Here is a 55,815-nt window from a genome sequence, read left to right on the forward strand (position 1 = left end):
ACTTCCGGTCAATCGCAGTTTGCAGAACCGGAGAGAGAGAACGCAGGCTCATTCCAGAGGGAACCCTAGCAGCACTCCTAGTTCCTTCTTTGTAGAACACAGGCCATCTTCCCACACATGCCTTTCTGGCAAAGGGTCTCTGGCAGCATCCCGAATCCTCAACGAAACGCTTTGATTCTTAAACGTTGCTTTAATTTATAAATTAGTAAGGGTTGATGGGGGAAAGGGGGTGAGCTGATACCAAGGGCTCAAGTAGAAAATGTTTTGAGAATGCTGATGGCAACAAATGTACAAATGTGCTTGACACAACGGATGGATGGATGGATTGTGGTAAGAGTTGTACGAGGCCCCAATAAAATGATTTAATTTTTTTAAGTTGCTTTTTACCACTCCTTGAGGCTTGAAACAATCGGGTTCAATATTGACACGGCTGGCGTGTTTGGTTTTTAACTGTGGGGACTTGAAATTGCCCTTCGATTGGACCAAGCCCTTTTCCTAAAAGGATGTGTCAATATTTATGCCCAAGTCCAGGATTCTGCGTCAGCTGGGTTTAAAGGTGGTGTGGTTCGCAATTCATCCCACAAAAACATAAGAGAATTTTGGGTTGTACTCACGCTAAGAGTTACCTATAAATCTGCTGGTGGCCGTTTTTAAAATCCTCGACAAACTCTACACACTCAGAATTAAATGTAAAAAGCTATGTAGATACTATTCCTGGAGAGGTTAAAAACCAACAAAACCTCCCAATTTTTTTCCTTTGGAAGGAGAGGGAAACTTGATTGGACTTTTTTCGCAGAGCTTTTAAACAGCCAAGTGAGAAACAGCCGCAGTTACGAGTCAAGGAAGCGCTCTGCAAGCGCATTTCCAATTTAGGCAGTGAGCTCTCCACCGGTGGGTGACGAAAATACAACCGGGCCGGCGGCCTGCCAAGGCCGTCAGGGCTTCAGGGGTTAAGCAGGCGATGTCTCGTCGGGCTTTGGAAACTCCTCCTCCCTCGGCGAGGCGAAGATATTTGAAAATCACCCCACTGCAGACTCCGCCCCTGCGAGAAAGCGCCCGTTGAAAGACTGCCAAGGACTCGTGTCCCGCGTGCAGTTGCCGCCCGGCCGCGCTAAGTTCGGGTCTCCAGCCGGGACGCAGCGGACCGCGGGCTAAGCGAGAGTGACGGACTCCGGGGCAGGCGGAGAGCATGGGGCCGCGAGGCTGGACGCTGCGCTGCGCCGTCGCACTGCTCCTCGCCGCGGCGGCGGCTGCAGGTGAGGCTGGCTCCGGACGTCCCGCGAGCGCGCGCGGCTCGGCGGTGCGGGGTGAAGCCCTCCGGGCGCGCGCGTATGGTGGGTCGTGCGTGTCCGAGTGCGTCTGTGAGCGCGGTGGAAATCCACACGTGTGTCTGGACCGTCAAAGTGAAAATTCACTCTGGACTTGACCCGAGGTCCTTCCCAGACGTTTGTAAAGAGCACTTGGAGGGGCGCGCGGTTTAGGGGGGGCTCTGCGGACTCAGGGCGCTGCCGGGTCCTTTTCCATAGGGCGGGACCGGGACCTCCGGCTCTGAGAGGGATCCGCCCTCGGGATCCTTCAGGACCAGAGCGATCCAGAGATCCTCAGCCGTGGCCCAGCAGCCCCACCTGGGGGTCCTCGCGAGCCCCCCACCCTGTTCCCTAGGCGCTGGTCCGCGGGCAGGGGGATCCTGAGGCGGCAAAGCTGGCTTTGTCCAGCCCGGGGCGCAGCCACCTCCCTAAGCTGGACGCATCCTTCGCGGCACCTCGTGTGCACCAGTGTCCCGGGCCAACGCCTCCGGCTCCGGCCCCGCCCCTTCAATCCCATTGGCTGCGGCTCGAACATGCGAGCCTCGAGCCACTCCCCTCGACCAATGCGAGGCAGGGACTGGGGAGGCGCGCGCGGCGCGGGGCGGAGATTGCTTACGCAGAGGGCGCTGGCGCTGGACCTCGTTCGCTGGGAGGAAACCCGCGAGGCGCCTCGTCCGTTCTCGGGGGGTCACCTGTCAACAAAGGAAGCGACACCTCCTGAGCCCGGTAGCCCCCTCACGAACTTGCACCAGGCGGCCGCCGAGGGCCTGCTCCGTGGCTAGGCCTCCGTCCGGACGGTGTCCGTGGGGGCGCCCGTCCCGGAAACATTCACCACCGCGCGTCCAGGGCTGGCCTCGCTAATTGCAAGGCGGAAACGTTCCCTCCCCAACTCTCCCGCCCCTTAAGGGTCCCTGGCGGAATGGCGGCGTGCACTTTCCCAAACCCCTAGGGCCGAGTCTTCCCGGATCTGGTGGGCAGCGGCTGCCCTGCGACCCGTCCCCGGCATGGTCATCTGTTCAGATGGACGTTTTCTTTGCGGGGCGGGAGGGAGCTTCCCGTGCAGATTTGGGTAAGAAGCTAGGCTAGTTAGTGCGTGATGCTGAGACCTGCGCTCCTGTGAAGTTGTAGACGCAGCCCGCCCAGCCCTGGACTACAAATAAATGGCCAGTTCCTTGCCCGCTTGGGAGGGCCAGCTTGGCCTGTGGGACAATGCGGCTATCTGATGAACTCCTTGTCCAGGAAGCTAAGTGTCTATTGGGGTGGGGGGTTTGAGGGCGGATTCTGGAATCTACCTGAGTCACATCAACTTCTGCTGGAGAGGAGATGGGTGGGGCACAGGGTACAAACACTGCAGGGGATTCTTGGGCAATGGCCCCTGCCCACTTGTATGAAGCCTGGCTTGCTGGGAACCTCACTGGATCAGAAGAAATATTGCTGGGAAGTCTTGTGCAAGGCGGTGGGTGTCCTCATTGCAGTTTCCTCTCTGCTGATGCGCTTGATCTTCTGTTCCCCAGGAGGCTACACACTACACTTCCTGAGAGCTGGCAGCTGCTTGTTAATCCCCTTGCTCAGTTAGCCTGTGTGGGCGACCCTAGCTGCTCTAGCTTGCCCCTTGGCTGTCTTCAAGGCCACTTCTGGGAAATGGCTGTGAACAGAGGGGGTAGAGATGTGGGATGCACTCCTTCACTGAGATCCGAATCAGCTTGTGTGAGATAAGACCACACTGTGACCACACTGTGAAGTCCAAGTCAGCCGGCTGTAGCTGTCTTCCCCCAGGGGATTCATCTGCCATCGCCTGCCACTGTTCTGCCAGGGAACGTTGGCAAAAGATGGGGAGAGCTTTCTGGAGACCAGGTAGATTATGGGTCATTCAGGCCCAGAGGTTAAGTGCTTGGCTGCCAGCTGAAAGAATGGTGGTTTGAACCCGCAGTGCCTCTTCTGAAGAAAATTGGGGGACGGACTATGTTCGCAAAGATGACAGCATTGGAAATCCTATGGGAGCGGTTCTACCCTGTACTATAGGGCCCTGTGAGTCAGAATCAAGGTGACAGGCTGTATATATCATTCTCCACCCCCCCTCCCCACCCCCACCCTCCCCGTTCCTGCTGCTTCAGTTCCTCCCCTATAAGGTGTAATCCCAGATGCTTTTGTGGCCCTGAACAAGCCTTCCCCTCATATTCCACATTCTCCCCTTTGACAGCATTTATGCTTCGCCTAGCCCTTGTTGCTAAGAGACTGGTAGTAATCAAGACAGGCAGTAAACTGTCTCTAAGAGACAGGTGACCTCTTCCCCCAAAGAGTAGGCTGATCTAGTCAAGACAAGATCTAGCTCACCTGTGGGGGAAATACCTCCCAACCCACCTGTTTCCCAACAAAACACCGGCCAAAAGATTTCCAGCTGTTCCTTTCTTTCCGCCAGCCTCTGGGGCAAAGAAATCCTGGAGAACAGCCACCACCTCATTTGCAAGCCAACAGTCAAAAAGCAGAAATGCTTATTCTCCTTTTTCTGTTTCTATAACCTTGTTCGTTGCTTCTCACCCGTGACACCTGAAGTCTGAGGGGGCTGCGATTCAAAGCTTGGGGTGAGATGTCTTTGGGTTGTGGTATTTCCATCACAACTAGTTCCCCTTGCTCAGGAAGGTCTGGACTGATCTGGGGACACCGGCATGGCGTGAAGGGCTGTCTAGTCAGTGTTGGGGTGGGGGGGGCCCTTAATGGCTAGAGAAGGGGTTCTATTTATGCCTCTTCAAATGGGCCTTAAAGGTGTTTACTACAAGGAGCCCTGGTGCACAATTGTTCAGTCTGGACTGTGAACCCAAAAGTCAAGGGCTCAAACCCATCTTGTGGGGCAGGTCTACTCTGCCCTGCTCTGGTTTTATAGGTGTTTGCTCATGTTCCTGGTCATGCTGTGGCACGTTCACTAGGGCCTTAAGCAAAGGCTGAGAGGCTAGAGGGCGAATGATAGCTAACCCTCTGCGGTGACTGGTGGACTAGCTGTGGGGTGATGGTAGGTCCCTCCTCTAAGCTGCTCAGGGCCAATGCTTTTTGCCTGCCACTTCCTCCTTTCCTATTATCTTTTGGGAGAGTCTCAGAATTACAAATGCTTTTGTCTCACTCTTTTTTTTTTTTTGCTACGATAGTGGGGAGTATGAGTCATTTCCTCCTTGTACGCTTGATTCAGCTGTGAGTCAGTGGGGGTGTGGGGGTGCTGCGTTGTGGAAGCACTGCTGAGGGAGACATCCTGTCGCAGGGATCAGTCATTGAGCAATGATGTCTTTGAGCACAGCAGATTCCAAAGCTCAACCACCCCATTCTGCCTTCCTCTCTGTCTTGACCCCCCCCCCCACCACCACTTCCTCCTTTGTCACCTGGGCTCTAGACCATGGCCCTGTTTCCTTACCTGCTATTCTATTAAGTGAACAATACCACCTGAGTCTTATTTTAAGGATCCAGGCCAGTGTTGCCCCAAGTTGGCAATCCCTCACCCCTTAGTAGAGGGGAGGGGTATTGGAAATATCTAAGAGGGTTGCAAAAGCAGATATCTATATTTTGTATATCTATATTGGACTTTCTACTCCCGTAAAGAGTTACAGTCTCAGAAACTCACAAGGGCAGTGCTACCCTGTCCTGTAGGGTCACTAGGAGTCGATATCAACTAGATGGCAGCATGTTTTCTTGGTTTTTTAAATTAATTAAAAGTTAATTTTATTGGAGGCTCTTACAACTCTTATAACAACCCAGACATCAATTGTATCAAGCATATTTGTACATATGTTGCCATCATTGTTTTCTAAACATTTACTTTCAACATGAACCCTTGGTATCAACTCCTCTTTTTTCCTTCCTCTCCCCTCCCACCGGCAGCATGTTTTTAAAAATACTTTATCCTGAATGATGCTTTGGTGTAAAGGTTTTTCATTGTCGAGGCACTGAGTAATTTTTTTTTCTGGAAAAGGGGGCCATATTCCAAGTAAGTTTGGGAACCTATGATCTAGGCCAGTGGTCCTCACCTCTCCTAATGCCGCGACCCTTTCATACAGTTCCTCATGTTGTGGTGACCCCCAACCATAACATTATCTTCATTGCCGCTTCATAACTGTCATTTTGCTACTGTTTTCAATCGTCCTGTAAATAAATATCTGATATGCAGGCTGTACTTTCATTGTTACAAATTGAACATAATTAAACATAATTAAGGCATAGTGATTAATCACAAAGCAATATGTACTTAAATATTGTGAAATATTTATGTGTTTTCTGATGGTCTTAGGCGACCCTTGTGAAAGGGTCGTTTGACCACTAAAGGGGTCATGACCCCCAGGTTGAGAACTGCTGATCTAGGCAGAGCTGCTCACACACGTTCTAGGAAATAGGGGCTTCGTTTGATGCTCCTGTAAGGAGCCCCAGAGTTGGAATTGACAGACGGCATACAAACACACTATTGCCCCATTTTAGACAGAAAGAAACTGAGGGCCCAGAAGGATCAAGGCAGTTGTCCAAGTCCTTCTAGTTGAGGGGCCTGGGAAGCCATGTCAGTCAGCTCTAGCAGCCGGTGAGGCAGCCACCTCAGCCCACTGCCTCCCTGGGAAGCGACACAGAAGTGCTGAGCAAGCCACCAAGATCGAAATGGGTGCCAATTGCCATCAGTTGGTTCTGACTCATGAAGACCCCGTGTGTGCAAAGTAGAATTCTGCTTCATCGGATTTTCAGAAGCAGATCACCAAGCCTGCCTTCCCAGGTGCCTTTGGGTGGGGTAGTACCCCAGCGTTTAACCAGTCACACCACCTACCGCCCAAGATAAAGAGCCAAGTCTTTCTTCCCTGGGCCCCTTTATCCAAAATGCCAAAGCAGATTTCTTGCTGCCCGATAACTCAAATAATAACTTGAAAAGAGAAAGAATGAAAACAACATTTCAGAAATAAAAACGACTATTTAAAAAACTTGCCAAAGGATTGAACTTGTTAAAAAAAAAAAGACTCATTCAAGTAGACGCACCCGGAAGGATAGCTCAGTGGACCTCCCTCAAGTCCAGGGAGAGATGGTCTTTTAGTGGGGTCTTCCCCAAGTCATCAAAAGGTCATGACTGACATCAGGTCACAGATAATCAGAACCCACTTAGCTTTTCGGAACATCTGCTGCCTGTGAGAGGAGCCCCCGGCTGGTATAGTTCGCTCTGTCTTGGGTGCTTGCTGCAAGGTCAGCAGTTCGAAACCACCAGCCGCTCTGAAGAAGGAAAATGAGTTTTTTTGTTCCTGTTAAGAATCGCAGTCTCAGAACCTCTCTGGGGAAGTTTCATCTTGTCTTCTAGGGCCCCTGTGTTGAGTCCAAATGGACTATGGAAAACCCTTCCTACACACTGGGGATAGGTGCGCTCCCCTGTGATGGGACACTGTACTTTTTAAACCACGGAACATTAGTAAACCACAACCAACTGGGCTTTCAGTCTTGGATCGTCTAATTCCCCTTTTCGCCCAACCCCGTGCAGGATCAAGAGTGGGTGAAATTTTCAAGGGTGTCGGGATCTCTGCCCCTGTCTACCCCAATTAGAAGGACCAAAGTCAACTAAGACCTTTTGGGAGAGTATAAACTCACTGCCACCGAGGCGATTCCGACTCAAAGGACTCTCTAGCACAGTGTAGAGCTGCCCATGCGGATTTCTTTTCTTTAAATCATTGTGTTGGGGACTCGCAGAGCTCTTCTAACATCCATACATCAGTTGTATCACGCATATTTGTACATATGTTGCCATCATCGTTTCCAAAACATTTTCTACTTGAGCCCTTAGTATAACCTCTTTTTCCCCTCCCTCCCCCACACTTGTGAAGCCTTGATCAATTATATATTATTATTATTACTTCGTATCTTACACTCAGAAATCCATGTGGACTTCCGAGAGGAAACCTTTCTGGGAGTAGGACACCTCCTCTTTCTCCCCCTGGGAAGGTATCACTCGCTCAAACTGCTGCCAAGTCAATTTCGATTCATAGAGACCCTCCAGGACAGGGTAGAACTGCCCCTGGGGATTTCTGAGGGTGGAGCTCTTTACAGAAGCAGACAGCTGAGAGTCTGAAAAATCAAGATGAGTCCACACGGCTGTTCCCACAATGTGCTCAAGGATAACGGCGCTGGTGAGGGTAGCTTAGGATCGAGCTGCACTTTGTCCCATTGTGAGTCAGTCAGAGCCCACTTACAGCACGTAGTTACTGACTTCCTATTCGCTCACTGTTTTTCTTTTAAGACTAAAATATGCTTTGAAAAAAGAAAAGACTAAAGTAGTGTTAAAAGGAAACCAAACAGGGGTGGTGTGTGCAGTCGACATTCCCATTCAACAGCCAACACGCAGAAGTCCTCTGGGACCTCATCTGAGGGGCCACACACCTTCCACCCCTTTCTGCTTGTTAGAAGCAAGTCACTGCATCGAGCTCTCACCTGGAGAGGGTGTTGGGCTTTGCGTTTTCAAGGGAGCCTCACAGGATTGGTGATCTTAAACTACCGCAGCTGTTGGTTCCTCCTTTTCCCGATTGTGAGAGAGACTCTGTTGGCTCTCCATGATGGCAGGTTTTGTTGGATATCCTTGTGCTAATGCTTCTCCCAGAGCCAATCTTGGACTGACTCCACCCCGTTACTCCCCTGAAAGATGGAGGGTGAAAGAGTACTCTTCTCCCCAAGCCCTTTCCTAGTGTGGTGATAAACTCACTGCCATTGAATCCATTCTGACTCTTATCAACCCTATGGACAGAGAAGAATTGTCCCCATGGATTTACAAGGCTGTAAAGATTCATGGGTTTGAACTGCTGACCTTGTGGTTAGCAACCCAACACACAGCTCATAGCCCCACCAAGGCTCCTTGATTGTGTGATGATGTCGTTGAGACACTTACCATTGCCTGGTCCTGCAGCATCCTCACAATTGTTGCTTTGTGTTTAAGCCCATTGTTGCAGCCTCTGTGTCAATCCATCTCCTTGGGTCTTCCCTCCCCCCTGCCGAGGATGCTGTCCTTCTCCAAGGACTGGTCTCCTGACAACATGTCCCAAGTACATGAGACGAAATCTCGCCATCCTGGCCTCTCAGGAGCCAAACTCTCAGTTTTCTTCGCCAGCACCACAGTTCACAGGCATCCGTTCTTGTTTAGTCTTCTACGGTCAATGTCCAGGTTTCACATGAATCTGAGACCATTGAAAATACCACTTAGGTCAGGAGCGCTTGAGTCTGCGAAGTAACACCCTTGCTTTGTAACACTTTTATTGTTGTTGCGCTTTCTTTTCAACACGAAAGAAGCCTTTTGCAACACACTTACCTAATGCAGCACGTCTTTTGCAACACACTACACGTCTTTTGTTCTCTCTTCCATAAGCCTGGATCGTGGATCCAAGCAAGAAGAAATCCTTGACAACTTCAGTCTTTTCTCCATACCTGATGATGTGAAGATTATGGTTTTCTTTACATGGAGTTATAATCCATACGGGAGGCCTCCATCCTTGACCTTCATCAGGAAATGCTTCAAGTTCTCCTCATTTCCAGTAAGCCAGCTTGTGTCATCTGCAGATTGTAGGTCATTTATAAGCCTTCCTCCAACCCCGATGCCATTTGCTCTCCATGCAGTCCAGCTTCTCTGATGATTTGCTCAGCACACAGATTCAATCGGGATGGCGAGAGGATCCAACTCTGACACACCCCCCTTTCAAGTTCCACAGAAGCACAAGGAAGACCAAACAAAAAACAACTCTCAGTCTTAGAGTCATAGCGACCCTGTAGGGTAGGGTAGCGCTGCCCCTCTGGTTTTCTGAGATGGGCGCTGTTTGCCGGACTAGAAAGACTCATCTCTCTCCCATGGAGTGGCTGATGATTTCTAACTAGTGACCTCGTTAGTCGCACCTAACCACTGTGTCACCAGGGCTGAAATTACGTGGTCTGAAACTCCCATTTGTCTCGAGACTGTCCATCTTTTTGGGGGACGACCAAGTCGAATGCTTTTGCATAGTCAGTAAAGCACAGTAAACATCTTTCTGGTTTTTTTGGCTCTGAGCTGAGATCCAGCGAGATCCAGCTGGATCCAGCTGAGATCCAAGTACTGCTGCAGCCATCGCTGGATGATCTTCAGCAAAATTGTACTTGCGTGTGGGATTATTAATGGTAAAGATATTTTTCTATAATTTGAGCATTCTGTTGGGTCACCTTTCTTTGAAATGGGTACAAATCTTGATATTTTTTTTGTCAGTTGGTCAAGTAGCTGTCTTTCAAATGTCCTCCAGTCAGCGGGTGAGTGCTTTCAGTGCTTGTTGAAACATCTCAAATGATGTTCTAGCAATTTCTATAGCCTTGTGTTTTTTTCAGTACAACTTGAATTTCGTCCTTCAGCACCGCTGCTGCTTCGTCATCTGCTACCTTTTGAACTAGTGGAATGTCAACTCATTCTTTTTGATACGGTGACCCTGTCTTCTTTCCATCTGCTTTTCATGCTTCTTGCATCATTTAATATTGGCCGTGGAACTTTTTAAGATGGAAAAAATGTTTTTCCCTGTGAGTTCATTCATTTTAAGATCGTCTGAATATGCTCTTTCTTTTTGGTTTTCTAATGCTATGTCTTTGCACATTTTGTTTTACTATTTTGCTTTGTCTTCTCGGGCTGCCTTTGGACTTTGCTGTTCAGCTCTTTAACTTCATCCTGTCTTCCATTTGCCTTAGCCATTCTCTGATTTAGAAAAAGTTTTGGAGTTTCTCCTGACACCTACTTGGATCTTTTCTTCCTCTCCTGTATGTCTACTGACCATTTGTGGTTTTCTTCCTGCATGATGTTCTTGATGTTCTGTCTTTAGTGTTCAATGTGTTGATCTGTCCTTGAGAAGCTCTCGGAATTCTGATGGATACGGAACGTCGTATAATGGCTCTCATGGACTTCACTTTCTTTGGCTTTTTCCTGAACTTACAGATGAGCAATTGATGGTCTGTTCCATTATCAGAACCCAGCCTGGTTTTAGCCGCTGATATTGACCTTGTTCATCATCTCTTCCCACAGATGTAGTCGATTTGGTTTTGTGTCTTTCTGGAGATGTCTGCGTGTCTAGTGGCCGTCTTTATTGTTGAAAAAAGGTATTTGCTACGAAGAAGTCATTGGTCTTGCAAAATTCTAGCGCGCATCCTCAGCAGCTTCATTTCCCTCACCCAGTCCATAGTTTCCAATCTCTGCCCCTTCCTCTTAGTTTCTAACGTTTGCATTCCAATTGCCAATAATCAGCAATCCATCTCGGTTGTCAACATCCGACTGAAGATGCTGGTAGAATTCTTCAATTTCTGCATCACTGGCTGTAGTGGTCGGTGTGTAAATTTTAATAATCGTTTATCGACTGGATGTTTTTAAGTAGATAGATATTGCCCTTTCATGACAGCATCGTGCTTTAAGCTTGATCTTGAATGTCCTTTTGGATGATAAATGTGTATGTCACCTGAATCTATGGTTCCCGGCATAGTAAACCAGGTGCTTTTCTGGTTCACAGTGACCTTTCTGTGAGGAGAGGAGTGGGGGAATGCCCTCTTAGGAGCCTTAGAGGGCACGTCACCCCATCGTTTTGTAAAGTCTGCGTCCGAGTTGAGCCAGACCCTTGTAGCCAAGCAAAAGGGAGCACGGCAGGTCCTGTGGGGGGCGTTGCATGCACATTGGGGCTAACGTGAAACATTATGGGATCCAGCCAGGAGGTCATTGGGGTGTTGAGGTGAAGGCGTGTCACCCGGGATTCTGAGAAAAGAGAAGGCCATTTCCTCCATGTTGTAACTCTTACTGCTGAGGGACAGGGTTAGTTGGTAAAGTCTGTGACCGCAAGGGCATCTTTTGCTTCCTCCCTAACAGAGAAGCTCTCTCCGGGCAGCAGTTTCCCGGGGCCACGTGGGTCCTTCCGTGAAGGTCCATGAGGAAAGCAGATGGGAAGAGGGAAAAGCAGTCACGGAGTCTCCGGAGGCTGGGATGGAAACTTCCAGGCCTGCTCTTCCTCCTCCCTTCTGGCTGTGGCCTGCTCCCTGGGCGGGCTCTCTGGGTGCTGACAGGTGAAGAATGTGGGGCACATGGCTCTTCTTTCTTCATGGAACTCACCCGTCCTTGCCCATTTTTTGTAAAGAGCAGAAATGTTCTAATTTATTAGTTTATGTACTCTTTAGCCACCAAGACTCCCCGCCTTACCCCGCCCTACCCCCCTGCCCCCCTCTGACAGCCCTTTCATTTTGTCATCACATTGAAACCGGCTTCTAAGGATGGCTCCCCAACTCTTGGACACCCACATCTCTGGGGTAGCGCTAGCTTTACAGACACGCTGTGAAGACATGACAGGGCCCCAGCCAGACCCCCCCTCCCCCCACCGCTAATGGCCTACACCTTCCAGGACTAATGGTACATGGGTCCGAAACGAAGAGGTGATCATCAGCACATTGTCATTGCTGCTAGACTTTATCTGGATGCCACCAATATTGTCCTCTACTGTCCTTTTCCTGTTCCAGGATCTACTTGGCCCTATCGGGGATTTGTTTGTTTGTCCCTCCACGCCCCCCACCCCTTCAGCTTAAAGGATCAGAAATACTCAGGATACAGTTCCGGTCAGGACAATCTCATCTCAGTCACACACACAAGACAGATCTCTCTGTCTGATCCCTCCTCTCTCAGTCAACTGACAACTTGGCCTCTGCCCTCTCTGGGTCAGTGTGACACAGTTCCTTCAGTTGCTGCCCGGGTGGGAAACCTGCTCCTCTGCTCGGTCTTGTGTTCTTGGTTCTATGGCATCTGCTGCTACTTTCCCACACGTTGCTTCACCAGTATCACAGCTGTCACCACATCAAAGAAACACTGCAGGAACTGCAGGGTTGGCTGGATCATCTCTCTCTCTCTCTCTCTCTCTCTCTCTCTCTCTTTTAACATAGGTTTATTGACATATAATTCACAATGTATTAAAAAGGGTTGATACATTCCTAACCCTTTGGTTTTCAAACATTTTAGAACACACACCTTGTTATAATTTCATGGGGAAGAATGAATACCAGACTTGTCCCAAGGAATTGGCGATTGAAGATGCCCCAAATGTCCAACTCTTCCCAGGTGCTCTTCTGCTCCGTCTACCACCCAGCCCTCCTCCCATGAGGATACCCTTTCCTGTCCCCAGTTGTGTGAGTTGCTATCATGTCCCACAGAAACTCAGGAAAGCGAGAGGCGACAGCGTGGTGGTGGGTGCTGTTCAGTCCCAGATCCAAAGGTCAGACGGAGGCCAGCCAAATGCCAGGGTGTGTTAGTCCGGGTAGACTAGAGAAACAAATTCATAGAGACTCATATGTGAATAAGAAAGAGGTTTATCTATAAGAGCAATTGAATATTAAGAACACATCACAGCCCAGTCCAGATCAAGTCCATAAGTCCAATATTAGCCCATATGTCCGATACCAATCTATGAAGTCCTCTTCAGACTCATGAAACACATGTAATGAAGCCAAATGCAGGAGGATCACAGGCCAGTGGGTGCAAAGTCAGTGGCGGTAGAAGCATTTCAGTGCTGGCAGGGGTCTCCATGTGGCTCCTCCAGTTCCCAGGGCTGCATCAGGGTAGGTCCATGTGGCTTCTCAGGGATGTCTCGTAGGAAGTCAGCCTTGTCAGTGGAGAGTCTTTGAGGGGGTGAGCAGAGTCTCTCCCACCTCCAAGGAGGAAAACCACATTTCCCAGAATTCTCAGGAGAAAGCCTCATTAGCAATGACCCGATTGGCAGACTAGACTCCACCTCTTCACTCTTAATCCTCCCAAGTCCCAAATTGACACCAGAATATGGAACTACCACAAGGGTCCAGAGCCTGATCCCAAAGATGCCCCCCAAACCACACCGGGTCTTCTTGCTCTATCAAAGCTCAGTCAGAAAACAGAGCTCTGTGGGACAGAACTGGACGGTGGCAACAGCATCGCTACTCCACCCAAGGAAAACAAAGGACGCTATCTAGTCACACCTTCTAGGGCAGCGGTTCTCAACCCTCCGAATGCCGCGACCCTTTCATACAGCTCCTTGTGTGGGGGTGATTAAAGTTATGTCCGTTGATACTTCGTCACTGTCATTTTGCTACTGTGATGAATCAGGTGACCAAAGGGGTCGCGACCCACAGGTTGAGAACCGCTGCTCTAGGGAGCGTCTTAAAGATGACCCGAGAGGAAGTAGGGGATGTGACTGACTCCCACCCTCATGCTGTCCGTCAGTCCTTTTGCAGAACTCCCTCCAAAGTGGGGTCCAGAATTCTACCACAGCTCACAGAAATTCAGGGCCATCGAGGGTGTGCCCACCTGCAGCGACCCTAGCACAGCAGAATGAAGCCCTGCCCCTTCCGGCGCCGTCCTTACAATGGTGCCCACATCTGAGCCCATGTCCGTCCAGCTCACTGCCTCTCTACTTGACCAAACATGATGTCCTTCCCCAGGGACCGGTCTCTCCTGATCACATGTCTCAAGTACCGTATGTAAAGATTAAGGCTAGAAGGGCCCTATTCTTAATTGACGGAAACCCAGACCCCTGATAGGATGCAGTCAATGAGTATGTCTTCCCACGTCTATTTATCCTTGAGATACCTGTATTAACAATACATTGTGTCCATTCGGAAACGCAGCCCTGTAAGGCAAAAGCCAAAATGTCAAGTTACCAAGGATGATGGTTGATCAGAGTGAAGTCATACCACCTTTAATACCACCTCCGTTCACATCTCAAGTCACAACATACCATCAGGGCATGGCTCATCTCTGGATTTCTTTTAATAGCACCTCTCTCGTTAGGCGAGTTGATTGAAGCTAATCTGCCAATCCACGACATGGGACACAGGCAAAGGGACAGCAGGTGGGAACACCACGAAACAGCAAACTGTCGGTCTCCGGCCGTTTCAGTCCATGACCAAGGAGCTCTGGTGCCGTCGTTGGTGATATGTTGAACTGCTAACTGAAAGGTTAGCAGTTTGAAATCACTAGCCACACTGAGCGAGAAAGATGAGGCTTTCAACTCCAATAAAGAGTCACAATCTCGGAAACCCCCAGGGGCAGTGCTACTCTGTCAGCATTGACTCGATGGCAGTGAGTTTGGTTTGGTTTGGTTTGGGAAGTCCCTCACCACGGCACATTCACGCATCCCCTCATACCCCATTGGCTTCAGCTTAGCCTCAGACCTAGCTGCAAGGAAGGCTGGGAAATGTTAGACCTTAGGTGGGCCGTGGGCCCACCTAAACCTTCGAGGTCTTCTTGTGTTTGTTTCGTGTGTTGTGGTAGATACATATATAGCCATGTCAACACTTTTTGCAGGTATAATTCACGGACATACATTACATTCCCATTGTCCGTTTCCAAGTGAAGGTCTTATTATTACCCGGAGGAGAACAGGTACCAGGGAATGTTTTTGAACAGCTTCTAATCCAAACCGCTGTCTCTGGCAGTTCTAATAGGTGGTTCCCAGGTACGGGTCACTCTCCACTTTGGATTCAAACACCTTCCAAGCTTTAAAAATTGTGGATAATTTGGATGTATTCAGTGGACTTGTCTTTTGTACTCGGGGTAGGGGGGTAGGGGGGCATGACACGAATTTTTTTTAAGGAGGCCTGGTAGCACTGTGGGTTAGGTGTTCGAAGACCATTTGAACCCCACTTGCCACACCATAGAGATACCCAGCCTCAGAAACTTCCCGTAGGCTCGCTGCGAGTTGGCACTGGGCCATGCTTGGAGTGGGTGAAATGCCCTTTGTTGCATGGGTTTCCTTTCCTGGGCATCGGGCTCTTTCTGGCTCCTCCTTCCGTTGGCAGGCTGGTGACTGCAGACAGTGTCTGACCCGACACGGATGGCTCTTCCACCCTCTTCCTTCTGTCTCTCAGGAGAAATCTGCTTGAGAAACGAGTTCCAGTGTGGAGACGGGCAATGCATCTCCTACAAGTGGATTTGTGACGGGAAGGCCGAGTGCCAGGATGGCTCCGACGAGTCCCAGGAGACGTGCTGTGAGTCCCGACCACGCCTTCACCCCCTCTCACCTTTTGTGATGATGGCAGGAGGGAGAGGAGGAGCAAGGTGGCCAGTGGATGGGTGGATGGATGGATGGATGGGTGGTTGGGTAGATGGATGGGTGGATGATTTGGTTGGTTAGATGGATGGATGATTGGTTGGTTAAGTGGATGGATGGGTAGATGGATGATTGGTTGGTTAAATGGATGGATGGGTGGTTGGATGGATGATGGATGGATGGGTGGTCGGGTGGATGGATGGGTGGGTGATTGGTTGGTTAGATAGACGGATGGATGGATGGATGGGTAGATGGATGATTGGTTGGTTAAATGGATGGCTGGATGGACGGATGGCGCTCCCTGGGAGGCAGAGAGAGAACATTGAACTAGGACGGCAGCCCTGCCTGGTGGTGTCATGCATCACACACTGGGCTTGCTAATCGCAAGGTCAAGAGTGTGACCTTGGGAGGAAATGGCTTAGTGCCCCAGTCAAAGCGTGACGGCCTCATACACCCATGGGGCAGTCCCCGCCTGCCCCCCCCCCCCCAGGTCCCTGTGAGCCAGGATTGACTCGATGGCATTGAGTTTTGTGGATTTTGCAAAGATGGGGCTGGCGAGGTGGACTAGTCTTCTCTGAGTTCAAGTTTGGTCCCGTATCCCCCATAGTGTCTGTCACCTGCAAGGCCAGTGACTTCAGCTGTGGGGGCCGCATCAACCGCTGCATTTCTCAGTTCTGGAGATGCGATGGCCAAGTGGACTGCGAGAATGGTTCAGACGAACTAGACTGTGGTGAGTGAGTCTGGACCCCCCACAGGGTGGCTCGGCCCAGTTTGGGCTTCCCGGGTGTGGTGCACACACGTATCCCGCCTCTGGAGGGGCAGCCCCGCTTTCCTCCCAGGCTGCCTTACACGTCTATCAACGCATCCCTTGACCAGGAGCAGGGATGCATGCTGCCTCCTCTACCCAACCACCCATCAACCACTGGGACTCAGAGAGTGTCACCGGGCTAGAGGTCCTGTGTGCAAGCAGACCAATAATGTGGGGCGACCCCGGTCACCAGGGACAGGAGGAAGGGGCGCAGGAGTGGAATCACTGCTTCAGGGGCACTGAGAAAAACCAGGAAATGGGCACTAGTGTTGGGTGTGTGATTTGGTGAGCATAATCCGTGTCGCTAAATTATGCCCGTGAAAATGTGGGCAGTGTTTTGTTCTCTATGTTTTTTACTAAAGAAGAAGATGGGGGTGGGAGCAGCAATATGGCCCAGAATCCTTGGCAAGAAGGCGCTTGGGAGCCGGTTGTGGGGTCGTGGCTTCTGTCTGGCTCTGGCTGTGTGCCGGCCACCTGAGATTGTGTTGTCACAATCGTCCAGGAAAGCATGTGCTGATGAGGAAACTGGGACCCAGAGAGGAGCTACTGCTTGGCCGTGTTGAAAGTCAGGCGGGTGCTGCCCTGGCCATGGCTCAGCTGGCAGGACCTTGACCATCAGCCTGTGTGCCCTCCAGATGCACACTGGCCAGCCAGGCCGCTTCATGGCACCATCTCCCTGTGGTGAACAGCAGGGGGGCCATCCCTGACCACCTCTGGCTTCCCCTATTGACCGAGAGACAGAGAGGTCAGGTGTGCCTTCATCCTCCAGCCTGCTGTACCTGTTCTGACACCAACCGTTCCGCTCACCCCACTCCACTGGGTGCTGGATGTCAGTGCCGTCGCCCCACAGGGGTCACAGACCGTACTCGGGACGAAGAGGGTCTACCAGGGAAGTTAACAGATACCACAAGGCAGGATCAGGACACAGGAGACAGACGTTAGTCTCCGCAGGCAGCAGCCATGTCTACCTCCGCTCCTCAGTTTGTTGCTCCGCCTTCCAGTCCCACAATCTCAGGCCAGATGGAGACAAGGAACACCATTGTCTCAGCACTGCTCCTCTTGCGAGTCTCTGTGGCACAATCGCCAACACGTCTGGCCTTGGCAGCCTCCTCAGACAGAGATCTTGGAGGTGGTCTCCCAGGGTCCCGGGACCTTGCTCTGTGTCCCACATGGCTCTTATAGCCTGAGGGATGGCCGGGCCGACTGCCCTGCCAGGAAAACTAAGCATATCACTTGGTTTGCAGCCTCGACTTAAGGTCAGGTCTCCATCCCCCTGTACCAGGCTGGGTGGTCTAGAGCCAGCCAGCGACTACAAGAAAGAAGGGGCCGGTGGTGGGTCTCCATGGTGACTGGGTCTTCCTCTTCCCGCCCCTCAGCTCCCAAGACGTGCTCTGGCGACGAGTTCCGCTGCCAGGACGGCAAGTGCATCTCGCCGCAGTTCGTCTGTGACTCGGAAGAGGACTGCACGGACGGCTCAGACGAGGTCAACTGCCCCGTGACCACGTGCGGCCCCGCCTACTTCCAGTGCAACTCCTCTGCCTGCATCCCTGACCTCTGGATCTGCGACGGCGACGCGGACTGCAAGGACAGCTCGGACGAGTGGGGCTGCAAGAGCCAAGACACGGGGCCCTGCTCCGCCCTGGAGTTCCACTGTGGCAGCGGGGAGTGTATCCATGCCAGCTGGCACTGTGACGGCGGCCCTGACTGCAGAGACAAGTCCGACGAGGAAGGCTGCGGTAGGGCCAGGTCCTGGGTACCAAGGGGCTGCTGCTGGGCAGCCTCTCTAGGTGGTTCAGGGAGCGCCCCCCACCCCAACCTTGATGATCATGTGAGGGAGACAGTAGTATCAACCGCCCAGGAATGATCCTGGTCCCAGGCTGGGCCTGTGTGACCTTGACTCAGGAGTCTTTCTCCCCAGTTCATGGTCTCCCTGCCCACTCCAGCGAATGGCGTCTCATTGCGTTGACCTGGGCGGGATGTGGGGAGTCCAGTCCCCTAGGGCACCGAGCACGTGCAGGCAGCTGGGGCATCTTAGGTTTTACTTCAAGTTGAGTAGCCCCATGGGAGGTGGTGCCTAAGATCTCCGGAGATGAGGAACCTAAAAAAAGCTTCTGACTCACAGCGACCCTCCAGGACAGTGGTTCTCAACCTGTGGGTCCCGACCCCTTTAGGGGGTCGATCGACGCTTTCCCAGGGGTTGCCCGATTCATCACAGTAACAAAATGACCGTGATGAAGTAGCAATGAAGATAACGATATGGTTGGGGGTCACCACCACATGAGGAACTGTACGAAAGTGTCGCGGCGTGAGGAAGGTTGAGAACCACTGATCTAGGACACTGTACTTTCCAGAGGCGCAGTCTCTCTCTGGGCCGCATCTTTATTCCAAGGAGCTGGGTTCGAAGCCCTGGCGCTCATAGCTTGGGCTCCGGCTCCCCGGGTGGAGATGTTCTTGTGTTAGAACCGAGGGCCCCGGGTGTCCCAGACCACTACGTGCTCAACTGGTGGCGAAAGTCTGTGGGCTGGAGGCCCCTCACCCAGAGGCACTAGAGGCAGGCGTGGCTGTTTCTTCAAGGTCACAGCCTGAGCTCTCGCTGGGGTTCGGTTGGTGCCAACTCCTTAGGAGGGGCTCCCGGTGGTCCCAGCCCTGGTCGTGCTCAGCTGCTCCTGAAAAGGTTGCGGGTGTGAGCTCCCCCCTGCCCCCCGCAGGTGCCTCCGAGGAAAAGTGAGGTTGACACTTCGATGGGGACCCACATAGACTCAGCAGGAGTCCGCATCGACGTGTCAGAAGCGCTGTGAATCCAGAGGGGATTGTCTGTGTGTGGAGGGGAGGGGTTTCCATCGTGACCCGTAATTGGACCTTGTTTGGAGGAGCCCTGGGATGAACCCAAAGGGATTTCAACCCCCTACAGCCACCAGCCACTCAGGGTGTGGGGGAGAAAGATGGGGCTGTCGGCCTCTGGAGAGGTTTAGGAGCTTGCAAACCCCGGGGGCAGTTCTGCTTTGTCCTACAGGGGACAGTTCTGCCCTCCCTGTCACACGGGAGGCTCACATGTGGCCGCATTGAGTCAGAATCGACTCAGACAGCACACCACCACCACCAACTCATTTGGAACACTGTTGGGGCGGGGGAGGGGGGTGCACGTGCTCCGTCCTGAAACGGGACACAAAGTCGTTTACTCGCCCCTGAGGTAGCTTCACCTGCTCCCATGCCTCACAGACGGGGAAACTGAGGCCCGGCAAGGTGGGGGGTGGGACACACACACGCCTGTGAAAGGGAAACCCATGTCAACCCTTGCTCTTCCCCGTGTCATTTCCAGCCGTGGCCACGTGCCGGCCCGACGAGTTCCGGTGTGACGACGGGACCTGCATCCATGGCAGCCGGCAGTGCGACAGGGAACATGACTGCAAGGACCTGAGTGACGAGCTGGGCTGTGTCAACGGTGAGTGCCGCGCCCCCGCCCCCGGCGTCCGCTCCCCCCACAGAGCCGCACAGGGCCACGCCAGAGAGCATGCTGCTGGTGGCTTCATGACTTGACGTCCCCTGGGACTCCAGGCCCCCTCACTAAGAGCACCTCCCCCCGCAGGCCTGGGGGATCCACCCAGACGGCCGTGCACAGAGCTCCTGGCTCCAGGGTAACACAGCACCTCCTCAGATAGTTTTCAGAGCTTACAAGCCAGCTGGCTGATCCGTGCTCTGAGATGATCCCGGCAGCATCGTCCGAAGAGGGGAAAGCGGGCGAACCCCGAGGTCAACGCCTGGGGAATTAATCCTCAGCTGGAAGGTGGGCCCATGGTGGATCCCAGAAGCACAAGGGTTGCCACACAGGAAGCTGGCGGCCTCCACGCTAAGAGAAAGGGGCAGGTTGATGAAGAGGTGTCGCCTTAGGAATCAGAAACAAGCAGCGTCCACCCATAGAGGGGGTGGCGAGCCCAGGAATCAGGGTCGTGGGTGCCTGATGGTGCAGGCTGGTCTCATCCACGCGGGAAAGTTGGACATTGAATGAGGAAGCCTGAAGAATAGGTGCGTTGGAAGTATGGCGTTGGCCAAGAATACGGAAGATCCCGGGCCACCAGAAGAACCACAGATCTGCCTTGGAAGAAGACAGCCAGAGTGCCCCAGAGAGGCCAGGGTGGCAAGACATCCTCTCACATACCTGGGACAGGTTTTCAGAGAAACAAGTCCCTGGAAAAGGACATGCTTCGGCAAGGAGAGGGATTTCTTGACGAGATGGATGGGCAGTGGCTGCCTCATGGGGCTCAGACGTGGGAATAATCGTGAAGGTGGCGCAGGACCCGGCAGGGCTTTGGTCTGTTGTGCAGCGTCCCTAACAACTGGAACCCCCCTCCAAGCGCCTAAGGACAACAACCGTGGTGTGCGGAAGGAACCCTGGTGGCCTCGTTGGGCTGCCAATCAGACTGCAAAGCCAGCAGTTTGAAACCACTCGCCGCTCTGCGGGAGCAAGGCGAGGCGCTCCCCTCCCAGAAAGCATTCCAGTCTTGGAAACCCACAGGGGCAGTTCTGCTCTGTGTCAGCATCGGCTCGATGGCAGGCACTGGAGAGAATGGCTGGGGAAAGGCGGCCGCTGTAGTTTAGGTCAGCGATGGGCCCCGCTCTTCTGAGAGAGGACCGGAGAGTCCACGTTTGCAGAACGACGCCACGTGGGCTGTGTGTGCATCACGCTTTGGTTAAAGGCGTGGGTCAGAGGCTGCTGAGTTTCTCTGCTGGAGTGATGCCCACTGGGCCGTGGGTGGTGGTGGGGTCCGTCCCTCTGCGTTCTACGAATGCATATGTTCTCATGGATTCCTGGGAGAGACTTCTCCGCTCTCAGAAGCCCCTGACCCCCGTCTCTGGATCTTGCAGTGACGCTGTGCGAGGGACCCGACAAGTTCAAATGCCACAGTGGCGAATGCATCACCATGGACAAAGTGTGCAACTCAGCCAGGGACTGCCGGGACTGGTCGGACGAGCCCCTCAAGGAGTGCGGTGAGTCCCTGGGTGCAGGCGGCCCTCGGGGGCGGGGCATGGTTGTGGTGCTTGGGGGTCCCTATGGAGAGGGCCTGGTGATGCTGACCAAGGGCTCTGGGTGGGATGGCGAGGAGTGACTTGGCTTCTGAGCCTCCGTTTTCACTTCGGTCCGACGGGACGGTCATTGCTCACAGCTCCTGGGGGTGTCGAGGAAGCATGCACCATTTCCGAAGCTCCGGGCCGCCTGTGGTGGTGCCCTCGGAGCTGTGGGCACTAACCAGGGGCTTCGGGAGATGCATGTGCATTCTTTGCCTCCGAAGCCTGCCTCTCTCTGGACTCTCGCTGTTTGTCATGAGGATAGTGCGGTGTTAGGGCCCGGGCCTCCAAAAGTTCCTCAAGCAGGCAGAACCGGGTCTGGAGTCGGAGTTGACCGATATTCCTGGGCAGGTTCAGGCAGGAAACCAAACTCGAGGGGACCCAATAGGACAGAGTGGAACTGCCCCCTGGGTTGTCTGTACATCTTGACAGGAGCACACGGCCTCGTTTTTCTCCCTCGGTGCTACTGGTGGTTTCCAAGTGCAGGCCTTCTGGTTAGGAGCCCAACACATAGCCCACGCGGCCACCAGGGCGCCTTCCGTGCTGCGGACTCTGTTGCAGCTACTGAATAGTGGTTCTCTCGGCCAAGAAGTCTGAGGCTGAGGGACTGAGCTGGCTGCCTCCCGAGGCTGTCCGCGTAGACGGCTCCAACTGCCTCACCTGCCTTTCCCCCTCGCAGCCACTTGTGGGGGGGCTTCCTGCTGCCGACCCTTCCCTTACCCGCACAGTACCTAACTGCGGCACCACCAGGGCGCCTGGCTGGCTTCCCCAGGACTTGGTCTGTCGCCTGGTCCTGGTTTTGAATCGCATCTCGTGCTGTGTCCCCAAAGGTTAATTTTCTTTTGAGTCTCTTTTCCCCCCAAGGACTGAAAGCTGTGACTGTTCACTGTGCTTGGCCCCCTAAGGGCTGTCAGAGGCAGGTGGCAGGTCGATTTGGCCCATCCCCTAGGGCAGAGGGGCAGCGTGTAGGTTCTGGAACGAACTGCCATGGGTTCCAGCTGCGGGAGAGTGAGCCCCGGTGCACTCCCTGGTCCGGTCTCCGTTTGCTCTGCTGTGAAATGGGACCGTGCCCGTTCAGCCACATGGGGAGGAGGCAAGTCAGGTGGGCGACGCCACTGTGGTCAGCTGTGGGCCTCTGAGAGGTCAGAGTCAGGAGCCCGAGCATCGAAGGGCAAAGATGCTCCTTTGAGGACTGAGGTCGGCCTGACCCACGCCATGGTGTGCTCTCTGCAGCGTGTGCACGGGAAAGTTGGACACTGAGTATGGAAGATTCTAGAACAGCGGTTCTCAACCTGTGGGTCACGACCCCTTTGGGGGTCAAATAACCCTTTCACAGGGGTCATCTAAGACTATCGGAAAACACAAATATTCCACAACATATAATTGCATATGGTTTTGTGATTAGTCAATAGACTTTAATTATGTTTCATGATGTCCAATTTGTAACAGTGAAAATGCATCCTGCCGATCAGATATTTGCATCATCACAGCAGCAAAACGACAGTGAGGAAGTAGCTTTCCAAGGCTGATGGATCACCAGGCCTTTTTTCCAAGGCACTCGAGCTGTTAGGGACTCTGATTGTGGAGCGGCAGGGCACAGGAGGGCTGGAGACCTCAGTCTGACCCTAGGGTCTGTCCTCTCCCTCCCCTGTGGGCCTCAGGTACCAACGAGTGTCTGGACAACAAGGGAGGCTGCTCCCACATCTGCCAGGACCTCAAGATTGGCCACGAGTGTCTCTGCCCCGGGGGCTTCCGGCTGGTGGACCAGAGGAGATGTGAAGGTGAGCTCCAGGGAGCGGACTCTGCCTCCCTGAAGTGGAGTTTGGGGAAGCAGGGAGCTGCCTGGGGGCTAGAACTCTGAGCCCCGGTTTCCTCCTCCAAAGGGGACTTGGGGAGATGCTCAGTGGGGAGCAGAGGCTGCAGCCTGGCCCCGTGAGCATCTATGGCTCTCAGCATGGCTCCCCAGTGGGATGGATGTGACAGCTCAGTTAAGGCCGTGCCCCAATGGGAACATGGAGGCTGGAGTTGCCACTGGAGGGGCTGCTTATGGAGCCTGCCCGAGACCTGGCTCGGAGGAGATGGGCTGTGTGTGTGTGTGTGTCTGTCCCGAAGCCTGTAAGGCTTGTCTAAGGTCGGTCTCCCCTCTGAACCACCACGTGCAGATATCGACGAGTGCCAGGACCCCGACAGCTGCAGCCAGGTCTGCGTGAACCTCGAGGGGGGCTACAAGTGTGAGTGCCATGAGGGCTTCCAGCTGGACCCCCACACCGGGTCCTGCAAGGCCATCGGTGAGCACGTGGAGGATGGGAGCCAGGCGGGAGGGGTTGCCTTGGCCACAGGGGAAAGCCAAGGCCGTGGGCAGTTTCATCATTTGGACTTGGCTGTGGGCGTCAAAGGGACCGAATAGATTGGCCTGGGCGGCAGAGCCCGTGCTCAGGTGGGTGAGCGGCTCGGCTCCACGTGCCTGGCGTGGTCGGGCTGGCCCGTGAGGCTGCCCACATGCCGGGGCCTCCTTGCCTGGGCAGTTTTAGGGGTAAGCGGTGGAAGTCCACGGCCCGGAGTGGCCAGTGCACCCGCTGCTGAGAGTGTGCACCGTCAGGGTGGAGCCCGTGTGTTGGTTTAAGGGGTTTTCAGAGTACTGCTCCTTACAGCGACCAAGAGAAATAGATCACCAGACCTTTCCTCCTAGTTACCTGGGGTGGGCTCAAGCTGCCACCCTCCCAGTGCACAGTGAGCCTGTTCCCAGTTTGCAGTTTGCACCCTCCGCTGTGGGAGCCACTACTACCCCAGTGACCCCGCAGGACAGAGTGGACGTGCCCCTGGGCTCCTTCTACCTCTCAAACTCAAAGCAAACAAACACACTCACTGGCATCGAGTCAATGACAACTCAGTGACCCGGTACGACAGGCTAGACCTGCCCCTGCGAGTTACCAAGACTGTGACTCTGTAGGTGAGCAGAAAGCCTGTTGCTCCCAAGGAGCGGCTGGTGGTGTAGAACTGCCAACCTTCTGGATAAGCAGCTCAAGGCATCACCACTGCCACCAGGGCTCTTTCCGTCACTCAGGGACTCCTTAAAGGTTAGCTGCTGCTCATTCTCCACCTCCGTCTTCTAAAAATGCAAAATTTGGGGGCCCACCTCATGTTCCCGAGTGTGTCTCTGCTGGTTTGCTCAGAGCTTGGGGTGATGTGCACAGATGGTGGGGGCCCTCCATGCCCCCTGACTGCCCTCCCTCGCCTGCAGGCACCATCGCCTACCTCTTCTTCACCAACCGCCACGAGGTGAGGAAGATGACACTGGACCGTAGCGAGTACACCAGCCTCATCCCCAACCTGAAGAACGTGGTCGCCCTGGACACGGAAGTGGCCAGCAACAGAGTCTACTGGTCCGATCTGTCTCAGAGGAAGATCTACAGGTGAGCCCTGCCCTGAGCACTCCTGGCTCTTGGCACCGTGACAGTTCCCCGCCTGACACCTGCTCGCTCTCCTCCCTCGTCCCGCAGCACCCAGCTCGACGGAGCCCACGGCTTCTCTTCCTACGACACCGTCATCAGCAGGGACCTGCAGGCCCCCGACGGGCTGGCCGTGGACTGGGTCCATGGCCACATATACTGGACCGATTCTGTCCTCGGCACCATCTCTGTGGCTGACACCAAGGGCGTGAAGAGGAAGACGCTGTTCACAGAGAAAGACTCGAAGCCGAGGGCCATTGTGGTGGATCCCACGCATGGGTGGGTGTTTCCAAAGTGGAGGAGGGAAGAAAGCTGAGCTCATGGGGACTGCCCCAAGCTGCTGGCAGGAGGTGGCCACAGGCCTGTGCTGTCAGAAACCTGTCGGGCAAGCCATTTTCCCCGGGTCCACATTGACCCCTGGTGATCACCCGGGTCACTGTGAGGCTGTGTCCCCCAGCATCCAAGTGGTCGACTTTGTGGAAGTTGACTGGACCTTCCAGCCTTTATTTTAGCCACTGAGCACCTGCACCATTGGCGCTGCCCAGGGGAATGAACCCCCAGGGCTGCCCCACACACTTGGGCACCACGAGGATCAGCTCACTCTTGGTGGAAACAGACAGGGACCCGGTTTTCCTTGCCCTTGGGATAGCATTCCACAGCCTGTTTCCGAGGGCTGACTGCAGCCAGAAGTTGCGGAGTGCGGGGAAGGGGAAGCTGGGGACCGTGGCCCTCCAGGCTGACTCAGCAGCTGCACACCCCTGACACAGGGATCAGTGCCCCCGCCCCTCCCCACGAACTCTGCACCTGCCAGGCCACAGCTGCCACCTCAGCAGAGCGGATGCAGGCTTTTACAGCGATTTCACAGGGGCCTTTGGCAAACCCCGGCGGGCAGCTGCTCTTGGCAGCTAGAGTTGGAAGAAGCGAGTGTTTGGTTTGGGGAGCTAACAGTGGGAGGCGAGCTGACTTCTGGGAGGGGGGCACGTAAAGGGGTACAGAAGCACTATGGGTGGGGGAACGGGGCAAGAGGGAAAGACGTTGGAGGAGAGGGAACCTGCTGGAGGAGAGGATGTGGGGTGAGCGCTGGCCTGGGGAGACCAAGGTGGTGGAGCAGGTGAGAGCATGCTGGAGAATCCATCTGTGGGCATAACTCTGGCTGAGGAGCGGCTGGAGGAGGGGCGAGACGGAACGAGGCAATGGGGGGTGCTAAGGGAGCCTTTGTTGGGGGACAACACACCTGCAAGGAGAGGGACTTGAACAGAGAGCCACCAGACTGGATGGAGGGCTGGGAGGCCTGAGCTGTACTCTGCCTGGCTCCTTCCCAGGCCTGGGCAGTGGCTTGTTGCTGAGCCGGATTCTAATGCCCTGGTCTCGGTGCAGGGCACGTTTGTCCTTTGCTGCCTCATGCAGAGTGTCCCTGAACTCCAGTCTTGGTGGTTCTTCTGTGGGGGGACTGATCGCTAGAGGCCGGCTTCTCGCTCTGAGGGTGTAAACTCGGGTGCATCACGGTCAAGTTGCCCTACAAGGCACGAGTCGTAGGCCCTGCTCCCGCAGTGACTCTGAGGGCCCGTTCCCCGACAGTCCCCCACGAACTGCCGGGTCTTTGCAGAGGTGACAGGATTTGCCTCTGTCGACTTGTCGCTCGCTTGGGGGGGGGGCTCTTGTCATGGTGTTGGTGCTGCCCGGGGAGCAGAGTTCAGGGTGCGGGTCCCAGGCCGGAAGTCTGGGCATGCAGAGAGCATGAACCCCACGGCTGTTTGCCGGAGAAGCTGTTCTTGGGTGTCACAGGGAACCTCCTATAACGCGCGTTTTGATGCCCTGTCCTCCCTGCCCACCCCTCCAGCTTCATGTACTGGACAGACTGGGGCACCCCCGCCAAGATCAAGAAGGGGGGCCTGAACGGCGTGGACATCTACTCGCTGGTGACGGAAGACATCCAGTGGCCCAATGGCATCACTCTGGGTATGACGGTGGCCTTGCGGGGGGTGCGGAGGGGGTCGGGGACAGGCTAGGGGTTCAAAGGCACTTCTCGCCGAGGTGGCGGGACCACCAGCTCCTGACTAACCCCCAGCGCCCTGCGCGCTTCCTGTTACGCGGGCTGGTCTGTCTCTGAAAGAAGACCTCTCGTAGGTTTGCTTTTTGAAATGGAAACATGGACCTAAGATTGGCTATCTCAGCAATCCAGACAGGGACAAGGGGACTCTTCAAAAAGTGTATGAAAAAAAAAATTTTTTTAAAGAATTAAAAAAAAAATTTTAAACCAAAAATGTTTTATTTTCAAAAATTAAAAAATAAACAAACAAACAAACGTGCATGAAAACGGACGTCAAAGGCGACGGAATCTTCCCATGGACGTTGTGCATTGTCTTCATGCCATTGAAGCATCTTCCTGGGGCGCCGCCCCCTTGGTCCCCCATATTTCATCCCCCGTGTTCCTGGGGTGACGTTTCTTTGAACATGTGACTGTGGTTTTGTTGAAAGTTTACGCAGTGGGTCAGGCCCCGTTGAACCACTTCTATATCGTGCCCACCGCTGTGCCCGTGGGCAGCGTGGGCATACAGCATCAGCGCCTGGCGCACACGGTGTGTGGCTCAGCGACAGCGGCCCCATCGTGCGGTCCTCATTGCTCCCTTTCCGGTCGTGCCTTTCCCCTTCCGTTAGCTCCCCGCCCATCACCAGCTGTGCTTGCAAGTAAATACTGGCCACCCCGTCTCAGATAGATTTTTTTTTTTTTTGAGCACGATGCTGGTGGGTGATCGTGTTTATTTTATGAGCCAATCTGTTATTTGGCTGTAAAGCGACCTCTAGGCGTGGTCTCGGGTCAAAGTTTAAAGGGTTGCCTAACCCACAGTTCAACATCTCCCAGTGGCAGAGGGATGGGGGGGACCACTGGGAGGAAGCCCCAGCACGTGGCTCCCGCTCAAATCAGACAGTCCTGCTTCCCTGCTGCGGAGGGCGGTGTCAGACCCCCAGGGGACCGGGATGGCCAAGTCCAAAGGCCCCTCTGGCATCAGCCCGTGACCTCTGCCTGCCCACTCATGTGCCCTAGATCTCTCCAGCGGCCGCCTCTACTGGGTCGACTCCAAGCTTCACTCCATCTCCAGCATCGATGTCAACGGCAGGAACCGGAAGACCATTCTAGCAGATGAGAAACGGCTGGCCCACCCATTCTCCCTGGCCATCTTTGAGGTGAGGAGGGTGGGGTGAGCGCCCACCCCCAGCTGTTGATGAGCAATCTTCCTGTGGAAGGAGTCCTGGGGCACGGTAGGCTATGGAGCTGCCAATTACAAAGTTGGTGGTTCAAACCCACTGGCTGCCTCTCAGGACAAACACGAGGCTTTCTGCTTCCACAAAGACTCACAGCCTCAGAAAACCCGAGGGAGCCCTGCTTTAAGGCTAATGCTCCTTGTCCTGTTTGGACACCCCAGGACTGGTCGGGAAAGCGTCCCTCCACGGTGACACGGTCTCAGATCTGGCTTTATCTCCCTGTCACAAAAACCAAAACCAGCCAAAAGAAAAGCAGTTGGTTCTCAACAAATGCCAAGCGTTCTCCACCTAGGACCCATCTGGCCATTTCTGGGGGCTCTCAGGTTGTCATAGTGGGGCATCTTGCTGGACACCCTCCATTGGCTTGAGACAGATCCCCCCAGCAAAGGGCTCCCGGGGTCAGATTCTGGTAGCGCTGGGGACGGTGCGCTGGGTTCTTGCGGGGTCAGTGGTGCTGGTTCTGCTCCTGCAGGATAAGGTATTCTGGACGGACATCCTCAATGAAGCCATCTTCAGTGCCAACCGCCTCACAGGCCAGGACGTCAGTTTGGTGGCTGAGAACCTTCTGTCCCCGGAGGACATGGTGCTGTTCCACAACCTCACGCAGCCCAGAGGTATGGCCGGCCGGCCGGTGGGCTCCCCACCTCCACTGCTGCTCTTGGGCTTCCCGGGGCTCCTGGCGTTTCCTGGCCTCACTAAGGAAGGTCTCTCCCCCCCCCACCCCAGGAGTGAACTGGTGCGAGAGGAACCCCCTCCACAATGGTGGCTGCCAGTATCTGTGCCTCCCGGCCCCTCAGATCAACTCCCACTCGCCCAGATTCACCTGTGCCTGCCCCGACAACATGGTGCTGGCCGCAGACATGCGGGGCTGCCTCACAGGTAAGGGGCGCAAGCAGCCTTGTCAGAGGTGAGGGAGAGGGTAGGCAACAAATGCAAGTACTCGTGGGTGCTGGACTTGCCTCTGTTATCTAGGGCAGGGGTCCTCAAACTTTTTAAACAGGGGGCCAGTTCCCTGTCCCTCAGATCCACTGGAGGGCCGGACTATAGTTTAAAAAAAAAACACAAAAAAACTATCAACAAATTCCTACACACACTGCACATATCTTATTTTGAAGTAAAAAAATGGGGCAAAAACACCGAGGGGCGGGGGCGGATAAATGTCCTCTGCAGGCCTCATGTGGCCCGCGGGCCGTAGTTTGAGGACTCGGTTCTCTGTGCCGCTATGACAGACACGCCACAAGGGGCCGACTTTCGCAGTGTCCAGAGCTGGAGGTCAGCATGCAGGGGATCTATCGGCCAGGGGCAGGGCTCCCTCTCAGTCGGCTCTGCGGAAAGGGCACCCATGCCCCTTGGTAACTTCGCTTCGGCTCGGTGTCTCTGCCTGCTGGCTGTATCTCAGAGAAGACACACGGGACACTCAGAATCCTGCCCTATTGACATTCTAAGAAACCACCTCTATAGCAGGCGGGTGGTGGTGGTGGGGGCCAGCTGACGGCCCATCTTTCTTGCGGGGGGGCCCACAGCTCAGTGTGTAGCACCTGGCTGACTATGCCCTCCCCGGGGGTGCTCAGCACTGGGCTGGGCCTGCAGACAAACACGGCTCCTTTCCCGGCCCCTTGAGTTGGTCTTACAGACACTCATGTCATGTGAGGGAACAGCTCCTTCCCGGGTGCTTCCCGCCCTCGGAGGAAGTCTCCACTTGGGGCCAGTGTGCGCGTAACAAAGGCCTGGTGAAGTGGCGAAAGGGCCAGGCTACCTACCCGGAGGTCAGCGGTTTGAAACCCACTGGCCTCTTCGTGGGGGGAAGATGAGGCATTCCTCCTTGGGAACCGTACAGGGTCACTCGGGGTCACAATCAACTCAACAGCTGTGGGTTTGGGCACCGTAATATTGGTAACCCCTGTATCCCTCCCCCAAAAGCAATACCAGGTAGAGCTTCGGGGAGGCCTGTGTTGGCGTTCTCTGTCACCGTTGGCCCCGGTCTCCTCCCGGGAGCAGCACAGGACTCTCAGAGCAGGCACTCAAAGGAAGGTCTGTTTCCTCAGAGCCGGAACCTGCTGCTACCACCCAGGAGTCCTCCCCGGCACAGCCCACGGTCAGGCAGACGGATCCTTCTACCGCCATGGGGCCGAAGCATGAGCCCACCACGCCAGCTCCCAGCACCCCCAAGCAGCCCTCGACCAGCCCTGGTCTCACCACGGCAGAGGTGGCCACCATGTCCCAGCAAGGTGAGGACTGCCCCCTCCCCTGCCCCACTCTTGGGGACAAGTGAGCCTGTGAGTGTGCTGGTGAGAGCCAGTGCCGTGGTGCCGTCCTGGCTTCCGACATGCGCCCTCCCTGTACCCTGGGCCTGAGAAAAAGCCTGTACACGGGGACTCGGAGACCCCAGGAGGTGCCAGGCACAGGAGCCTGCAAGCCTGAAACCGGCTCACGGCCAGTCCGCTGCCTCCCTTTCCACTGGGCCGCCCCCCGGGGTGGGGCATTTAAAGAGGCACCAAATCTCAGGAAGCAGGAGCTCCTTGAGTGCAGTGTGTTCAGACCAGCAAGTCGCATCTCTGTTCATGTTGCATGGGAAGCCGGGTGGTAGGAGGGTACAGAGATAGAGAGGCCGAGTGTGTCTTTGTTTAGTATTGGTGTTTTGTTCACCGTGGGCATTTTCAACAATTTTATTTTCAGAGATGTTATTTGAGTCCTGACATTTAGGCCCTCTCTGGGTAGCCTGATTCACCCAGGCCGGGCCGCCGCTAAAGACCAGCGGTTCGTTGCTTTGTCCACTTTTGTACCCACCGCCATCGAGCCGGCTCTGACTCGCAGCAACCTTAGAGGACAGAGCGGCACTGTCCTGCAGGGTCCCCAAGGCTGTAGATGCTGACCGGGGCAGAAAGCCTGGTCTTCCCCCTGGGAGGAGCTGGCAGCTCCGAACTGCTGGCCTCTAGTTGGCTGCACAGTGTGCCAGCAGGGCTCCTTAAAGGCGGCCTGTACAGGGAGGACCGTCTCCCCTCAGCACCTTACGAAGAGAACGACCAGTAACCCAATTAGGACGTGGGCACAAGAAGCCATTAGACAGTTTACTGAAGGTGGCCAACTATCATGAAGGGTTCAGACGGAGGAATGTTCGACGTGTTCTTGGGCCATAAAGATAATACAAATTAAAACCACCTCACACCAACGCTCTTGTCTATATAAATATACATACATATGCTGGAGGGGGTGTGGAACGATTGGGGTGTTCATAGCCGCTGGTGGGACTGTGGCCTCACACAGCCGCTATGGAAATCAGTGTGGCACCGCCGTGCGACCTTAAGAAGGAGCACCGAGTCAGTCAGGCCCTCTGGGGACATGCTCAGCAGTCGCCCTCAGGATCAGGATGGTAAATCCCCGATGACGCCGTGACTACAGAGGAAAAGGAAGAAAAGGGAAAGTGGCTTCCACAGGGAGGCCAGGGCATGGAGGAGGGAAGGGACAGGGAGCCGGTGCAGGAGGGAGGGAGGGAGGGGAAGTCCTCAAGGCTCCCAATGTGGCTTTAAAGTACCTACGACAAGGTTCTTAGGGGCCGCTCTCAGAGGCTGAAGATGCCCTATGATCAGTCCACCTAGGTAGCCCCCTCTTCGGTTACCGTCTGTTCGGTGCTGGTAGTTGATGGCAGTGTCTAGTGGTCACTTGGCTCCCGCGTGGCTGAGCCAGGCCGTCTGACCGTGGGATACATGAAGGCTTCATTGGCAGGGGCTCTGATGGTCCATGACCCTCAAGGGCACCGAACTGTGCCTCACTTGGGCGGATGTATCCAGGTCACTGACGCTGTTGAGCCTTACCAGGCCAGAAGGTGGGCCTTTTGGGAAGATGCTCATTTCGGTGAAATGAAAGCATAAAGCCGGGTGGAAACCTGCCACCAGGGACTTGGCCCAGCTGGGAGATTGCCTCCACAAAGGTCGTTCTCTGAGATCTTCCCGAGGGGCCCCGCCCGAGCCTCCCCAGCGTCGCTGTGGGGTGGGAGAACTTCCCGGTCATTGCTCAGACTTGGGCGCCGCTCCCCTGGTGGCTCTGATATTGAAAAAAACAAGGGCTGGAGGCAGGGTTTTTACGGGAGCGTTAGTCTTTGCTTTCTCTGGCCCAAGCCTCACTCTCTGCCTCCACGCAGCCCTGGGCGACGTGGCCGGCAGAGGAGCCGATGAGGATAAGCCCGGACACGTGGGAGTGCTGACCATCGTCCTTCCCATCGGTAAGTGCCCCCACCCACCCCGTCCAGGCCCCTACATCGGGGGAGGGGGGGCACCACACGTCCTGGTCACCACCAATTCCTGGACCACAGCTGTGAAAGAAAGACACTGTCCCCTTAGCGCATCCAGGGATCAAAGCCGAGCCGGCAGTGTCAGGCGGGGATGAGGACAGGGCGTGCTGCTGCGGGGGCCCCAAACCTGGGAGGCAGGAAGGGGCCAGCACGGACAAGCCCCCCCCGCCCTCAAGAGGTGCTGAGGGTAGCCCCTGAGAGTTCTCCAGCCCGGCCTGCTCGGAGACAACCGGTCGGTATCTGTGCCCAGCTGTCTTCTGGCTGTGGGTGACCAAGGCAGCGGCTGAGAACCTTACCCTCCTCGGACCCCATGGTGACCCCAACTCAGCAGGGCCTGGTTCTTCTCTGCTTCCTGGGCCCAGCCAGAACCTTCCACAGCCCCTGCAGGCATGAGGTGCGGAACCCGGGGTGGGGTGCAGTGCTGTCCATGAGGGACAGGAGGGTCTACTCAGCGGTGTTAAAACAGGAGTGAGGCGGTCGCCCAGTGTGGAGCGGAGCCAGTGACACCCCCACCCCCCACACACTGAAAATCCCAGGGCCCCGGCTCCCAGAAGGAGCCTGGGCCCGGCTGCTCCCGAGGGGAGGCGACCCGCAGACACAGGCAGATGTCTCGGTCCCGCAGCACCTTGTTCCCATAGTGACCCCACCGGACAAAGTACGCCCGCCCCGTGGGTCTCCAGGACCACACACCACACAGGGGCTGAAAGCCTCCACTTGCTTCCTGGAGCAGGGTGCCTTCAAACTGCTGCCTCGGCGTGATCCAGCAGGGCTCCTCCTGCAGAAAGTCTACAGCCCCCCCTAGTTCACATTAAAAAACAAACACAAAACCTTCACAGGATCCCAGGCATTGTTCAGCTCCGTTTTTCTGTGACCCTTTTGAAGCGTGTGTGTGGACTACTTCATTGTGGTTTGGATGAAAGTTCACAGAGAAAGTACCGGTTCCCACTCAGCAACTTCCACACCTTGGGTGTAGGCCCCTCAAGGTCCCAGTGTGACAACATCGTCCCTTCCTCCCAGGCTTCCCAGACAGACACAGACAGACAGCCACATTGCATGGCTTCCTGCGGCACCATGGAGCCCTAAGCACTGGGAGACCAGCAGCTGCTCCCCCGGAGAAAGACGAGGCTGGGAAACCCACAGGGGCAGTTCCACCCTGTCCTATGGGGTGGCTGGGAGTTGGACTTGACTGAGCAGCAAGCAGCACGTTTTGTGTTTTGTGGCCCGGGCACTGGGGACAGGAGCACTCCTAACCAGCCCCTCCTCCGTCCCCAGTGCTGCTCATCCTCCTCTGCTTCGGGGCCTTCCTCCTCTGGAAGAACTGGCGCCTGAAGAGCATCAACAGCATCAACTTCGACAACCCCGTCTACCAGAAGACCACCGAAGACCAGGTCCACATCTGCCACAGCCAGGACAGCTACTCGTACCCCGACGGCTACACGTACCCCGCAGTGAGTGCTGGCCGCGAGCCGAGTGTCCGGGCACTCCGAGGGGCAGCTGCGGGCCCCTTTCCTGGTGGGTGGAGAGGCAGATGAACCACAGACTGGGGGCAGCAAGCCTGAGGGGTCAGTGGCTTGTTGACCCCCGTGGTTGGTTCGTGGCTGGAGCAGCGTGGGGTGTGGGAGGGAAGTGGCTCTGCTGATGGGCACATACCCACTCTTCACCGGGCCACACGGCGTAAGCTCCAAAGACCAGGCCGCTACGCGAACATGGAGGGTGACCGCATGCTTGCGTGACCGCTGACCTCTGAGAGCCATGTCCCGGCCAGCAGGACCCAGTGCTCTAACCATCGCAGCCCATTCCGCTGCGCCTCCCCCGTCACTCTTCCGTCCCGCTAGACACAAGTCCACCAGGTCGGAGACGGGTTACCAATGTCACATATGCAAGGTGTCGGGCACCGCATGCCATGTGCTGCGTGGGCCAGGAGGGGCCTTAGGGGGCGTGCCCTGGAGGTGTGATAGTCACAAGTGCCCACGAGTGGGGGTGCCCAGACAGAGGCGACTAGAGAAGTGGGAGGGCCCCAGGCCCACGTGGCAGGAGAGGGGAGCTGGGCTGACGGCTTGGATCCTCCTACTGACAGAGGCAGATGGTCAGCCTGGAGGAGGACATCGTGTGAACGGCTGCACCACCGCGTCTTGTGCCACCCAAACCTGCTGCTGCTGTCGTGGCCAGGGGAAACCCTTTTCCCCTGGACCCTGGACCGACTGTCCGCCTCCCAAGACTTCGGCTCTCCTGTCATCCCAGCCAAAGAAGGAAGAGGTGCCACGCCACCGGGGCCCAACGCCTGCCCCCCGTACTCGCTGAGACCTGCCTGCCCAGAGCGGTGTTCCATATATTTATTTATTCCTCTGGGCAGCACGCATGCTTCCCACTGGACACGAAGCCAGCGTGGACAGGGAGTGGTCGCTTTCTTTCTGTGCTAGCAAGCTGGGATGGACCTGGGCTGCCAGGTGAGACCTCTCAGGTTCTCGACCCCAGCCACAGGAACCATTGGCTGAGAAGGCAGCTCTAGGTGCTCCCGGCCAGCCAGGCCCCTGCCTCCCTCATCCCCTTAACTCAGGAATAAGCGTGCTCACCCCTGCCTGACACGCACGGAAGACAACCCAGGGCCCAAGAAGCGAGGTAAATACCTGCCCCCCCTCAGGCTGGCAAGGGGACCGAGGCATGGGCACCAACAAGTCGCACATAGTGTGACAGGGGTGGTGCCACCAGAGACCATTCCCTGGGAGAGCCCTGTGATCGGCCGCGCTTCAGCAACTAAGTGCCTGAGTGACCAGGTCACCCTGTGAGCAAAGGCAAGTTCCCGGCCTGGGCGCCCCGCTCTCCCCTGAGCCCCTTCTTTGTTTTGATGCACTTTTTCCGATCAGGGCTGTATAGTTTGTAAATTGGACGCTTTACTATTTTGCACTGTGTGCTGATGTGTGTGCGGAGGTGAGACGGGCCTGCATGCCAGCGGCATGTGGTTGAAGCAGAAGCGGGAGCTCGGGCTGGTGGAGGGAACTGACAGTGGGCGCCCCTGCCCTGGCTGCTGACCCTGTGACCAGAGCGGATGGGCAGGCTGGCCTGGTCGGGCATCTGAAGGGGTTCCAGACATGAAGATGAAACACTACGCCCACCGCGCCCCTCCCCTGGGGAAGCTGCCTCCGTGGACGGATGTAAATAGACTTGTGTACGGACCAGGCTATTAGGTTTGCACTTTGTACAGTTGCTGCAATGACCGCTTCTGTTCCGAAAGAGAAGAGCTATTTATTTTTGCAAAACCCGGTTGCTGCACTTAGTTAGTCCTGTGGGGGCGCTGACAGCCCAAGGTACAATGATTCTCTGGGTCTCTGAAGAATGCCCAGGTGTGTGTACAGGTGGCTTTTAAAGGGGGGATGGGTGTGACTTTTTAAACCACTGTATAGAATGTTTTTATAGCCTGAATGTTTAACTGTGATCGATTAAAAATTTCTGAAATGAACCCTCTGGTTAATGCTGCCGCCCGCCAGGGAGCCAGCTTCTTTCTCCACCTGTGGTGGGCCGTTGTTTGGGGGGGGGGGGCATTTTCCTGGGGCTCAGGGTGCAGCCTTCCGGGTGCTAGGTCAGGCCCCTTGTGGGTGAAGCTTCCTCGAGCTGAGGTTTTGCCACATCCCCTGTCCATTCAGGAATCTGAGATGCCTTTACTGAGGACTGTGGGACACCGGTGTGGAGCTGAAGCTTCCGAAGCACCACTTTCCAGGAGAATGAGAACATCAGGCCCACTGACACTGACCATTCCAACTCAGCAGCCCTGTCGTGGTGACACACTGGGCTGTGATTTGTGAGGTGGGCAACTCAAAGCCACCAGGGTACTCCTAGGGGGCTTTCTACTCGTCAGCAGTCTTGGCAACTCAAAAGGGGCAGTTCTACGCTGTCTACTTGATAGCCCCTGAGCACACCTGTCCAGAGCAGAGACCCTCACCTTGCTCCCCAGGAGGGCTGGTGGGCTTCACCCGCTGACCTTTCAGTTAGCAGCCCCAAACCCACTGTGCCAGTGGGGCTCCTAGAAGAATGGGGGGCACTTCTATAAGGATGGGAATCTGGCTGGTGGGAATGGTTCGTAGGTACTCACCAGGTTAGAGGTTTGAGTCCCCCCAGAGAAAGGTCTGGCAACAGGTCTCGAGAAATCAGCCTGAGGGGGGAGTGCACTCTGCGGATCCGAACCTCAGATCTGCTGCTGAGTAGCCACGAGCTTCAAAGACACACTACCCACGACTGCATGCGCGCACGTGTCACCAACCGGGGGCAGCAGTCCCCAGCACCCACGGCCTCCGGCCAGGGCAGCACTGAAGGCAGGCCCTGCCTAAGTGCCGAACCACGGCGGCGGCATCCACTCAGGGTACCAACAGGCACACACCTACCGCAGGCTACACACTCAAGACCAAGTACTATTAAAGGGGGGGGGGCCGCAGGCTCGTGGGGCAGCCCTAAAGTAGCCACTGCAGAAGCCTCTCAGCCCCGTGCCTGAAGACTGGACTAGAGTTCGGAGGGGAGACCATGGAGACCCAGAGACAGGTACTCTCTGCAGAGACAGGCAGTGGGCGGGCCCCTCCCATTGGCTGATCTAACGCAGGCCGTCGGTGAGGGATGCTGGGAAATGAAGTCCTCTCCCTAGGGGCGGGGCGTCTGCTTCCTCGGTAAAGCCCGGCTGCCGGGCTTCAAGCTTGCCTCTGCTCCGCGCCCGGCGGCCGTCTCGCCGTCGTCCACACGGGGGCGCCGCCGCCCTGGTTCCGGACGCCCCTGGGGACCCGGGCCGCTGGGCAATGCGCCGCTGGAATCCTCGAGGCTCAGCGAGGTGGCTCCAGCGACGCAGGCTGCAGTGCGGATAAGCCTGGAGCGAGCGGGCTCCGGATCTGGGGATCCCGTGGCACGGGGGACTGGTTGTTAGACTGGGTTGGGATGCAGCGCCTGGGCGAGGCAGGGGTGATGGAGGCTTCCTGTGTCCACCTTTCAAAGACGTCCAAAGAACAGTACTAAAAACTTTCCTGGGATGGTGGCGGAACGGACCCGCAGGCAATGGGCTTTCCAGACAGCGAGGAGCGGCTTAGAGGGGGACGATGGAGCCCTAGTGGTGCTGAGGGTTAAGCGTTGGGCAACTAACCACAAGGTGGGCGGTTTTAGCCCATCCATCCCACTAGATGATACAGCCTTTCAAAGGGCAGCTCTCCTCAACCCTATGGGGTGGATTTGGCCAGCCATGGACCATGGGGACTAATTTACATGCTTCGCATTGTGGTCCCTGAGGTTGGGTGACAAGGGGAGGCTCAGGGATATACATCATTGGGCTCAGCTGACATAGCCCCTTTTGGGGCCCAGACACGTCCCCTTCTTCACTACCAGCCAAGGGTAGAGTGGATGGGGATCCGGTTAGGTTGGCTGGACTCAGAAGGACCCTGGTGGAGGGTGTGCATGTAGGCCAGTAGCCCTAGGTCCAGGCTGTGCTGCCCCAAGCACAGGGTGCTGTATTAGGGGAGGGGGGTGCTCTTGGGGGCAGCCTGGAGCTTGGGGGCTGCCACCTGGTAGGACAGATTGACAATGGCAACACTGCCCTCCCCATCTCTACCCGGGCCATACTTCTTGCCAGCATGAAGTGGGCGGTAGGAGGAAGCTGCTCCTCGAGCCTGGCAGCCCGGAGCGCACAGCCCTGCAGGAGTCAGGCCACAGCTGCTGTGGTGAGTCAGCCTGGAGCGGATGGGGAGGCTGGGGCTGTTCCTGCCCTGAATTTGGCCCCGGCTATCCCTTGCCTCCTGGCCCTGGTCAGGTCGTGGGGCCCTGGAGGAAGTGAGATCCTGTATGATCAGGGGATCTGAGCCAGCAGGGATGTATCACCCTGCTGCTTAAGGCGGCTGGGGGAGGGGCAGGGTCCTGGGTCAAGTCCAGCCTCCACCCCTGGCAGCTGGACCTGCTGCAGTGTCCCAACTCCACACCCTGCACCTTGCCTGGGGGTAAGAAACAGGGCGATTGGCTCACTGGGACACCGGTTAGGAGGCAGAAGCAAAGTTCCCTTCCACTGCACCTACCAACCAACCACCCCCTGGGGCTCTCGGTGCCTCTTGAATGCTCCCGCCCCCAGGCTTTGCACTGGAGCCTGCTACAACACTGCGTCCTCTTCCGGCTGTCCTCATTAACTGGGACCAGCTCCTCCACAGCCTGTGGATCCAGACTCTGTGGGTTCAGCTCCTGGCCCCGCCACCTACCAGCCATGAAACCTTGGACAGATCCCATCTCCGAGCCTCCGTTTCTTCATCTATAGAATGGGGCTAACCGTAGCACTCTGTATCCGGGCCTGACAGACGTGGACACACATTTGCTTGACTTTTCTCCATCTGTGTGGGTCGCCCTGATTGCCCCCTCCTGTCCTCCCCTCCCCTAGTGTGGCCCTCCTTCAGGTCTCCGAGGACCCGCCCACCTCGCTTGAGTAACCAAAGGCCCCTGCTTTGAGGTCCTCGAGCCACCTGATTAGACCAGTGTGGCTCTAGTCCAACCGCCCCCTACACAAACAGGAGGCCCTAAGAACCCACATCTGGCCCCCCCACCCCACCCCCAGTCCTTTTGCCCCCTCAGTTCCTCCCACCGTGGCCCAGGGGGAAGACCGCAATTCCAAACCTGACACTCTAGGTTCAAATCCAGCCTCTGACCGTTGCCCTCCTGCTTCCCTGACCAGGCTGCTTCCCCCTCTGTAACTGGGACTCAGTTCAGGGCCAAGTGCCAGGGCAAGGCCCTGGCTGCCTGGCCTACAGTAGCTCTCCAGGTGTGCAGACCTTAGACCTGCACAATGTGTATCCGAGATGAAGGATCCAGAATGCCTGCAGGCTCCATCACCCACTGGGCCCCACCTTGTGCAGGTGTGTGCTCCGTCCCTGTCCTGGACCCTCTACGTGGTGATCTTCGTTGTGGGTTGGAGTTCTCTGAGATTGTTTTTTTCTTCTGAGATTCAGTTTTATCCAAAAAACCAAGGTCATCGTCCCAGCTCCAAGTCAAAATGTGCCGTCGCTGCAGCGGTGGGCCCCGGCCTGGGTCAATGTCTTCTGACCCTGGGCAGGTGGTGCCTTTCCCCATCTGCAAGATGACTGCTCAAGGGGCCCCTTGCTGTGAGGTGGCCTCCAGGCTGGGGCTCAGGCAGCTCTGCAGGTGTAGGGTGTATGAGCTGGCCGGGGGACAGCTCCTTCCCCTGGGCAGGGTACCAAGACCAGGCGATGGGTGGAGAGCCGAGTCACAGGGCCTGGGCCTCGCGCTCAGCATGCCTCTGGCCCGCCGCCAGTCCTTCCGAGTGGGGCTGGTGGGGTGGCTCCGAGGTCCCACAGTGAGAGAAGCAGGCGGGGTGCCTGGGGAGACTATGAGCCAGGCTGTTCCCGGCGCCCTGCCAGCGGTGGCCAGTGAGTCAGGGCCGAAGCACGCCAAAGGCTGGGGCCTTTCCCAGCCACCATGAGATCAGCCCGGGGCCTGCACCCGCCCAAGCTGCCTTCTTCGCCCACTTTGCTGCCGCCCGGCGCCAGCACTGCCCTGGCCTCAGGCCTGCCTGGGGGTGGGGAAGCACGACCCCTTGCAGCCTGGGCTCAGAAAGGCCCCATTTCCTAGGGGGAAACTAGGGCCACAGGCTGGCGGTGGCAGAGGGCCAGCAGGCCACAACTGGCTTCTCCGGGGAGGGGCAGAGCATAGATCGGGCACAGCCACCCCACCCATCTTCCCTGCAGACACCCACCCAGGCCCGCTGCCCAGCCACGCATGTGTGGACAGAGGGGAGTGCGCCTGGGGCGCTCGCTCCAGCTCAGGACGTAGGACCTGCCGGAGGAAGGTCAGCGCAGTCACCTACTACGGATGGCAGGGTTCCTGGACCAGGGCGGTAGCTGCCCGGCAGCTGTCAGCAGGATTTTTTTGGCACCGCATGCAGGGAGGCCGGGGAGGGTTCCGCCCCTGCCCCCGCCTGTGCTGGGCCAGGCCTTAAGTCCTCAGTCGCAAATGGTCCGAAGTGCCCCCCATGAACTTCCTAGCTAATGTCACGTCGCTGTCAACTTCATCTCATGGTTCCTAAGAGCATAATGCTCAAGGCAAGCTTTTTCCTTCCTATCCCCCTTGTAAGTTCAACTATTGCTCAATTCTAAGGCTTTGGGGGATAATTTGGGTTTAAGGTAATACCAGGGACCCAGTCCAGTGTTCATCCAGCCTTCATGGCCCCCCCAAGTCAATAGGCAGTTGAAATTCTGTTCTGGATCCCCCCTCCTTTTTGATCAGGATTCTTCTAAGGAATCTCGGATCACAATGCTCAGGCACCATCTAGTTCATCCAGTCTCCTGACAGAGGAAGGCAGCCATTCCTGGAGGGAATTCACCACATGGACTAGTACCCTCCCATACCTGGCTACAGCCTTCAGTCTTGATCGCTGGTCAACGTACAGAAACCGAGCGTCTTCCCAACTGGGCCGATGAGCAGTGGAGAACAGGGAGCCACGGGGGCTACCATCAATGCCCTTGGACACAGCCGTTAAGAAGCCACATCATGGAGCTTTATTGCACTGGGCAACAAGTCTGCTTGCTCCACAAACCCTCAAGCTGTGCTGGGTTCGGTCGCCTGTGCATATGAGGTGGACAGCAAGGAAGCCTGGAGAAGAAACTTCGGATGACGGTGTTGGTGAAGAATATGGGAGAGGGCTGCCAGAACCAGTCTGTCTGTGCTGGAGGAAGTAGAGACGGAATGTCCTTGGGCAGCGAGGGTGGGAAGAACTCCCTGGAGAAGGGCAGGCGTGGTCAAAGAGATTAGGGGAAAAGAGGCAGATCCTAAAGGAAACGAAGTGGCGCAGCGGCTGCAGCAATGGGCTCAAAACTCACAGGCCCGGCGGGGAGGATGTCTTCGGAAACCACCTATCCAACAGGGATTCGAATAACTCAAACTCAACTCAAGCAGGACATCCAGATGGCCGCCAAACACATGGAAAGATGCTTGGTCTCATTAGTCATTTGAGCTGCAAACCACCGGCACAGGGAGATGGATGCCTGCTGGGGTCGCCGAGGTCAAACAAACAACAAATGATCTCGTCACTGCTGGGGGGAATGCAAAGTAATAGAGCGCTGTGAAAAAGTGTAGCTGCCCCCCCCCAAAAAAAAAGTCCCTCCAGTAGCTGGTCTTCCCAGTGGTGTCCCTCAGCCCACAACAGCGTTTCATTCTGATGCGATCCCACCTGCTTTCCTTCCCTTTGCGCCGTTAGGCAATCCACTGTTGAAAGCTTGTTCCACCGAATTTTATGGTGGAGGGCGCACAGCTCGGGCCTAAGTCTATTTTGCATTGGTTTCTTCGTGCATGGTGCGAGGCAGGGGTTCCCTTTCAATCACCTGCCTGTGGAAATTCACCCCCCCCCACTTCCAGAAAAGACTCCTATTTCCCCTTCTTGGTGCCTTGGTCAAACTCGGACTGGTGGATGTCTTTGTTGTGTGCTTTCTCAAAACGACAAACTGAAGGAGAAGGAAATGGAAGGAAGGAATCCATGGCTGGTATCTGGCTGTGGCCTTCCCCAGGGGGCGGACGACTGACCACCGGCCTCCTTCGATGCAACAGAATGGCTGCCGAGGTCATCAAATGCCATAAGAGGGATGACCCGGTCTTTCAAGGAGCTATCCAGAGTCCCACACACTTCCCTTTGGCTATCACGGGCCTCAGTTGAGCGCAAGAGAGGCTGGGGATTGTGTCCTGGGCCGCTAAGAGGGTTTTCTCCCCAAGGAGGGTGGGGAGCAGGTTAGGGAGGAGCCAGTGACCACAGACACAGTCACCGGGAGACCAGGATGGGTCCCTACACAAGCTGCATACACAGTGTGGGGCAGCAGCGGATCCCCAGAGGGCAAGCTGGTGAGCCTGCTGGCAGACCTGCTGTCCACCCCATCTCCACACTTGTGACGGTGTCTGCTGCCCTTTGAGGCTAAGGCTGGACAGACTGCCTTGAGCCCTGCCTTCCAGAAGTCACTCCTGAGCACTCTAGAAGCTAACTGCCCCTCCTGGGCTCTGGTTCCCGGCACCCCCGACTCTCCTCGTGTTAACAAAGCTGCCCCCCGCCCTTGGTGAAGCAGGCATCCTCCAGGGTCCAGGATCCTCTGCGTGGAGCTCCTGCATCTGTGGCGGGGCAGGGACTTCCTATCTCTGGTGCTGGGTACACAGTGACCCCTGACAACAGCTCCTGGCAGAGCCTAGGCAAGTGAGTTCCCTCGGCTCCCGGCCACTCTAAGAACCGAGGGGGACTCGCGGAAGGAATGTGCTTGGTAAAACCCACGTATGTGTCGACATGTAATTTCCCGAGTCCACCCCCGTCCCCAGCATGTCCCCAGCTTATCCGGATCCGTGGCTACCACTTGGTGTCCACCAGGCTCCAGAGGTGGTCACTGATGAACTTCTTGGAGAGCTGGGTGCTGTCCAGGTGGATGGGCTGGGCGACACTGGGGCCGTGATGGACTGAGGTGGGGCGGTGTAAGGAAAAGCACCCCAGCTCTGGCCCGCACAACCCTCCGGCCACCCCCTCCCCCGCCTGGGGAGGATACTGCCTTTGACCACGCCCGGTTCACACTCGTAATCCCACTCGATCTTGCTGATGCGGTGATAGAGCTGCGCCACGTACCTGCCCCAGGACCCGAGAGGGAACGTTACTCAGGTCAGGATGCACGCCAGCAGAAAGCCAGGGACGGCAGCCCCACGCAGCCAGACACCCTGGCACCACGCAGGGGGTGGGGGGGAACGGGACAGGACACCTACACAGCCGAAGGGATGGTGACCGTCGTGTCTTCTTCCACCTCCCTCTCTTGTTGCTGGAGCTCGGCCTCCAGCTCCTTGAGCTCCTCCAGCTCCCGGGTGAGCTGAGTAGGACAGCTGGTTAAGGGCCACTTGCCTGGAGGGCTGCCCGCACCCTCTGGCTCCCGGCTCAGCTCCCAGTGCAAAGGAGGCTGCAGGCGCCCCGCTGCCCGCACACAGGAAAGGATATAGGAGGCTGGCCTTCAGGCAGCTGTCCTCCTTGCTGGCCTGGTCCAGCTCAGCCTCCAGCCCCTGCACGTCCGCCTTGCCCTGGTGCGCCTCCTCCTTCGTGTCCAGCAGGCTTTGTGCCACTTTCTCCTCGGAGGTGAGGATCTCTGCGGGGCCAGAGAGCGGGTTCTGTTGTCCCGTACCAGGGGAGCTGTGGAGGGGGGTCCACCAGCTCCCCATCTCCAGCCAACACCCCACCTCTCTGCCCAGTCCCCCACCTGCTCACTCCGTGTCAACACCTGCACCTCTTAACTGCAGTTGCACGTCCCCAACACACATCAGTACCCCCACAGAAGAAGACAAGCCGGCCCCTCTATCTGCACTCCTCCACTGAAGTTAGACCACCCCTCGATCTGGTCCCCACTCGAGAAAGCTGCGGCTGGCTTCCCATGCAGTCAGCCCTCTAGCTGGCGGCTGTGCGCCCCCAACTCACCTAACTCCAGGCCCCCCACCTTCCTTAGGCCGGTCCTCAGGGGCTATCCTGTCCCTCCACATATCAGACTGCTGCTTCCTGCAGTCGCGTGCAGGTCCATTTGGTCTTCTGGCTCCCTCCACTCTCCCCTGCTCACAGCCCCTCGTAGCTCCCCACCCCTCCAGCTCAGTCCAGGTGGCACCTGAGTCACCCTTGCTCCACTGCACACTTCTCTCTGCTCCAGGCCTGCTTTCTGAGTCCCGGGCCTCCCTCTCGGTCCTTCAGGGCACGAACCCTGATCCTACTGAGACCACATCTCTGTCACTGGGGCTCCTGCATCTCCCGCAATGAACGGCGAGGAGCTAAATGCCTGGGAGTTCACAGGCATCCCCTGAAAGACTGCCCTGCTCCTCCCGGGGGGTACATATCTTGTCCATTCTGATTTTTATCAAACTAGCAAATGCATATGGTTCTAAAACAGTAAACTCTTGGCACATTACCCGCCCCCCCACCCCTACCCCTGGAAGAAGTCCCTTTGGACCGGGCTGTTTGCTCTGGCTTACGCTGCTCCCATGATGCAGTGATGTGCCCGCGGACTTCCTGTTTTATTGGCTGAGGGGCTGGGAGCACAGCCTCCCCCCGCCGCCGGCCCTCTGGACAGCCATCAGGCCTCTTTGAGCCCTTTCTCCCTTTGGAGGTCCATTCCACACACCTGCCCTCCCCCATGGCGACACCCCCCCCCCAGTTCCCACCCCTCTCCCAGGGGAAGAACTGAGGCTCAGACTCTCCCACCAACATGTAGCTTCGAAGCTGCTGAGACTGAACCTGATGCAATAAGACTTCCCCTCCTGGCCCCCTCTTGACAGTCTCCCTGCCTGACACCCCCACGCCCGCCCGCCATGCACAGCTTCAGCAGGCAGCTGGGGCTGAGGAGGAGGTGTGCCGGGAGGCGGGAGGCCCCTAGCCGGGACACTGGGCTTAGAATTACATCCTCACGGTTCGTGGGAACTCACAGGCCTGCCAGGCTCAGTGCCAGCTGACTTCCTCAGCAACCACTTTCTCCTGGGCTCCGGTCCATTAACCCTAAGGGGTGGGTGGTGGTGGTGGTGATGGTGTGTGTATGTGTGTGTGGGTGGGGGGGGTGTCTCTGCATAATATGTCGGTAAGTCTAGCCACACCAAACCAGACTCACTGCTGACTCGCGGCGCCCCTACAGGACAGGGCAGCGCTACCCTGTGGGTTTCTGAGACTGAGACCCTTTATGGGAGTCTAAAGCCCCATCTTTCTCTGGAAGAGCTGGCTGGTGGTTTTGAACTGCCGACCTTGTGCTTACTCATGCCCACGAGGCTCTAGACGGGAGCCCCAGTGTCACCGTGGGTTAGGCACCAGGTCCCTAACCACAAGGCTGGCGGTTGAAACCCATCAGTTGCTTTCCGAGAGAAGGACGAGGCTGTTGGTGCCTGGACCGCCTTCTTGGGGAAAACCCTGCATAGGACCAAGCTAAGGCCGAGTCCACTAGAGGGCTGATTTGGGCGGATGATAAAAGCAAACATTTTCTAAGAGGCATTCAGAACCCCCTGGCTGTGTTGCTAGGAGTCTCTAGGTGGCACTCACAGTTACGTATCTGGTTACTGATGGAAAGGTTGGCGGTTCTAACCCACCCTGCGCAGCCTCTAAGCGCACGGCCAGTGACACCATGGGGCGCCAAGCTCCCCTACACACACGGGGTTGCCGAGCACAAAGAACGGAAGGGACAACAAAAGCCCCAACTGGCCAGGCCATCGTGTCTGGTGAGTATCATCCCCCACGATGCCGGGCCACTTCACAGAGCGGGAGACGAGGCTAAATGGGGGCACTCTCCTGACTGGAGCCCCCGGAGTGCTCCTTATAGGCCAGGTTGGGAGACCGGTCCCTGGGAGAGGACAGCATGCTTGGTAAAGTGGAGGGGCAGCAACGGCTGGGGACCTGCCAGGAGATGCACTGGTCCCGTGGCGACATGGACGCTTCTGGTCTCTGGCGCTCCAGGGGCAGCAGGCGTTGGCGCAGGCATGGTGAAGTCCAAGCACCGCACCACGCACAACCCACCCTGGAGATGGCACAGAAACGGCATCAGGAAACCCCGATCACAATGCGAATCTCTCGAGGGGTGGACCCCATGGCTCAGACCCCCATGGGCGTCCACCACAAGCTCAGCCGACTGGCCTACATCACCCACCCCAAGCTTGGCAAGCGGGCTCGGGCACGTATGGCCAAGGGTCTGAGGCTCTGCCGGCCCAAGGCACAAAGCAAGGCTGACACTCCAGCCAAGGTCTAGACTCCAGCTCAAGCTCCCAACGGCGCACAGGCTGAGTTCTCCGTCCAAGGATGAGAGGGACTGGTGTGAGCTCGGGCGGCCTGCAAGGCAATATGGTGTTCTCCGGTGCCAACCCCAGGTGGTGCTGTTGTTGGTCCAGACACAGACAGACAACCCCAGGGGCTGCACAGATGGGCTCAAGCCTAAGGACCATCATGAGGCTGGGCCGGGAGGGCTTTCATTCTGTCATACACAGGGTCACTGTGAGTTGGAACCGACCTAGATGGCACCTACCGCCACCACCAAGATGCCATTGCATGTAAGACGCCTGCCAGTCAGGGGACAAGCCCCTCTAGTGGTCAGTGCCTTCTCTGGATGCTAATGGGCAGGTGGGAGGCGCTGCTCAGGGCCGCCACTGGGATTTCAGCTCTGGCATCTTAGATCCAATAAAAAGGGCTATTTCGTACCATCTATGGAAAGTCTTCAGTGGGGATTACAACTTAATGTCAAGAAAACCAAAAATGATCTATCTATGGCCCCCTCCCAGGGGGGATGGACAAGAGAAAAGTGGTTAAAGGGAGACACCGGTCAGTGTAAGACATGAAAAAATAATAATTTATAAATTATCAAGGGTTCATGAGGGAGGGACTGAAGGAGGGAGGGGGAAAATGAGGAGCTGATACCAAGAGCTCAAGCAGAAAGCAAATGTTTTGAGAATGATGATGGCAACAAATGTACAAATGTGCTTGACACAATGGATGGATTGTGATAAGAGTTGTACGGGCCCCCAATAAAATGATTAATAAAAAGAAGAATTTATCATTGACCAAGGGGTCATGAGGGTGGAAAAAAAGAGCTGATCCCAAGGGCTCAAGTAGAAAGAAAATGTTTTGGAAATGATGATGGCAACCTATATACAAATGTGCTTGACACAATGGATGGATGGGTGGTTAGCAGAGCTCTAAGAGCCCCCAATAAAATGATTTATAAAAGCAGGAAAAAGAAAACCCAAATCCTCACCATCGTACCCAAAGGTAACACATCACAGTAGGTGAGGAACAGAGGGAAGCTGGCGAGGATGGCATCTCTCCCGGATCCACAATCCATAATCAACGCTCCTGGAAGCCGCAGTCATTAAACCCAAGGACAGCGTATTGGTAAATCTGCGGGAGGCCTCGTTGAAAGGGTCGAAAAGCAAGGATGTCGCTTTGAGAACCACGGCACTCTCGGTCACCTCCTGTGCATGTGGCAGATGGGCACGGAGGAGAATCAATACACCGGACATCCTCGTGTGTCAGCCAGGTTTTTCGGCACATTTTAATGCAGTTTTGTGGTAAAATGAGGTGCCTCGGCTGATATTCGTGTTGGCTACACTCAAGTATATACGGTCTTTGAGTGACGCTGCTGATGGGAGAATACGGAGCGTCCCACAGACTGCCAGGAGGAGACCAAACAGATCTGTCTTGGACGAGGCGCAGCCAGAATGGTCCTTAGAAGCCAGGACAGCGAGATTTTATCTCACGTACTTTGGACACGTGGTCCGGAGAGACCAGCCCCCGGAGAAGGATATTTTGTTTGGTGAAGCAACAGATGAGGAAGGCCCTCAGGGAGGTGGTTTGATGCCCAGGCTGCAACGATGGGTGGTTTTGTTGTTTGTACGTAGGATCCCGAACACAACTCCATGGCCTCTGACCACGACGATGGCGACAGTGAGGCGCCTGGGGTGTTACGTGTCGTTATTAGGTGCCCCGAGTGTGTTCCGAAGCAGAGACCCCACGTGCAACAGGGCAAAACACTGCCGGGTCCTGCGACGGCCCCACGATTGCTCTTAGGGTGACGCCCACAGTTGGCGCCACCGTGCCAATCCACCTGGATGTGGCTCTTCCTCTTTCTCAAGGACCCTCTGCTTTACCAAGCACGACGCCCTTCTTTCTCCAGGGTCTGGTCTCTCCTGTGTTTGGCTGCGAACCAAAACGTCAGCCAGCCCCGGCTGTCTGAGGGAAAAGACCACCCAGGTGCTCCCCTGTACCCATCACGTCCCACAAGCCAGATTCCAAGCCAGGCCGCGTGAGACTGCCCCCAAGGGGCTCCACGCTGAAGTCCTTACAGAAGTGGACGATGTCATCGCTCTCCCTGGGAGCAGCAGTCAAGTGCCAGCGAGTTGGTTCCGACCCAGAGACCTGAGGCACAACACAACAAACCTGCCTGGTCAAGCGCCAGCCTCACCACTGGTCCCAGCCCTGTGTCCGTCCATCTCACTGAGGGCCATCCTCTCCTTCACGTCCCCTCGACCCTATCCAACACGAAGTCCTTCTCCAGAGACTGGTCTCTCCTGACGACACTTCTGAAGGTTATAAGACAAAGTCTTACCATCCCTGTCTCTAAGAAGCTGATGGGATCCAACTTCAGCCTTCCAGGTAGCAGGCGGTGCTTAGCCCCGACGCCGTGCCCCCCACCCTCGGAGGTGGGGCTCCTTAGGGGCCAGTCTGCTCTGTCCTCGGGGATCACTGGGAGCTGGGGTCCACTCCACAGCTAGCCCAACCTCCACCCCCTCCCTCCCTGCCTCCATCCGGCAGGTTTCTGGTTAAACATTATCTTCTCTGAAGCCTTACCTCCCTACCCCTGCCCGCCAAACAAATCCTCACTACCTCTCCTCCGCCCAGCACCTGCCCCGTTTACCTTCTTCTCTCCCGGGCGGGTCTGCCCTCTAACGGCAGGGCGACCTGCAGGCCAAGGAGCTCCCTAAGTGGCTGCTAGCCAGCAAGGTGGGTGGTTCTAAACCACGAGCAGCTCCAGGGAAGGAAAGGCCAATCTCTAGCTGTCTACAAACTGCAGCCTCGGAACCATCATTTGGCAGCCCCGGCCGTCACCCCGGGGCAGCCGCTACCTGGGAGCCTGCAGGCACGCAGCAAACCGCCTGCGCAACCTGAACGAGGGCGTGCGGGTTACCAGCTGCAACCATTTAAAAAATAAACAACAACAGAAGCAACTCGCCGCCGCCCGGTTATAGCGACCCTCTAGGACAGGGTAAAACTGGCCCCGTCGTTCTCCGGCGGCGCGGCTGGCCGTGTCGAACGGCTGACCTTGGGGGTCGCAGCCCAACGCGTCACCACCTAAGCAGAGAGACCAGGTGGTGAGCGCGAACCCCACCGCCAGGTAAGGGGTTCACACCTGGCCCTCCGACCCCGGAATGGGCCCAGCCCTGTGAACGCCCAGGTTCCCCACGCAACGTCCGCGGGCAGGGCGCTGGCTGAGGCCCGGAGGCCCTGTTTCACGGGCGGGGAAACCGAGGCAGGGGGAGGCGGGGCAGGCCCTCACCTCGCAGCAGCCGCTCCGCGCCGTCCTGCGCCTCCAGCAGCCGCTCCACCATCTGCTCGTAGCGCCCCAGCAGCCGTCGCTGCTGCGCCTCGGCGCGGTTGGTGCCCAGCAGGCTCAGCAGCCCCTGGCTCAGCTCCTCCATGTCGCGGAACGCCGCCATGACCGCCCCGCCGCGAACCCCGCGCAAACTCAACGGCCCGCCGTCCCCGCCCCTTCCGGGAGAGGTCCGTTTCCATTGGCTGGCTCCCCCGTCCGTCACCAGCCACGGGTCGGTCCTCCTGCGCCTGCGCAGGGAGGCGGTGCCCCGCGCGCGGGCCTTCCTGGTGCGCATGCGCGGGCCTTCCTGCGCGCCTGAGCGGGCTGCTCCCCAGCTGCGCGTTGGTCGCCGTGAACTTGGAGCGCCCGCTGGATGCGGGGCGGGGTTCTGGGGACGAAACGTAGAAGCTGACCTTCGAAGAGGCGGCAAAGCACAAACCCCCCCAAAAAACAAATAGGCTGTAACAACTGAATTTACTGAGTTTGAACCCCAGCTCTGCCACTCACTAGCTGTGTTTGCCTGGGCAAATTACTTGACCCCTCTGTGCTTCAGTTGCCTCAGGGTTGGTGTGAGCATTGGATGATGATCGAGATGATTGAAGGTGGAGTAGGCGCCAACCCAACCAAACTCAACCGCCATAGTCGCTCCATCCTAACTAGCGACCCTACAGGGCTGGGACAGGGTAGAACCGCCTCTGTGGGTTCCCAAGCCTGTACCTATTATAACAGGTGCAGAAATCCCCATGACGGGCTAGTGGATTTGAACTCCTGGCCTTGTGATGAGCAGCCCAGCACGTTCCCCACTTGCCACCAGGCTCCCTTCCAACCGTCCTCCGGCACCATGCTGGGGAAGCTTCCTGGAGATCTTTCAGGATCACTGGTTGAGTTTTGGAATTAGGTCTCCACGCCTTTCTCCTTCGTCTGGAAGCTGAAGTCCTAAAGCCCGAATCACTGAGTCACGATTCGAGATGGGTTATCTTTCTCTAGGTCATAGGAAAACAACAACAACTACACAACTTGGAAAGTGACTTGCCAATTATCCAGGGGAAACAAAAGAAATAAACGAAGCCATTTCCGGAATACCTGCCATAAAGGCATTAAAACAGGGTCATGAGACATAAAACAAGGTCATAGGCCAGGGAAGACTGCCCTGAGTAGGGAACAGTTCTGGGTACGTGAGGCAGTAAGCATTGCTTTGGAAAGCTCCAAAACCCAACGGGGACCTGAATGATGAGAAGATCTGGGCAGAAATGTGCAAGGTGGAGGGAATGAACGGCATGTGCAAAGGTTCTGAGGTGGGGAAAGAGTTAACATGCTTAAGAAACAGCCAGTAGGCCGGTGTGGCCAGCGTGGGGTGAGCAGGGCACTTGACCCAGACCTGTAGCCTGGGTAAGGACTCTATTCTTCCCTCTAAAAATGTTGTTGCTCAGTGTCGTCCAGTCTTCTGACTCACACTGACCCGATAACAACAGTGCAGGACGCCTGGCCGTCCTACACTGTCCACTGGTCTGTCTGGAGTCCATCATCAGCCACTAATAACAGAAATAAAAGAAGTAAGCCCCAAATCAGCTTGAAACAAACATTCTGCTTATCTTTAAAACAGGCACAGGAAATGACTTCTTTGAGAAAGACCAGGGTCAAGCTGGTCCCTGTGAGGCAGAGGTTAAAAGCATCTTAACCTCTTATCCCACTTTTTGAAACTGGGGCACCGCTCCATCATCTCTAACATCCACTGTCCTCCCTCCCGTCCCCTCCCTCCTGACCTTAGGTCCTGGGAGTCACAGGCCCGTTCTCACAGAGCACATGGACCCTCAGGGAAATGGCTCCACAGGTCGTAAGAAACTGGCAGGTCTCAAACCTCTGGGTCAGATGTCAGGCTGGAGGCTCTTCCTGACGCATCTGGTTTCAGGGACGGATGAACCCCAACCAGCAGCTCTCAGGACAAACTGCTTGTTCAAGTTCCAAACACTGGGGCTCTGATGATGAGGAACAACTAGATGCAGGACCCAGAGCCAGAGAGAGAATGTTACCGGAACATTCCTTTAGAGATTGGATGTAGGTCCTATAGCCTTAAAGCAACTCCCCTGAACGCGAACGAGGTGGCTGGAGGGTGTGTGTCCAGATGGGCAGAGACTGGGATAAGGTGGTGACTCAAGATCTACATCTCACCCTGATCCTGCCTCATTAAATACGGGAGCAGCGCGTTCCTAAATGGGACCCCAGCCACAGGCAGAGAAACATAAAGCACATGACAAGATGGAATATGACCACTTCATTACGAAACGTCCAACTTCCATAATGGCCTGACTGCCAAACCACTGAAAATCATGGCCCAGTCACGGTGACCCACAACCTCAGCCATCAGCCTGTAAGATCTCACACACTTTATTTGCATTAGCAACAAGCTGTCCAATCCCCTTGGTGGGTCACAAGCACCTTATTTGCATAGCCTCACCCAATCATTGGGCCACTTGAAGTAATTCACTGTACCTCAGATGGCCTTAAATTGAGAGGCCCAACAGGCACTCTGCAGTGGAGGACAGGTGGATGGCAGATTCCTGGGCATCTGGGCTGAACACCTGGGGGGAGGGGCATCCTGACTGGGCCAGGGCCAGGGGAGGAGCCATCCTGTAAACCAGGGACTGTGTGCAACGTAGTTTAGAGAACCACCCAGGGATTGGGGAGCAGTCAAGAAGTCTGCAGAGACATTTGGGCTTGTGGGGGGGGGGTGAGGTAGTTAATTGTCCCAACGTGGCTGATAAACACGTGGGGTTAATTGAAGGGTGGAGGGATACATGGCTTGGTGAGCCTCACCTTTCGAGTTCTCAGGTCTCTTGCTTTCTGATGGTCGGACCAGGGTGCAACTGCCTTAGCCAGTTCCCTGCTTTAGCTGGCAAGGCTCACTTCCTGCAAGACATCCCCAAGGAGAAGCCACATGAACCTACCCCATTGCAGCTCTGGGTGCTGGAGCACCCGTGTGGAGACCCCTGCCAGTGCTGAGATGCTTACACATTCACTGACTCGGTTTTCCTCCTGCAGGCGGCATCATTGTGTCTGTTTTGCGAGATGGAGGAGGACTTTGTGGATTGTTGTTGGACTCGTGGGCTTGAGCAGCACTGGGTTGGGATGTTTTCTTGATGCACACTTAACCTTTATATAAAACTCTCTTATACACGAGTTTCTGTGGACTTGTTTCTCCAAAGTACCCAGACTAACACAAGGGATGTGTTTGTCACCCAGGGGGAGAGTATGGAGAGGAGGTCCCAGGACTGAACCCCAAGACCCTTTTAACTAATGGAAATTAGAGAAAAAGGTCGCTTTGGTACATGGGAAACCATTTATAATCAACACCCTCCTTTGACTTTATTCTTATTAAAAAATAAATAGTAACCATAAAAATGCCTTATCAAGCAAAATAATTATAATTTATAAATTATCAAGGGTTCTTGAGGGAGAAGGGGCCGGGAGGGAGGGGAAAAAAACAAGGAACTGATACCAAGGGCTCAAGTAGAAAGCAAATGTTTTGAAAAGATGGTGGCAACAAATGTACACATGTGCTTGACACACAATGGATGGATGGATGAATTGTGATAAGAGTTGTATGAGCCCCCAATAAAACGATTTTTAAAGGAAAAAAAAGCCTGATTAAATCCCTTTTCACCCAAAGCAGCGGTTCCAACTCTTTGGCCGTTCACTCCGTGGGAGAAAAATCCTCAGAGCCTTCGAGCAGATTCCAATTCAGAACGAGTCAGAGAATGAAGAGACCTGTCTCCAAGGCCAGGACCCCAGGCGGTGCTGTGGCTTAGCCAATGGGCTGCTGAACAGCCAGGTTGGCGGTTCAAGCCCACCAGCTGGTCCGTAGAGGAAAGCTGAGGCTGTCGGCTCCAGTAAAGATGGACAGTGTCAGAAACCCTAGAAAGAGACATGATGCATTCCCATGAGCCCATGGCAGTGGGCTGTCTTCATGGGAACAGTTGCCAGATCTTTTCGTGCAGAGACTCTGCACGTGGGTTCTCATCACCAGCCATTTGCCTAACGACGACACACTGCACCAGGGCACCTTTCTCTAGTAATGACAGCCCTGGACACCCCGCGGGGCAGTTCCACTTTGGGGTTTTTCTTTGTGCGAGGTGCTAGGAGCCTTGGGTTTTCACTCCTGTGCCTTTCGATCATGCTGAACACAGTGAGCCACTCTTCCGGGGAAACCAACCAACAAACAAAAAATAGGAGAAATCAAACCCCCTGCCTTGGAGCTCCTGCTGACCCACAGTGACCCTGTCGGACAAAGCAGATCTGCCCCCCTGTTGGACAGGGTTCTCTAGAGAGACAAACCAGATTGCTAGTAACTATATATAAATATATTTATAAAGATAGATATATAATTCAAGAAATAAACCGTTAAATAATATACAGATAGATAATACAAGAAATTAACAGTTAAATGATAAAGCAGTGAGACACTAGCAGTCCTTCAAGTTTTGAGAGCTGCCAGTTGCCAGTCCCCTTCTGTAGAGAGAGCTGGGCTATATATATCCAGGCAGCAAACAGCAAGACAGGTCCCCAACTGTCACCAACTGTCGGTCCCCAGCTCCAGAAATGAACATTCCAATTGTGTGGGCTTAAAGGGACCTCAACTTACAGCGACACAGTCCACAGGCTAGGCATCCCACAGGTAGTGTACCCCTTTAAACTGAGGCACAGAACAACCAAGGTGAGGCTCACCGAGCCATTTATCCCTCTGCCCTTCAGTTAATCCTACTTGTGTTTATTGGCCAGGCTGGCACAATAAACTATTGCACCCCCACCCCCCACCCCTCAGTGGCCGAGACTGCCGCTTTAGAAAGCCCAGTGATGCATATTGTGTGTTGGTTTTGTCTTACTCTGTGCAGCGTTGGGCAGGTTTCCGTTCTGACTCATAGGCACAGAGCCTTTAGGGTGGAGTAGAACCGCTTGGTAGCATCTCAGACACTGTCCTCTTGACCAGAGCAGCTTGACTGTCTCAGCTTTCTCCCTCGGAGCTCCTGGTTGGGTTTGAGCCACCGGCCTTGCTGTTGGTAGCCCAGCACAGGACCCCAGAAAGCCAGAAGCCTGTCTCCGATTCATAGGTCATTGTCTTAGGGAGTGGTAGCAGAGGTAGGGATGATGACTCTTGTGGAAATACTGGTGTCTGGGCAGGGAGCGGGTCAGTGCTTATGGAGAGTCACTCTCTCCGCTGCCTCCGCCCGCCCTCGCCAAGGCTGAGCGCTCCCTGGGACCCAGAGGGAGCTTGGCTTCTGGCCTCCTCCGCTGTGTGAGCTTTGGCAGGGAGCTCACCTTCTCTGTGCCTGAATGGGGTCCATGACTTAACACAAAGTGAGGAAACTACGCCGTGGGCTGCACTTCTGGCTCCACCTGGTACCCGTGGAACCTTGGCAAGTTCTTAAGCTTTCCACAGGGCCAGTGATGGCTCTGTGAGATTGGCTGGCCCTGGACCGCCAAGCGGTAAACCACGTGAGGTTGTGCACCCGAAGCTCCATTGATTAACTGCACATGTCAAAATGGGCCACCAAGAAGCAAAGGTTTGGGGGGTTGTTTTTTGGGGGGTGGGGGGAGTAGACCAAACCAAACCCACTGCCATGGAGTCCATGCTGACTCATAGGGACCCCCAGTGGGTTTCAGAGATTGCAAACAATTGAAGGGGAGTCGAAAGCCCCGTTTTGCCCAGGGCAGAGTTGCTGGTGTTTCAACCGGCTGCTCAATGCGCCACCATGACGCCGGCGGGAGGCAGCCATCCAGGGACCACCGAGAAGACACAAAGATGGCCCTGGGTAAGTGCTCTGTTTCCCAAAAAACCCCTTCTGGCTTTGCTGCCCCCCCGAGGGGGGGGCAGGGGGGCCGGAATGGCCCAAGTAGTGAACTCTCAGCCCAGAAATACCATCCGTCTTTGGTATACAGTGCCCGGGATTTCCTGAAACCGCTCAAAACCGGCATTCTCTCTGGGCTGAACAGCCAAGCGGAAAAGGAAATGAGAGGTCAGTAGAGTGACCATCTCAGGGTGGGGAGGGGGTGGCAGGGGGGTGCCAGGGGCTGAGGAAGCGCTGCCTGCTGGCCCGATGACTCAGGCCCTCGTGTTCCCCGTGGTGAAGTCAGAGGGTTATCACTCAACCGATCAGAAAAAGCCTTGGCAGGATGCCCTCCCCACAGCGGCCCTTATGCCAACTGGTACTTTCCATTGTGCCCGATGCTTGCGTTTCGTCACTTACAACCCCTGGGAACTGTCTGGGAACAGGTCATCAATCTGTAAAGCTCTCCTTCCAGAGGACGATCAAGCCAAGCCCAATGCACCGTCTCCGAGTCTGCTCCAACTTGCGGCAACCCCACGGGGCCGGGCAGGACGGTCAGTGGCTTCCTGACATTGACTCGTCTTGGGAGTGGAAAGCCTTGTCTTTCTCTGAGTGGCTGTTGGCTTTGCACCGAACTTGTGGCCAGCAGTCCAAAGGGGCACTCACCCCACCACCAAGGCACCCAGGGTGACGATCGCGGTGTCC

The 55,815-nt window shown here is 55.8% G+C and overlaps 2 protein-coding genes across 2 annotated transcripts; one reads left to right on the top strand and one right to left on the bottom strand.

Moving 5' to 3' along the window:
• The first annotated feature begins 1,034 nt into the window (after positions 1–1,034).
• LDLR (low density lipoprotein receptor) lies at positions 1,035–35,676 on the top strand. The gene is made up of 18 exons (XM_075547221.1): positions 1,035–1,256; positions 15,165–15,284; positions 15,954–16,076; positions 17,531–17,890; positions 19,474–19,596; positions 21,018–21,140; positions 22,880–22,999; positions 23,381–23,506; positions 24,460–24,631; positions 24,719–24,946; positions 26,508–26,626; positions 27,714–27,853; positions 28,404–28,545; positions 28,658–28,810; positions 29,977–30,159; positions 32,070–32,150; positions 33,492–33,667; positions 34,297–35,676. The coding sequence occupies exons 1-18, from the start codon at positions 1,190–1,192 to the stop codon at positions 34,330–34,332; spliced, it is 2,592 nt and encodes an 863-aa protein (XP_075403336.1). The 5' UTR covers positions 1,035–1,189; the 3' UTR covers positions 34,333–35,676.
• A 5,039-nt stretch (positions 35,677–40,715) lies between these two features.
• On the bottom strand, positions 40,716–49,449 carry SPC24 (SPC24 component of NDC80 kinetochore complex). The gene is made up of 5 exons (XM_075547234.1): positions 49,253–49,449; positions 43,192–43,336; positions 42,966–43,070; positions 42,755–42,831; positions 40,716–42,668 (listed from the first exon to the last, which is right to left on the bottom strand). The coding sequence occupies exons 1-5, from the start codon at positions 49,410–49,412 to the stop codon at positions 42,562–42,564; spliced, it is 594 nt and encodes a 197-aa protein (XP_075403349.1). The 5' UTR covers positions 49,413–49,449; the 3' UTR covers positions 40,716–42,561.
• Between the last annotated feature and the right edge of the window lie 6,366 nt (positions 49,450–55,815).

The sequence above is a fragment of the Tenrec ecaudatus genome, chromosome 1 (assembly GCF_050624435.1).
Source record: "Tenrec ecaudatus isolate mTenEca1 chromosome 1, mTenEca1.hap1, whole genome shotgun sequence".
Classification (NCBI taxonomy): domain Eukaryota; kingdom Metazoa; phylum Chordata; class Mammalia; order Afrosoricida; family Tenrecidae; genus Tenrec; species Tenrec ecaudatus.

Coding starts and splice junctions, on each gene's coding strand:
- LDLR (XM_075547221.1), top strand. CDS start 1,190: ATGGGGCCGCGAGGCTGGACGCTGCGCTGCGCCGTCGCACTGCTCCTC. Junction 23,000..23,380: donor GGACCAGAGGAGATGTGAAG/GTGAGCTCCAGG, acceptor CACCACGTGCAG/ATATCGACGAGTGCCAGGAC. Junction 32,151..33,491: donor GACCATCGTCCTTCCCATCG/GTAAGTGCCCCC, acceptor CTCCGTCCCCAG/TGCTGCTCATCCTCCTCTGC.
- SPC24 (XM_075547234.1), bottom strand. CDS start 49,412: ATGGCGGCGTTCCGCGACATGGAGGAGCTGAGCCAGGGGCTGCTGAGC. Junction 42,832..42,965: donor GTCACCATCCCTTCGGCTGT/GTAGGTGTCCTG, acceptor GTCCTGGGGCAG/GTACGTGGCGCAGCTCTATC. Junction 42,669..42,754: donor ACCGGGCGTGGTCAAAGGCA/GTATCCTCCCCA, acceptor GCCCCACCTCAG/TCCATCACGGCCCCAGTGTC.